The sequence below is a fragment of the Oryzias latipes genome, chromosome 14 (assembly GCF_053564925.1).
Source record: "Oryzias latipes strain Hd-rR chromosome 14, Olatipes_Hd-rR_3.1".
Taxonomy (NCBI): Eukaryota; Metazoa; Chordata; class Actinopteri; order Beloniformes; family Adrianichthyidae; genus Oryzias; species Oryzias latipes.
In genome coordinates, this window is record NC_136250.1 from 15,646,712 (window position 1) to 15,707,863 (window position 61,152).

A 61,152-nucleotide genomic window follows, 5' to 3' on the forward strand; every position below is an offset into this window, starting at 1 on the left:
CATGACAAAGAAACAAAGACTTCAGTGGAGCCAGCAAGCTGACAGGCATGTTTGACGTGTGCAGGCTCACAGACAAAACCCTCCATACACACAATCAAGTGTCTAATTTGTGCATCCAACTGCTTAGATGTTTTATTTTTAAACAGAACATGTCCGATCTGCCATCTTACCCGTGACAGGATTGAGCACAATGAAGCTTTTCGCTCCTGTTTGTAGTTCCCTTGTTGTTATCTTGTGTTGTGTTCTTTGGATGTAGACTGCAGATTCAAAACATCTTAGAGTTATGATATTAAGTTTAAAATGTGTTTTTTTTTCTTGCAGAGCTAAAATTATCAAAGGGAATCTTTTCAAATGTGTCACATGCAGTTTTATTATTAGAACAGTTTTCCAGCCCTGAGTGTCAGAAGAGAAACACTGAACTGATGGCAAGGCAACTAGTTAATAACTGGAGCTAATTTTCCAAAGTTCTGTTAGCTTTTGGTCTTTTAGCTCCTTGTGAGAAATCCTGTGTGCTTTCCTTTCCTGATGCTCAATTCTTGCAAAAGCTGCTTCTAAGATAAAGGATTTTATTCACTCTTGTTTTATTGATTCATTGTCTTGATTATGTAAATACAACCCAAACATATAAATCTGAGACGTAAATCTGGGTTGTTGTATTTTTAACAGTTTGCCCACTTAAGTTTGCCCACTTAAAAAGAAACTGACAATCCTACCTAATGGTAGGTTCATTTGAACAGTGTGAGAGAGAAAAATCAGAAAAATTTAAAGAATCTAATTAAAAAATCTATATAAAAGTATTTGCACTTCTTTGAGCGAAAGAAGTAATTTAACCCATAGTACTTTGTGGTAAATTCCTTATTAGGAAGCACAGAGATCAGACGCTTCTTGTAGTTGATGAGCCAGAACATATCAGGAGGAATTCTGGTCCTTTCTTCTTTGCAAGGACTTCTAAATCATTAAGATTTGGTGTTTGTCGCTTGTCAACTCTGAGGTTCAGCTCTCTCTATAGGTTTTCTATAGGATTGAGGTCCAGAGGCTTGTTGGGGAACTCCATGATCTTGATCTGCTTCTTCTTCCGCTGTTTCTTGGTTGCCCTGGCTGTTTGTTTTGGTCATTATCCTGTTGGAAGACCCATTCACCATCCATTGTAAGGAACACAGTGCATGGCTTCATCCGTCCTCCCATTGAAACAGTGAAATAACCCTGTGAAGGAAAAAACCTCATAGAATAATGTTTCCACCTCCATGCTTGACAGTGGGGTCATATGCAGCATATCTTTTCCTCAAAACATGACAAGTTGTTGATGCCAAAGCGCTCAATTTTGATGTCATCTGACCACAGCATCTTCTCCCAATCACTCTGTAAATCATTACTGGTCATTGGCAAACTTCAGGCTGGCCTGCACGTGTCTTCTTAAGCAGGTAGGTGTACTGCAAGATGTTAAACTTTTGCGATGTAAATCATTACCAATGGTTTTCTTGGTGGCTGTTGTCCCAGCTGCTTTGAGATCATCAACTAAATCCAGCCGTGTAGTTTTAGGTCTATTTCTGACAGTTCTCATAATCATGAACCCCCACCTGGTGAGCTCTTGTTTGGAGCCCCAGACATAAAGGTGAATTGATGCTCATGTTGTGAGTTTTGCAGTTGTCACTTTAACCTCCAGCTTCTGGCTAATGCTTTTGTAGTCTATTTTGGTCTAGTGCAGGTCTACAATCTTCTCCCGTAAATCCAATGAAAGCTCTTTAGTCTTTCTCATGTTGGAGAGTTAGGAGTCTGACTGATGGACTGATTCTGTGAACAGGTGTCTTTTCCATTGGTGATTTGTTTAAACAGGCATCTTCAATTCAGGAGGCAGGATGATTAGGAGAGTCTAACTGGTCTGTGTGAACCAGGACTCTTCATGATTACTAGTAGATCAAATACTTATTTCTCTCAAAAAATGCAAATAATTGATATAACTTCTTTCAAGTTGATTTCTTGATTTTCTTTGTAATATTTTGACTCTTACTGTTTAAATGAACCAACCATTAAGACGACAGACTGTCAATGTCTTTTAACCCCTGTGCTATCTTAGATGACCCCACCCTTACATTGACGTCTTCTCCCTACCATAACAAAGGTGGGTAAAGGTGGAAAGATTTCATGTAATCCATGGACACCAGTGAAGATCACAAATCATTGAAGAAAAAAGGTTCAGTGCACTGTCTAGTGGGTCTAGATGACCCAACTCCCTATGTTAGAATGCATAGGATAGCACAAGGGTTAAGGTGGACTGACCAACAAAATCAGCAAAGGATGAAATACGTATTTCCTCCACTGTGGATGGCAAATAAAAACAGAGAGAACGTCACAGAGGAAACATCTTCTGCACTCAGCTACAAAACTGAGAGTAAAATAAGTAAACATCATCTCAATGTTCAAAATAAAGTGATAATAACCCACCAAAGACACTGTGTTGTTCAGATTTTGTTGTTTTTAATTTGCTTTCAACTTCAATTTTTCATTTCCTTTCTTTGCTGGTTTTTCTTATTTCAACAATATTAGTTTGTTTTGCACTTAGAATGAATAAACCTCATTGAAAAATACATTTTAGGGACATAATTGTTATCTTGGTCCAAAATTGCATTAGTTAAATGAGACTTCTAAACTTTTGCTGATGCACAACCAATAAAAATCTCCTTGTCATACTTTAAATTGTGAGAGACACAGTTTATAACCTATGAACTTTATTAAATATTTTGATAGCTAGTGAACATCAACTCTTTATCTTTTAAAAGCATTCCCTTTTTTGAATTTTCTCTTTGTAAACAGACAAAAATCAGTCATTTTTGATTTTTTGCCACTTTGTTTACTATACTTGTAAGTCCTGTGACTTTTCTGTTGACATTATATGTATTTCCTCATTAGGATTCAAATAAATTACATTTATCCCTTTACAATGCATGCAACTTCCTCTGTGAGCCATTATGAGTCTAAATGTATGATCTACTTATTTATTTTACTATTACGCTCTTCTGTTTTTTCCTGCATCCTATACGCTGTAATGATGAATCAGTTGTGCCCCTTTTTTGTTATTGTTCTACTTCTTATAATGCTCAGGAATGGCAGTGAGGTCATGCTTTGGAAAAAAAGGCAATCCAGCAAAACGCTCCTGTTTGTCCCCTATTTGTTCCTGCCCTCCGCACATCTGCTGAATCACACTCAGCTCCCCAGAGAGTCATCGACATCCTTCCAGCACGCTGCAGCGCTCAGCCTCCGCGTCTGCCGAGGGAGCCAATCGCCTCCTTCAGCTGAAGCCGTCGCCTGCCGCTGCGTTCAGGCGCACATCTGCGCACATCTGCACCCAGCCTATTGTTTCACCCGTTACTCCCGCCTGACAGATGACTACTGCTGTTCTCGTTAGCTGCTCAGAGCGTTTGAAACAAATTACCATCATTACTTCCAATCATAATCAGGGGAGGAAAACACCAAGAGGAAAGATGGGCTCTGTGATCACAGGTTACATTTATTTTGTACTAAAATACATGTTTCATGCAAGGTATTTTTTCACTTTCCACAACAGTGAACAGAAACACAATTTTAGAATAAGGTTGAGGCCTTTTTTCCTACAACAGTACGTAAGTTTGGACATTAAAGTCACTTAGAAGTTGTTGTTTTTTCGTGCAAACTCTTAGTGGCTTTATGAATAGGGAGTCGTCATCTGCTGTTGCATGCTTTTTTTTTTTTTTTTTTAACACCAAAGTTTTTTTTTAACCTGATCACAGTCACACAAGAGAAACGAGGCTTGGAGGAAAGAAATCAGTGTACAAAATAATGCTAAATGTGCAAGACATATAGGCAGAAAGTAATAAAACATGGAAAACCAATAAATATTACAAATCTATATACAGACCAAACTAATTGATTCATGAGTTTGGCTCATATCAGCAGTATAACATCTGGTGAAAACAGCTAAAATACACACGTCTGTCAGATTAAAGACATACTCCTGGAAATAAGGAATTATCTATGGTTCGCACAGAACTCCTGAAAAAAATATATCACCCCATGTATCAAAAACATTTTTTTAAAATCATAAAATGATGCTCCTGGCTTGTTTGTTTTGTGTTTTGGCTCATATCAACAATATCTATATTGTTGATATTCACATCTAAATTAAATAATTTAGATTCACATCTAAATTATTTGTGGAGTTCCCACAGGGCTGTGTTCTAGGAAACCTACTTTTCCAACTAAACCTGCTTCATTTAGGCCATTTTGAGTGAAGCAACACTCCATAGAATTGTATTAGTTTCTCCTAACACCAGATCCAGGATGGTATATGATTCTAAGGCATAAACATATCAGAAACACATAGGTGGACCATCAACTTTGGCCACAGAAACATGTCACACGTCTACACATTTTGATTAAAATGTCAAAACCACATATGTCGTACTGATGCTATAAAACTAGTACAAGAATAACTTTCAAATCCTTCCATTTATTTTACCCCGGAAACATTTATAAAAGCTTTCATCTGATTGCAAAATGCTTGATTCACAGGAAAACTCCCATCCTCAATGTCTGACACTTTGAGTCTTTACTCAGCGGCTGAATCTTTCAAAACAGGGTTTTGGTTTCCTCTGTGGTCTGACGACGCCTGCTGCTGCTGCACAGCGCATAGGTACAAATGATGCAGAAGGCATAAGTGAATCAGAAAATTCTAAATGTAAAAGGAGAGACTGAGCAATGACGGGACCTCGATGCTCTACCTTATAGGCTTGCTCTGACTGCTTTATGAAAATAAAAAGAAGGTAGGCTAATGCTCCCCACTGCTCAGAAGGAAAACGGACAGCTTTGTAAGATCAGAAACAGGATGAGGTGCTTTCAAAAATAAAATCAGTCCACCACAGCATGCTTCAAATGAACAAGCTATTATTAAAATAGTTCTTTTTATAAGACAGAAACTTGCATATTAAGACTCGGGACATTTTTTTGTTGTAAATAGAGACAAGAAAACACATGACTTACATGCATCATCTCTAGTATGAAGAACAACACGGAACACAGACGAGTGGAACTGCACAGCCTTACAAAGCTGCTTATTTTGTTGTTGTTTTTTTGGCCTAAAACAGGATGGGATTCGATCTTCATTGGCACAGAAGTAGAGGAGCGATTCAGACCATTTTTTTGTCTTTCTTACTGCCCGTCTGCATCACATCGTTAAGGGAAAACGACATGAAGGCAATCTGCTCCAGTTCGCTCTCTTTGCCGCACTCTATCAGGCAGGAAAACTGATCCTTGTCTACATTGTACGCCAGGTCTGAGTAACCGCTGGGTCCGCTGTGTATGATCCGGGGCCGGTCCCACCCGGACGAGTGCAGAGGAGAGCGGTTCAGATACACGCCCATGTCCCTTCGGCTGGACTTGTTGGTTGGGTGCATGAAGAGGAGCCAGGTTTGTGTGTCTGGCGACAACAGAGACGTGCCACAGGCTTTGCTTTCAGCATCGTCATTAGGGATGAATTCTGGCGCCGGGAAGCCGATGACGCTGCCCTGGCAGCCGGAGGGCTGTTCGATGAGCTCTGGGGCCATGTGGGGCTTATCAAAACAAACGCCACTGTTTTCACTCAGGGCCTCACACCTGTGGCCCCCAGCCCGACGAGCATTGCAGTAGAGGTGACTCCTTCCCTCGTGATCTATGATCTCTGCCATTTCGCACTCACATGACTTCTTCTGAAGCATCCTACCTAAATGCCATGTCTGTCCAAAGTCCTCACTGTAAACTGAGAGTGCACGAGGGTAGACTGTGAAAGGAACTGGAAAAGAACCACACCTGTAAGGGATGTAGTACGCGTATGCAGGGATGATCAGCCTGTTATTCTCCAGCTGGATGCCGTGGCCGGGGCCCACCCCAAACGTGGCCCACCTGTGGATGGCCTCTCCGATCACGCTCTCTGTCAAATCCACAGCTTGACTCCAGGTTTGCCCGTCGTCGCGGCTGGTGACGTAGCAGAGCCGCGTCTTGTTCTTACCTGTGATGATCTGCTTCTTTTCTGTGATGTTTCCCCAGACACAGATGAAAAACAGAAACAGGATTTTGTTGTTTTTCTCGTACACAGGGCAGGGGTTCATGGTGCGATGGTTTGGCAGAGATGCACTCAAAAGCTCCTGACTGGACGACCACTGGAGAAACAGAACAAAAGATCATAGTTTGAGTTTTTTTAAAAAACGCACTGAAATTATTAAAAAACAAAAAAATATATATACGGAGCCCTGGAGATGCCATAATTACATAAATAAATAAATACTTTGTTTCCTAAAAATAATTTCTATCCACAAGTTAGTATTTTGTAGCCACAATTTAGATTTGTGGACACAAATGAGGATTTTATTAGCATTTTGTAGGAACAAATTAGCATTTTCTGCTTACAAGCTAGTATTTTGCGCACACAATTTACCCTTTTGTGGGCAAAGATTAATATTTTGTGGGCACAAATTAGCACTTTGTTCACACAAATTAGAATGTTATGGCCACTATTTAGTATTTTTTTGTCCCAAATTAGCTTTTTTATCAGCAACGTACAAAGTAGCATGTTTGTGCAGTTAGCATTTTGTTGCCACAATTTTGCAACATGTGTGCACAAATTAGCATTTTGCTGGCAGAAATTTCGTGCAGAAAAATTAGTATTTTGTCACAGAGAGCATCTGTGTGCACAAATTAATATTTGTGGGCACCAATTAGTAATCAGGGTTGATTTATACTAAAATGCTAACTGGTGGCCACAATGATTAATTTGGGGGATTTTTTATTAAAATTACTATTTTATTTTTGAATGTCATGTCCCTTGAATGTTGATTACAAACCTTAACAGAGCCATCATCATTCAGCAGTCCTTTTCTCATAACAAGAATCTTAGCCTCGTGATCACAGGGGGAAGATCGCTTCTCTGCAAAGGCTAGGAAGGTGCGACTGTGTCTCAGGTAGAGGAGGGCAGGAATCCTGTATGTTATCCCGCTGGGCTCCCTTTGAAACAAAGTTGTTTTGACTGGTTCCTCCACGTTGTCACTCTTGGATGGTCTGTTTCCCATGGTGGATGAGAAGTCCTAGCAGGAAAGAAAAAAAGAAAAAGAAAAACAAATACCCCACATATGCGTGACCGGCATTACTTTCATTTATAATCCAATAAGAACCTCTGGAGCTGACATCCAGAGGAGGCTTTTTCTCACTCCTGCATCTCCTCGCTGGCAAAAGAAGCAAAAGGGCGTCTAGCGCGTCACAGCGGCAGCAGCTCTTACCTTTACTTGTCGCGTTTCACCTGGGCTGTCTTCGACCTCGGCATTATAACATCATTTTTGGACGCGGAACCAGGACCCTCCGACGTTCACGACACTTGATACTGAAGGTTCACCGGGCACGAAGACAACAGCGAGAACAAGAGGGACGCTGTTTCCTACTTCCATGTTCGTCTGGTGGCTTCCTGATATCGCCTCTTGTTTGGTGTAAAATTACATCTGGAGCACAATTGTGTGTTAATATTTGTGAATTTATATATAAGTGATATATAAGTGATATATTTAGTGATATATTACGAGTTTAATTGTTTTGAAATATAAAAAAACAAGTCATTGGAATACATTAACTCGTGTTTTTTGTAAGAAATATGTATGTATATATTAACAAAACTATAGATGGTAAGTATAAGTTTAATCTCTATTTTTCAAAACCAATACAATTTATTTATTCATTGTCACCATTTGTGAGCAGGGTGCATACATTATCTTACTCCAATAACGACTCTTTGACAAGCTGCGCACAGCGGCGTCGCTTCTGTCCCTCTCGTGCCCCCTGCTGGACGGGAGGAATGCATCGGCCTCCTTCACGAGGTTGCCAGGATACAGAGCGCCTGTGCGTTGCTTCGGCTCACATAACAGCTCAGGCTGTGTCGCTAGAACCAAAATGAACGCAGTGGGATGTATTTTTAAGCTGAAGAAACTGTGACGAAAAGCTGTTTGTGGATCAACGACATTAATATCAGGGATGACTTCTGCACATCATAGATTAGGAGATGGACTGAGCTGTCCTGCCAAAGGTTTTCCAGCTGGGACGAGTCAAAAAAGAGAAGGTGGGTAAAACAAAGTCAAATTTAATAACCGATAGACATTTTTTAATAAAGCTAATACTGATTTTTTTATGTTTTCTGTCACGCATACATGAAATTCTTTCTAAACACTTTGTATATGTGTTACATACAAGCATGTCCGCTTAATTTTTGACATCTTTTAGATTTCATGTTTTTTATTCTATATATGTTAGTTGTCTGTAAATAAAACTCAAAGGGATCATATTTGGAGTTTTAACCTGCAGCCTGCTGGCACATACATTTTTCTTCTTTTTACAGATGCTGGTTGTTGGCTTCTGCAGGCTCACAGGAAGTCAGAGAACAGAGCAGCAAACAGAGGAAAGAAATGTAAAACCACAGAAGCAGATCAACTCACATTGGATGCGCTTTTCTTGGTAAGAGGTGGAAATCTATGCAATCAAATTAGTATACAGAGACCAAATCTGTGTAAATAATTAGCAAAACTCCTGTTTTGCAGCTTCAGCTGCACTGTGTTGATGACCCGTCTCAAATATGCTCCGTTGATATAAGTGAACAAAAGCTCAACTCAGTAAGAATGTTTGCCTCTTGCCCATTCTTTCCTGATTTTCCCTCAAGGATTATGTTTCTAAAGTTCTACTTCCTCTATGTGCAGGTTAAACCAGAGGGTTTCCAGGTGTTTGAAAACATAGCTTACATAGATGCATCCATCAACTCCCTCTCATTAGGTGTGGATTTATTATCTGTCTCATTTGTATTGCACAAAGCAGTGTTTTAGTGTTTTTGTTACCTGCAGGTTCTTTTAGCTGTTTCCCATCTTTGAGAGAACTCAATCTGTCTCTGAACAGAATTCAAAACCTGGATTTGGATTCTGCTGACTTCCATCACCTTCAGGTAATTTACATTTTGCTGCTTTCCTGGAACTAATCAAGATATAATTTCATATTATCACTTGTGGTTTGTTTTTCTGTAAAAAAATCATTTTTTGATTAACTGTTCCCTCCCTGTGACTCTTTAATTATGTTCATCCGTTTTGTTTTCATTCATACCTCTGGCAGGTATTAAACTTGTCCTATAACAGTTTATCACCTGAGAGCCTGATCTCCCTCAGCGGTCTTTCATCTCTCAAAGTCCTTCATTTAACTGGAAATGGCCTTCATCATCTTCCTCCAAATCTGTCTTCCTCAGACCAAGACCCCACTGAGATGTGAGTTTGACAAAAAAAAAACAGCTTTGTTGAAGGATACCTCACCTTTTACAGCAGAGGAGATGAAAAAAACCTTCTGTCAGTTTAGAAGTTAAAGCTAATATTATATTTTAACATTTTTTTCTTTTTATGTGTGATTTTAAAAAACTTTTAGGGTTAAAATATAAATAATAATCCACATTTTAATTTTTTTTTCTTATGACAAAAACTTTTTGAGGGCAAAATTATCTTTTTTTTCCATATTACAGAAAAATCAGAAACGTGAACCCAATAAATATGATATATTCTGCAAATATAGCATAGCAAAACTTAAACTTCTTCTTTTCAAATCAGTTTTCAAATCAACCACAAGAGGGCGCACAAATCTTACTAATGATTTTTCTGTGAAGCAAAAGTAACACAAACTCAAGGCACCTGCTGCACAGTGGAGAAAACAATGTGAGGAAAAGTATACAAATGTTATTTTGATATCAGAGGGGTTTTTTTAAGTAAAGGGAAACAAAATGAATATAAATCTTGTATATTTTTTCACAAAGGTCTTCTGAACAGGAGAGAAAACACTTTGAATCACTTGAAGTCTTGATCCTCGATGATAACAAACTGTCCTCTGTCGTCTTCTACAGTCTGGTAAACTTAAAGAGGTATTTATTTAGAAATCCACTGTATTATATTTTATGCATTCATCACAAATATTATTGTAAATATTTTTTTTAAATGTCTTTTAAAGACTGAAACATCTCAACCTTCAGAAGAACCTCATTTGTGAAATACCCTGCTTGCAAATGACAAGAGGTTTGACGCCTGAGCAGATTTCCTATGTGGAAGAAGGCAAATGTAGGCCTCACAACTAACTGTTAACATATCTAGTTTCCACAAAGGATCAACTTTGCTCTTTGTCCTTTTCTCGATACAGTCCAGTCTCTGACACTTCCTCATGTGGAAGAACATGTGAAGATCCTCAAGAACATTCAAGAAGTCTGGGAAACATCCAGTCTGCCGCTTCCAGAGCTTCAGATCCTCAATTTAGCCGACAACAAGGTCTGATTCTTAACATACAACTGTCACTCATAGTTTTTCCAGAATTGTCAACTGTTTTTTGTCCTCAGATAGTCAAAGAAGAAGCTCTGCTGGGTGCTGCTCTTTTCCCAAAGCTGCTGGAATTAGACATTCACTCCAACCCTCTAACCACAAAGAGGAAAGGTGAGCGTGAAACCAGCGCCGGTTTAAGATGAAAAAAAAATCCCCTCTCATGTCTTTGCTTGAATAGGAGACCCTCCTTTGTTGACCTTCTACCTCCAAGAGAGACGAGGAATAAGGATTAGGGGGAAGAAGCCAGAGGATGCATCAAGGCTCTCCCTGAAAGCCTCTGCAGCTCCCAGATGGAAGGTCGGAAGGCTGAAGGCATTTTTTTCAAAGGGAAAAGAGTGAATTTTAAAAGAAAACTTGCTGTATTTCAGGTTGGACAAAGCGACATGAATGTGTCAAAGAGGCCGATGATAATAAAGGAAATGACCAGGGGAGACAGGAAGAAGATCAGCTGCAGTGACCCTGAAAAAACAGAGCCCTTCTTCATCACTCAGGTTTGGACATTATGTACCCATGACTACATTTAAATTCTAAAACGTCCTTTTTATTGAGAGTATTTGTTTTTATTTTGCAGGAAGGAGACGATTCTAATTCTGAATCAAACTCTTTCTCTGTAGAGAATGAAGCTGCCAAGAACAAGCGTGCAATGAAAACAAATAACACGTCCTATGAAATGATGATGGGTCTAAAAGCAAATCCTGATGTGCTGAAATCTGTCGGTGAGGATCCCAGCAGCTGTTTTTTTTATTTTGTTTCTTCACACTAAGGCTCAGCCAAACATGCCCCGCATGGAAAACAGTCAAGCTTTTTATTTTTCCTTACAGGAATCCAAACAGCTGTTCGGATGCTGGACTACACTCTGAGGAATCTTAATGTCTACCCAGACTCCAAACCAAAACTTGATAGCATCCAGACTCTGTGCAGGGAAAGAATGAAGAAGGTTGGATGTCTTACTAAATACCACGTCCATTTTCCGAAACTGAAAACAAAGTTATCACTGCTCTTTGTTTCTGAGAACAGACCAAAGTTCTGCCACCCTTACGATCAGCGAAGCAGCCGACCGAAAGGGTTGATGCAATAAAGCAAATCAAGGACCGTTCATCAATGACAGTCGTGTCCTTCGGTAAACTCCCTTATGTTTTTGTCATTTCTGATAGCTGTCAAATGCAAATGTCTGCAATACTTTGTTTTTTTCTGTGCAGCCAGTGCGCTGAAGACCAAAGGCATGGACAGAAAGGAGCAGAAGGAAGCCCTGACCCTGCTGAGGGACATGAAATCAAAGTACAAGAGGGTCCATGAGAAAACGGTGGAACAAGTCGCCACTATGGCGTTTGGCAGAAACAAAGAGCGAGGCGGTGACGAGTCTCCACCTGTTCTTTAATTCATGCCGTAGCTGGGATTTCATTTGGGCTTCAGTTGCATCCTGCTGATAGTCGTGTGAGAGAATCCCTGGAAAGGAAAGCAGAAACCCTCAAACCCTGCAGAGCATCTTTAGCTGAAAACCAAGGTCTGACTCCCCTCAACCGGCACTGAACTCTTCAGAGGGAAGCTTGCCGGCTGCGAGGGATTATGAAACACAACCTTAAAGTGGACAGTTGTGAGAGCACTGAGGATGATGGTTTCCAACAGCTGCACAACCAATATGACAACCAAGCAGTTTGACTGCACGACGACACGTAAAACAATTGTATCCAATGCATACAAAATAAACTAAAGAAAATGCTTTTCTTACTGGTACAAATGAAACAAAGGCTTAGATTGTGAATCATAAAAGTATTGTTTTAATTTTTGTTAGAGTGGAGCTGCAGATGCCTTTGACTGAAGGCACATCTGTTTTTGCAGAACCGTTATGTCTCCAGAAGCGGAACAAGAGACACTGGAACATTATGACCAATAATTCCAGAGTCAGTCTGCACAAAGGTCCAAAAAAGTTGGAAAGCCTCTTTGCAAAAATACAGCAGCTGTGGGATGAGGTCAAATTTCTTACTTTGAAACAGGCAAAGGTGAAAACACACAAAAATGATATCTTGCATGATACATCCCCTGCAGAGAGTTGCTTTTGTCCCCAACCTTCTAGCAGGTGAGGTCCTTTTCTCCTGTTTCCTGGATGATGAAAGGCCAAATCAAACAGTTCGATCTTCTGCACATCTAAAATGGTGTGAAGTAATGTGGCAACTCTGACTTCCAGTTTGAAGCACTTTACAAAACCAAATGTAGTAGAGCCAGGTCACTGTACCATTAAATCCCTAATTGTTTGTTGTGCACACAATTCAGGGCCTATTCACTCCAATGTAAAAAGGGGTCCAACAACAGAAAAAATGTTGCAATATTCTCTGCAAACTGACAGAAGTGCAAAAAGAGACCTAAGATCCCTGTAGGACAGTCTGCTTTCTCCATGTTTGTAAAGCCTCTTTGTCCAATCTTCTGGCCTATTATGTACCTGTAGATCTCCAACTCTTTTTCATAAAATAAAGCCTAAACTTGTCTTCAGAACCAACATAATCCTCCTTTAGTTCAAAAGGAGCAGATAAACTGAGAAATCACAAAATCACTGAGAAGTCAAAAATCAAAGCGTGAGAAATAGATGCTAAAATCTATGTAAGAACAAAAGTGCGTCTTAGAGATCAACCTCTTTATCCATTTTAGTGAATATCTATTTTAACAAAGTTGTTATTTCTTTTTTACATTATCCTTCATGAAATTCTTATATATTGGGCAGAAAACAGTGTGTTCGTGAGACCATCAAATAAGCCATTTCATTTTGATTTCTGGTTCACATTAGTGAAAATCTCTACTTTGAAATGATTAACAGCTTATCAACTCAAAATGCACCATGGCACATGACTTGAGGGGTCGAGCTGCAGTTTTTCCTACATTTCTGATCCAGTTTCATTTTTCCTTGTTCCTTCTCTGTTTAATTTCATGGCCCCGCCGGTCATATGATTTCCATTATTTGTCTTTGGAGCAGCTTACAGATGTGGTATGCACATTTGGCCCCTGGGAGACGAGTCAGTGGGCATTCTGAAGAGATTTAGTACAGGAATATTAAGCGTTAAACACAGTAAATATTTTGTGTTTGAAGTAAATGCTAAAGAAATTAAGAAAGATGAAAAAGAACTGAGATGCTTTCAACAAAATTCGTCACCAGGATGCAGCAGCTTTGCATTGAAAACCTGGTCATCCATCACAAATAGATGTTTACATTTGCAACAAATGCATATGTCAGCCTCATAGATGCAGCATATACAAATACAGTTTTTTAAAATTACCACTGAAATATATCAACCCTGAGGAGTGCAGGAAGTGTCCCGATCGAGTGTCTGTTTGGCATCTTTCCATCTTTGGTGCAATATTTGACGGGTAATGAGGAGAACGTGCCAAATGGCAGAAACTGCAGCAGAAATAGTATTTTCCAGCCCACTGGAGTTCAGCTCGACTCAGCAGAGCCCGTCTGTCTGGTAACCACGTCAGACAGCACCGGACACCACAAATATCCTTGAATCCAAAACTGTTAAAGATTGATGGCATACATGTTTTATTTTCCTCAACACTTTGCCGCACTTTCCAGTCTGGAGGGCATCAAAAAGGTGTTTGGCACTCCTGGTATGAACTTGTTTTTCCCTGACCGGAATGCTGCTACAGAGTTGTATCGAGGTGCCAATTAAGAGCACTTTAAGGATCAGTGGTTGCCCAAGAATGACGTTTTTCATGTATTTCTCTGATGTTTTACAGGGTGATTGTGCAAGAAGCTGTTGTACATGTAAGTGCTCTACAGCTTTGGGAAATGATAACTCTCGCTAATGCACGTTCTTTTCCAAGCACAGCAGGAGGATTCACTGATCTCATCACAAACCTTCAGAAACAGACTTCCATTACATGTGATGATAACAAGATGTGGAAGGGTAAGATGATTACATTGAGCTCTTTCAGTGTCTGCTTATTCAGTGACATTCAACTTTCCTTCTTTGTGCTTATTTGAAGATATGATGATGCTGCTGGTTTCTGTATTTCTGGATAAATCAATTTCTTTTGGCCAAAAATACTGATGGCAAACCTTTAAAAAGTTGGGGTTTTGGTGTTTGTAACATGTTTTTGTGGCATTTTTCGGGTTTATTCCACGCCAACAGTCCCGCCCACACCTGAGAAGTGAATTTCTAACACTGATGCTCTGCAAAAAAAAGTCCTATAAAACAACAGTAAAAAAAAAAAATCGCTAAAAATGAAATAAAAGAACACTGGGAATGCTTTTACAATATATCAAAAGATGATCGGAGTGGGACTTTGATGACCAAAATTACTTCATATACACTGAATAAATGCAGTGCGTCATCTTAGGCGATCAATAAAAGCCCAAATCAAAGCACCATATCGGATTTTTGGAGCCAAATAAAGCTCAAAATATTTTGTGGGAGTGATTATTTCATGGGAACAAATTCATCATTTTTTTACCCATGTCGGCTCACGGGCTCCGTGTAGAACTGAATTCCAACACGGATAAAAATCCCCAAAAAACAGTTTATTTTAATGAGTGAACTCCATGACTAAAAGTATGTAAAAAGTTACCTTTCAAAGTGTTTAGCAGGAGAGAGTTGCCTGCAGTAACAGCTGCACACTAATGAAGTGAAAACTGATTGGCGGAATCACTTTAAGAGTGGGGATTCTGCGTCCACACATGACTGCAATTTATTTCCCTTCAAATTTGGAAAGCTATTTACCTTAATAAGCACTAAGTCTGTTTTTACTTGACTTTGAAGGGCAAATAGAACTTAATCCTTGTATTATTTTGATTGGACACTTCCTAACAGGAACACAAAGAGACTCACTTATTATTTCTTTGTTTTTGTCCGCTAACCTCCCTTACTCTCAAACGATGAGGTGACTGAAAACACATTTTTATCCAATGCTCTAGGTGATCTAACAAAATCTGGCAGGAGAGCGGAAAACTCTGTCCAAAAAGCAAAAATAACAAAGGACACGTTGAAGAAAGGCACAAGCGGTCTGTGTCTTCTGAAGACAAATATGTGTTTATGGGTGTATATTCTCTTTCCTGTGAGTCTGAGCAAGGCATGGTTTCACATCTGGAGCAGTCATCACAGCAATCAGGGCTCTGAGATGTTTGGGTAAGACCTGCTTGACTCTCAAATTAAGGGCCAACAGTTACGTTCTGCGAAGAAGCCTGTGGAGACTCGGACACCAGATTTGGCTCAGGAAGAAGAGGCCTGAATACCTCATAAACACTCCTCATTACTCAAGTGCCAAATGAGTTCACTGCAGACTGGACCTATTCATTATTTCTTTTGATGCACAATTGAACTGTAACACACTTATCATGTAATCCTGGACAGACTTCAAATGCTCCATCTGACATCTGAAAAGAGCTGGTTGTTAATTACAGATTAAAACTGTGAAGCGGCCCCCGCTCCTTTTCATCACGTGGGGGAGGGGGAAAAAAAGGAAAAGCTTTTGTTGGGATTTGTCTTAAAAACTCTTACAAAGCTTTTGTTTAAACTCTGACGTTTGCAGTTAGGACGATGTAACTAACGTGTTCATGACATGTACCCAGCCATTGTCCGAGCCGTGAGGCAAAGCGCCAAAATTCAGCTGAAATAATCAGGATCAACCTAATTAATGAGGGGGCAAGGGTGTAATAAAAACAGACCTCTTGATAGATTTCGGAAGTATTTTGATGAAGTATAAACTTGGGTCGGGGGGGTTGCTGAGGACCTTAATCAGCTATGAAAGCAAACATATCTATCAGTTTTGATTAACTTAACACACTTTGGCCCTCCTTAAATCAAAGGACTGCTTGATAGATTTGCAATGCTTGAGTTCCCCACAAACACTGCAAGGATTTTTTAGAAGAAAAAAACACAGATAATGCCTTTTTTTTTTTGAAAATGGCAAAGATTTTATCCCAGAAGATATTTTGCATCACCAATTTTATAGTCGTTTGGGGGGGACAAAACTTTTTTCTCTGATGCATGCACGTGAGATCTAAATATTCAAGTTTAAAAAAAAAAAAGTTGGGTTCAATTGAAGACGTGCATGATCTCCTATCCAGAATTTTCTCTTTCTTCTCACTGAATCTCTTGTTATTGGGCAGCAAAAACAGTGAGAGCTGACTGGCTGTTTGATTTATACCAACTGACTGCCCCCAGCTGTTACAATCGCCACAGCCAAGACAAAGCATGCATAGCTGAATTAGCCCACGGGACAAATTCAAACTCCTAAAAAGAAAAGTTGGACTGCTTTTGATCTTAAAGGAGATAAGACTTTAGAGCAGGATTTTAATTTTGAAAAACGACAGAACTTTCATGACTGCAACAAGAAATGTGTTTAAAAAAAAGAAGAAGAAAATGAAACTGCTCTTTCTCACTGTGGTGGGAGCTGACAGACAGTTGTAAACAGTCAGCTACAAAGATAAACACTAAAACATACGAAGCGTTTTGTCAAAATGGTAAAGGCGCACAGAGAAAGGGGATCATTTTTTTAAAAAATCGTTTATTGACATTGGTAAGACACAACAGAGATGCGCCCACAGTGTAAAAGCAACACAAAGGGATGAAGCACACTGGGAGTCCTCAGAGAAGAGAAGACTTCTGATTCCCCCATGCAGCCAACCAAACCTGCTGCTGTACGCTTGTCGAGTCCTGGGAGCCACAGTCATAATGGACCCCTTTTGATCAGGCAGGCAGATGAGCGGCTCACAGTGCTGCTGAGAAAACTTTGATGTTTTGACTGCTTTAGTTTTGCAGTAAGTTTCAACAAAAAGGGGCTTATAGTCTGCAGTCTCTGGAAAATGTCTTATTTCACTTGAAATGCATATGTGAGGTTGTGACACCCAAATATCACACACTCTTTGACATACCTTAAGTCTTCGATCATTTACAGGATCAACGTGAAAAGCAGCTTTTCATGTCGACTTTGCACATAACACATTCAAAACGTAAAGTGTTGCATAAAGCGCTAAGAATCAGCTGACTGATGTCCATTGTGTGAGTACTTCACACTGATTTGCCGGGTTGAATATCAGCATCTAAAGCTGCTTTTTTCTGCTTCAGACTCTGCTGGAATTACGTTAGATGTGTAAACGATTGAAGATTTACAGTTGTCAAAAAAATCTCAACACAGAAGTTAAAGGTGGGATGTTAAAGGGTTGAAGGAAACCTAACATGTTTTGGGAATTCTGACCTAATAGTGGCAGCATTACAGTATGTATTGACACAAACTTGGTCTAAAGTTTAAAATCATGGTCTCTCAGAGCATGAAGGTTTTTCCTTCCACAAAACTGAGATGACTTTCTTTAGACGTGGTACCTTTGAAAATCCCTGGCTGTGATAGCCTAAGCATCCCTGGGAGCGGTAAGGGTTGGTTACCTCAGCATTTAGTTGGTGAAGTAAAAAAATGGGTTATGTCCAAATTCCCTCAAAACTCCCTAACCCCTAAAACTATATAGTGCAGGATTATTTAGTGCTCAGAATTTTAAAAGCAATTCGGACACCATGCTCACTACTTTTTTTTAAAATGCCAAATATGATGTCACCAATTTCCTGAAGTAAAAACCGAATAAATTTGAACTTTTTACAAAGACTATTCTTTAATCCACCGTGACTTCCTGAATAAGTTATAAAAATCGTGGAGGTGGCTCCCTGAGGAGGTGTTCCACACGTGTCCGAATGAGAAGAGCCATGACACGCTGGAGAGACGACATCTCTCGGCTGGACTGGGAATGCCTTGGGATTCCCCTAGAGGAGCTGGAGGAAGTGGCCGGAGAAAAGGAAGTGTGAGCATCTTTGCTTAGACTGCTTCCCACTCAGAGGACACCTTGCCTTAACAAGGCTGTTAAAATATTACCATCATAATGACTGATACTGCTCTCATGTCCTAGTAATAGAGAGCATTATTTTACCTTCTAGCAGCTTTATCACATTACATTGGAACAGTCTGGACTTGATGGTTTTTGTAAGTTTTTCGATACAATCAGTGCTTCAAAGTTTTATTGTTTGCATAAAAACAAAATAAAGAGATGATGGGATTTTGATACCATTCCACAGACAAATATTTTGGTGGACAAGAATCAGTTGACACAAATTGAAAAGACTGTACTGAGGTAAAAAAAAATATATATACAGTTTAGGATTAGATATAACTACTTCAGTCAGTAAAACAAGCTAGACTTAACACAGGTTGCCTCAGTGGTTACTATGGTTTGAGAAAAACATCAGGATCATATTTAGACTTTTGTTTTTGTTTTTCAGAGTACAGGAATTTTTTACATAGTCTGGCTAAGAGTGCGACTTATACTCAGGTATGATTAATACCTAATTAAAAATAAATATATAAATAGCAAAAACCACTAGAGGGCACTGTCTGTGTTGGTATCAGTATTTGCTACTGACAGCAACACAGAAGAACAAGCACTGCTCAGTCTCACTCCGGGTTTGGCGGAATTGTTCTAAAGCAACACAGAGGATGAAGAATTCAATGAATTTAGTGATTTTTCCAAAGAGTTTAGTTAACTTGTTAGCATGTTCTTATTTCTAAAGCTATCTTAAAAATTGCTCATGAGTTGTCTAAATGTGCTAGATTCTTCCCACAAAGCTAAATAACATGAATGTGTTAAAGCATGCATATATTGAATTTATTGTTGATATCTATTCCACTAATTTAATTTGCATTTCAAGATGAAATGTCCGTTCTTGTTCTTGTATTTTGCTAAATAAATTTCTCCCAAAAGTGTGACTTATTTATGATTTCTTCTTCTTTATTATGCATTTTTTTGGCAGCTGTGATCTATACTTCAAAGTGACTTATAGGCCAGAAAAAAACTTTAAGTTTGATCCAAATTTGAATTCATTTTTTGGGGCTGCATGGTGGCGTGGTTGACAATCTTACATCATAGCCAAAAGGTTCTAGGCTCAAATCCCAGCTGGAGTGGAGTTTGCATGCTCTGGGTTTTGCTTGGGTTTACTCTGGGAACTCCAGATTTCTCCCACAGTCCAAAAACATGCATCTGGGGTTGATTGATGATTCCAAAAGTTCCTATCTACGAAATTTGTGGTTGTATGTCTTTGCACAGCCCTCCAATGGGCAGCCTATGGTGTACCCCACTTTCACAAAACAATAGCTGGGTGGGGTCTAACAGGTTTAAAAGGTTTAAAAAAGTTTTTAAAAAAATAGAAGGATAGACTATTCTATTAATTTTGGTGCGCGCATGAAATTTTTTTTTTCCTGATTATCTTGACTGTCATTTAAGTCTTAGTCACATGCACCCATAACCCGCACAGGTGCTGTGGGTTTTGGGGTTTTCTGGGCCAGTGGAGGTTCATTGACAGGAGCAGCTGCATCCTAAGGGGAGTGCAAGAGTCTTGTAGTTCCCCTGAGGCTTGGAAGCCCCCTCAAGTAATGTAATAAAAATTAAAAGTGCGTAAAAAAACGTGCATGAACAATTTCCTCTACAGGCTCACAGCGTGGTCAATGACTTTGATATTTCACGAGGGTCCCCTGTGTGCCTCATACAGGTTTGCCTCTTTCTCTCAGACAGCCCGTATCCACCTATTAGGACAGTCGTGACTAAGTTCTTTGAGACACTTCTATTATGGAACATGACACAAAAGCTTGATGAATCATGCTGCAATAAATTCAGATCTTTGTTGAAAGTCAAATCATTGAAGAAAAAAGGTTCAGCGCACTGTCTTGTGGGGTCTAGATGACCCAACTCCCAATGTTAAAGTGCCTAGGATAGCACAAGGGTTAATGAGAGCTGCTTCATCTGTATCTTTGCCTGTTTTTATATGAAACATAAACACAAAGAGTTAAGTTGGGCTTTAAAAGTCTTTGCATGGAAACTGAAAGGCTGTGAGTGTAGCAGAGATCATGAAAGAAGGGTAGAGGCAGTGAACTTTAACAGTGGGTCAATAAGCAAAATCAGAAGACGAATGAAAAATCATCAGCTTCCCTCTTAACATCATGTACTACATTCCATGTTCTATGCTAAGACAAAAAGTTCACAAAAGAGAGATTTAACTTTATGACACAGAGCAGGAACATGAAAGTGATCCTGGCTCCTCAGCATTCTGCAGCTTGTAAAAATAAGGGGTTCAAAATAAGCCTTTTGCACCAACATGTTCTTTGAGATTAGGCTTAAATGTGAAACAAAAAGAAGTGTGAGACAAACAAGAGCAAGTCTGTTGAGGACTGAAATGACCAATTGTGAGTGAGGGTTTCAAATGGGCTGCTCAGCTTCTGCTTTTGATTTCCATGCATTCAATAACATTTCATCTTCTATATGGGAAAACAGGTTTTCTGGGCTTCTAAAGATTTGCTTAATATAGGCCCTCAGGCTATGCCATGCAGCTCACGCTGTGTTTTCTCAAAAGACCAAAACCTCTTTGAACATCCAGACCTGTCTTAAGCAAACATAGCTGTCCTGACTGCTTCTTAAAAGGCGTACAACAGTCCAGAGATGGGGAATTTGATTCTGTCAGACAGTTTTCAAAACTTGACTTTGACTTTATGATTTGACACTTGACCTTAGCTTCAAAGGCACTGACCGTTTTAAATGAAATGTTTTTGTTCTTTTGCTTGATTATTACTTTGTTTGCAAATAAGTTAAATTAGGTTTAAAAAAAAGTTAGCTTCAGCGTGTGATTGGCTGATTTTATCGTGCTATTCACATGGCTGGAAGACCAGCAAGTATAGAGCAGCAGTTCTGCAGGCAGTTCGACCACGAATAATTCAAACAGTGATCAGCTTATGTTGACAATGACAGCATGAAAAAGAAAACTATTTTCGGTCTGATGCTCAAAAGTTACCTTTAGCTTCACTTGTTACTTTAAATGTTAAAGAAGAATCACATTATGATGAAAATGGTGCACTAGTTAGACTGCACTTGCTGTTTAGGGTTTGTTAAGATCTACAAAGTGTTGTGCAAGCCATAAACTGTAGTTTAAATGAGGATTTGGCTGTAATATGGGGCGTAGAGAAGCAGCTCCAGACTTGGGGTGCTGCTGGAACAAAGCCCTTGACAATGGTCTGAAATTACGCATGAGATGCACACTGTGTTCTCTGTGCTATACACATGAAAGTGCTGGACACTCTGGATACAGGCCTGCATCTGGAACAAGCTGGATCAAAGAAGGGGTCTATGCACGCAGGAGAAAACGGTGGCTGGGGTCTGGAGCGCGTATGAGAGATGCTCACTGGACGAAGTACAGACGGTGCGCAATGCTACTCAAAATAAACATCCATCTATTACTCAGTCCGGATTTGTTATCGGGGCACAGCCTGTGCATCCTAGCTATTGTTAGGACTCACAGGTGGAATGCTGGAGACAAGACTGATTGACTTAACTTGAAAAATGTATATACCTTTGGCAAAATGTCATGAATCCCATTAAAGATTCTAAAGCCTTCATATTTACATTTTCATAATTTGATACATGCTTCATAATACGCAAAGGGAATCAAACAGTTAACTTGAACATGGTTCCTGCAAGCACACAGCTATGGTTATTTAGGAATAGCTGGGTAGACACTGAGGTAGACATCAAAATATTTGCCCAAAACAGTAATAGTGAGAAAATTTTGTTTTTATTTTACATTTTTCATTTTTCTTTAAAGCTGTGAACGCAAACAAACTCAGCTTTGCAAAATAAAACTGCTCCTGATGTTTTGTGTTGTCAGACCATGAAAATAAAATAAAAAAATCTTTGCAACAGGATAAAACATGTTGTATTATATGTAATTCCAATACCCCTTGTGCTATCTTAGATGACCCCACCCTCACATTGACGTGTTCTCTCTACCATGACACAGGTGGACAAAGGTGAAGAGGATTTCATGTAATCCATGGACACCAGTGAAGATCACAATTCATTGAAGAAAAAAGGTTCACCGCACTGTCTAGTGGGTCTAGATGACCCAACTCCCAATGTTAAAGTGCCTAGGATAGCACAAGGGTTACAAGCTGTTGTCTAATAAAAACATGTCAATCTTTACCCTTAATCTTACAGGCGTCTTCATTAAAAATAGCTTACATTCACATAAATGAAACCAGAATGCTTTAAATAAGGTAACAAAACCTCAACATATATTTACATCACATCTGTCAAAAACATTATAGCCTGCTTTTCACATGCAGTCTTCATATAGCGACCCTTTACTCCTCAGTCTTAATTATTTGTCAGTTTCCGGGCCAATCCATCACATGAACAACTTCAACCCTTACAAGTGCAGTCAACAACCAAAAAAATGGTCACTCATTATGCTATTAATTTACAAATAAAACTCCAAATGAGAAAACACATTATAGAGATAAAAAACTCACATTTTTCCATGACTATTAAAAACCATAACCTCTCATATTTTGTTTAGTGTTATGGATTTTACCTTTGACATAAAGTGATGCAAATGAATACAACATGTTGGGAGGAAGACAGGAATACATTTACGGTTCGTTGTTTGCATGCTGAATGCAAAAAACGCCTCATGGTAAGAATGATAAAATTGCAAAATGATCAATGCTTTTATGCCTATGTTACAGGGCTGAAAGGCACAAGGATGACAGATGAGTTCCTGTTCCATATACACAGAGGAAAGCTTGAATAAGTTGATTAAGTACATTATCTTAGCGGCAAAATTTCTGAGCAGCAACTTTAAGGGGAACACAGGCCCTCAGTTTGCTTGGGATTTAGGAAAGTCAATATTTCCCGGATGCCATCTTCACAAATGGTGGTCTGCGGAGCCTTGCTCAGATTTTCCCCCACATCCTTAAACTTTTTCCACATCTCTGGAAAAAAAATCAACCAGAATGAATGCAGAGACCAAAACACAAGACACACACACTAAATCATGTAGTACCAAAAGATAAGTGATAATTATGAGGAGGAATGCTGAGGTTTCTTCTCGCTTTGGGATTTAGGAATTCTGTCCAAGCGAATGTGAATGATGAGACAGCTAAAGTTAAGACATGCCCAAAAACCAACTGGATGAAAAAGTTGGGGACCAATCCGCAAAACTGCCTGGTCCATTATCCGTCACACCATGTGCTTTAGAGGGGTAAAACAAATGCAAGGCGCTCACACTGTGGTCCTTGGTTAAACAACAGAGATGCATGGTAAATGCCACAATAGATTTTTAAAGGAGAACCACAACTTAAATAATTCTGTTTTATTATGCATATATTTTAAGGAAGACTGTCAAACATGGGTGACAGGACAGCAAGGTAGCAGGACTGTTATTGTCCACATCCACCGTGTACTCTTTTGTGAACTTTATTTTTCTTGGCATTTATTATTCTGATTTAAAAATACATCATGCAGTAACTGAAGATCAAACCATAAACAAACCTTCATCAAGCATTGTAAGCAGTGTGTAATTTTCTGGATGGTCCGTGATATCTTTACGTTGAACATCCCCAATCTCCATCATTTGCAAAATTCCTGTAAAAATGAAGAATTTTGCTGAGAACCCAGAATCTTGGAGAAGCAGGACCAACAATTTGTCTTAATTCTGTGTTTTTTTTAAGGTTGTTCTTAAATTTGAAGTCAACAAGGAAGAAAGAAGTATTGCAGTTCATTAAGTCACCACTGGAGACAGGTTTCAGAAGGGAAAGGAGTATTTTCTGTTTTTTTCCTATGTTTAAAAGTCCAGCTACTGCATTTATCTTGACTATAATGCACTCAAGACGCAGTGGCTAAAAAATATATAATAAAGAAGAAAAAATCACATATAAGTCGCACCTTTGGGAGAAATGTATTTAAGAAAATATGGAAACAAGAACGAACATTTCATTTCAAAAGGAAAATCATGGCGAAGTAGATAATAATAATAGACTAAATATATGCACGCTTCTCTATAACACATTGATGCTTATTTGGCTTTTTAGAAGTATAGTGCTACATATTATTGCAACAGTACATTAGTGCAACATATGAACAGTTATTAAGATAACCTTAGCATAAAAAAAACATGCTAACGAGCCAACTAAACTCTCGACATCACTTCAAATCACTGAATGCGTTGAATTCTTCATCCTCTGTGTCTCTTTGGAACGATACCACCTGGCCTGGCATAAGACTGAGCGGCGTTTCTTCCTCTGCGTTGCTGTCAGAACCAAATACTGATGTATACCTAAAGGGCCCTCTAGTGGTTGTTAGCACTATTTTTAATCACATATAGCAGTGGTCCCCAACCCCCGGTCCGTGGGTCATTTGGTAGCGGGCCGCAGAGAAAGAATAAATAGCTTACATTACTTCTGTTTTATTTATTTTGGAATTTGAAAGATGTTTTATTTTGAAAAATTGCCCGATTCTCTGTTACATCTGTCTATGTCAGTCTTGACGCAGGCCAAGGCGCTCTTCTCGGTCACGTGATAGGTTACCGCTAAAATAAAACCCAGAAGCTAGTAAAACGAGTAACAAACGAACGTCTTTGGAAAGTTTCTTTGCCAAGGGGAAAACGCCCAGCCTGGAGACAGAAAAGGAGCATTCGACTTCCAGAAAAAGAAAGCTGAGTTTAATAGACAGTACTCCTTTTTTGCACCATGAGTGTGAGAAGGGGAGAGGATGATGACACCTGTGCGATGTACAATGTTAAGCGAGTCAAAATAAAAGCTCAGGGTTCGTCCTGTTACGTCTCTGTTCCTATCAGCATAGTATTACTATAATCTTCATCCTACAGTTGAAAGACCGTTCTGTGGAAGTTTTTAGTGATGTCAAAAAAGAAGTTTGGGGACCACTGAACACCTGAGTACTAGTCGCACCCCCTGCCAAACTTTGAAAAAAATCACAACTTATTCTCAGAAGACTATAATATACACCCAAAATAAACATATGTACAGCATAATTTCCATTTTTCATGTGTGTTTCCTTACTCAACTGTGAGCTTGTAGGTGCCTCTAGGGCAGTGTTTCCCAACCATGATCCTCGGGGCACATTGTCCTGGATATTTTCAATCCAACCCTGCTCTAACACACCTACTTTTGATGATTGTCATTGTCAAGCTTCTGCAATGCCTGATGATGAGCTGAATCAGGTGTGCATAAGCAGGTGTGCATAAGCAGGTGTGCATAAGCAGGTGTGCATAAGCAGGTGTGCATAAGCAGGTGTGCATAAGCAGGTGTGCATAAGCAGGGCAACATGGAAAACATGCAGGACAGTGTGCTCCGAGGACCAGGTTTGGGAAACACTGCTCTAGGGGGTGTTTTTAACTGGTGGATTCAAAAGAACCTAGTGTGTGTTTATGGTCCAAAAGGCTTCAATTGCTCATTTTCAGGCAACTTTGTGACACACTTCTGACAATATGTCCCACCTAATTTCTGCTTCATTTTTACCCTAAATATTCGATGGGTGTTATTAGAAATTATCATTCTTTTTTAGTATTTGTCTATCTATTAAAGAGAAAAGCCTAACGTTATTATTAAATAACACAGTAAATGGTGCACACTTGTATACCGCTTTAATACCTTATTAGAAAGCCCAAAGCACTGTAAAATAACAATCCCATGCACCCATACACACACACATTCACACACTGATGTCAGCTCTGCTGCCTAACACTGGCGTCAACTTATAACCATCAATTATTATAGCTTGGCGCCATTGCCACAGCAATGTGGGGTTCAGTGTCTTGCCCAAGGTTACTTTGTCACATGAGTGCACAGTGTGGGAACCAAACCTGCAATCTTGTGATCAGAGGTTGACCGCTCTGACTCTGCAACAATATCTGGCTGCTTTTGACTTTATTTTTCTCTCAAACTGTGGTATGGTAACAAAGTATTACAGCCTTCTGATCTGTTAACATTTGAAAAGAGGTGTTCCAGTACCTTCTACAGTGTTCCAGACCTGCACTTCAACCTCAGCAGTGCTTTGCCTTTCCACAGCGATGATCCTAACTGTGTTATGTGAATCAGCTTTCGGAGATGATTCTACTCTATACACCAGGAGCTTGGTTTTATACCCAACGTGGCACTGCGTCTGGTTACTTTCAGTTTTACTCTCTGCAGGGAAAAAGAAAAAAAGTAGAAGCCAGTTGTTTCAGCTTTACACACTATAGGTACACGCAGCTCATCTGGTCTCTGTTTGACTACCTGGACATGTCTTGCAGCATTTTCCTGCAGATTTGATGGGATGCCGGCATGGGTACTGACTGGGACACGTGATGCGCTTACAGTCCTGGAGACCATCAATGCAAGTACACAGGATGCATTCCAGAACCTTCCCCAAAACTGGATGCCACATGTCTCCATGTGAGTACGTCTTGCCATTGTATAAACACACTAGGAGAAATGAAAAACATCTGAGCAGAATTGAAACAACAGTAAAGCTGACAATGCTCCAAACGGTCTAAACACCTATGTATTCAGGTGTAGTCTGACCTTTTTGGTGTTTCCGTTGCATCAAAATTTTCACAGTGGTCTCGGAAGCTCCTTTCAGGTTAAGTTTACTGAGGCTCAGGCCCCTGGGAGGGGTCTTGACCCTGGGTGCCGGGGCTCGATCGAGACGCAGTCGGCTTTGCTCTCCAGGACACTGGTCGACCGAATGCCTCTGTTGAAAAGAGAGGTAATGAAAAGCAGTTAGCTTCCTTTTATTGGCTGTTTTCACTTTTCTGTGTTCTAGCTTGGGGAGCTTTCTTCATGCACTAAATCAGAAATACTCATAGTCTGGCTGCAGATTTCTGAAACACAACAGTTTTTTTTCCAGCATTTGACAACAGAACTACACAGAAACCAATGGTTGTTGTGGTTAGTCCAAAAGGTCTGTGGATCTCCAGAAACATTTTGAAGCTGCTATTGTTGATATCTATTACAATGATCACTGCAAAAATAGGGTTTCACAAATCATTTTTGATGAGCAAAGCTTAGTGTGCCATAGGATAATATATTTGAAAGTAAGCAAGAACATACAACGCCTCTGTTCAGCTGTAGGCTTCCATCCTCTGTTGATGATGAGCCGCCAGCGCCATGATCTATGCGAAAAACAAGAATAAAGATGGCTTACGTGTAACTTGCAACCCAACACTCTTAGATATTGCAAAACTCTCAAGCTTAAGTGGTGTAGAGACCAAGACTTGTTAATTTGTCAAATGCATCTCAAAGAATACAGCCTGATGAAAAATCTGTCATTTTCCACATCCAAAGCGTTCCCAGTGGTCTTTTAATTATGATCATGCTGATTTTAGCAAAAATTTAAACAAAAAAAAAACTGTGTTGTTTTCTTGGACAGAGCAGCAGTAGTCTACCAAAAATTTACCTCTGAGTTTCGGACCGGACAGTTGGCAAGAAATAAGCATTCCCATCATCCCTTTGTTTATACTCTCTCTTGCTAACAGCCCCTCACACCGCCCAACCTAACATTATCGGTGCAAAAAAAAGGCGAGTAATATCTAGACGTCTACAATTGGATCCATCAGAATGGAGCAGAGCAGGGAGCTTGTGCCCCGCCGATTGTAGCACCTAAGTCACATCTAAAAGCTTTTTCAAACGTCTTTTTTTTCATCTGCTCTTGATTCACGTTTCAAATAAAGAAAAACTCTCAAATGCAATTTAAGCGTCATTTTCTTTATACATGTCCTTCATGGTGAGAGAAATGCTATAAGAACATGCTAAAAACACCAAAAACACTGTTTTCAGCAGAGTGGCTCTTTAATATGTGTCCTAAATTATCTCAAAAGAAGAGCACTGCAGGTCTGAAACAGAATATTGGCTGTTTTTTTGTGACTTGAGGAATCTGATTACCTTTGCATACCAAGCAGCAGGTGTCTGTCAATGAAACAGGGGAGGAACAGGTGACAGGTTGGCAAGTTTTCAAAGCACAGAAGATATTTCCGTTCTGTGAAATTAAAGAAAAAAAAGGCACCGGGTTCACATGCTGCAGAAAATTCTTTTTTAAATACTGTTGCAGGGTTACACCAAGATCTTGACTTGACTCTTCCTTTAGATGATAAAAATACAAACTGCATTCTGCTCCAACTTCCAACTAATAACAGAGTTCCCAAAAAAAGTGAAAAAATATTTTTTGTCATCTGCTGCAGTGCACATTATTTGTCACATTTACTGCAAAGCAACGATGGCTTGAAGATTTATGGTCTTTCTCATCAGGCAGTCTATTAAAGAACAAGTATTTGAGTTTAGTTTTGGCTTCGCGCCTGCTTTTCTCTGCTGATTATACCTAAATGAGCCAGGGCACAAAGCAAAAACAAGAGTTTTCGCCGGCTTCGCTCTGTAAAAGAAGGAATGTAACAATGCACATCTCTTTTTACAGCATTGCTACACAGCAGATGTTCTTCATATGCATGTGCCGCACTAACCTTCAAAAACACACCTTCATGAGCACGTTGAAAGACATGCTGACACTGTTAAACCTCACAGTTCCCCTGAGCTGCAGCTTGTGGGAATGTCAGTCTTTATGTGTTTATTAAGTTTATGTGGTAAAACCTTGTAGAGAGAATCAAAACACATTTCCTAAACATGTAACAGACCTCATGCTGCTTATTTATTTTCTTGGAAAGCAGGCTCGGTCTCATACTTTCAGTGACTCTCTTTGCCCAGTTTTATATTTTCTTTCTAAAATATTCATATTTTCATGACAAGGATTGTAAACTTGACTTTTCTTTATAGTTTTACTTCTCATAAGTAATGTCAATTTTGTGTTATATTTGATGAAAATCTGTATAAACCTGGGGTCTGCAACCTGCAGCTCCACAACTGGTTATTTTATCGCTCCAACATAGCTCTCTGGTTGAAAGATAATAAAATGTTCTTAATTTGAAAAAGTGACATATCTTTCAGACCACTGCACATCAAGCAAAACAAGTGGTCAGATAGTCAAACTGTATTTGACTCATTTACAAGCAGAGTATGCATCAATCCACCAGGCTCCTGAGTACAGTATGCTTCAACAATCCATCAATTTTTAATAACCGTGTACCACAGAAAATCAATTTAAGATCAGTAAGTCCAATGCACTGGCATTTGAAGGGGATTTTCTATTTTTGAAGAAGAAAAAGACATTTCAAAACATTTAAGTCCTTATGATCCTAAAAACTGTAAAGGTCACTTAATTAGTTCTGATTTAATTTTTGTTAGTGCAGTTTACAAATTAATTGTGTATTTTTATTTAATTACTGCTGACATCATACTACCTGCCACTACATTTGCTGCGAAATGATCCTACATGTGGCACTGGGTGAATTTTACTTTGAAAGGAAGTCATGTCAAAAGTTAATTTTCTCTTTATGTTTAAGTTTTATTTATTAAAAACTATGGTTAATTTACATGTCTCATAACAGTAACGTGAATACAAATCAGTGTGTTATTTTTCTAAAGGGTGAAGTAAGACTTTGGAGCTCCTTGTCCTTCTGCGTTTTGTCAGTGAGAAATCAACCCTAATGGTCTTTAAGTGTTGAAGGAGACACTCGCAGACCCCTGGTCTAAACAATTACTTCATATATTTAAATACAAACAAAGCAAAAAATAAAAATAAAAAATAGATTCAATCCCTCGCTCTACTATTTTTCCAGCAGTTGTTCAAAATTAAAGTAAAGGTGAGAAATTCATAAGTTTGCTTTGTAAAAGATTTTTTTTAACCTTATCATATTTTACCAGACTCCGTTAAAAACACAACAACACAAAAGAAGAGCGTGGTCAGACAACCAATAGAAAAGGGGATGTAACTCACAGAGCATGTGCACATTACGCACTGATTGCTTTGCCTGGATGGGAAGAGATCATGTTTGGAGAAAGTCTCTCCTGATTGGTAAATGCTCCCGTTGTACCTGCAGGATTTCACCGATGCCCTCAGGCCTGCGGGGACTCGCGGCTCGTCTAAAGGAAAGACGCATCACTCACAGCGGATCCACGGGTCATTCTGTGCGTAAAGCTCCCGAGGCGCGTACCTGTGCATCTGGGACAGCAGCGCTGAGGCTCAGTCACCGGGTGTTCACACGACAGGGCTGGACACTTGAGCGTGCTGCACTTCACATGACCTGTCTAAGAGAGAAGCCGCATCAATCAAGTCCAATTTCTTCACAGTCAGTGAGAATCAAGTCTAACGAAAAGGCCCTTTAGCGTGTTTACGTGGAGATACCTCTGCGCAGACGCAGCGCACGCAGAACATGAAACCAAAAGGCTCCAGGTTGGGATGCCAGCTGTCTCCATAGCTGTACGTCTTGTCTTTGAAAGTACAAACAACTCCAGAACCTGCTTTAAAAAAAACACATGCTTTTAAGAAAATGCAATAAAAAAGTGACTTCAAGATTCAAAAAAAGTCGTCTAAATGTGGAGCAAACTTTAAAAAAATAAAGCAAGACGCATGGAGAGCATCCCATGACTGAGTTTGCGCCTTCAACTCTTTATTCTCAAATTTAGATGAGGGCTGAAAACGGGTGATCGTTCTGCTCTCTTACCTTTTCGCGGTCTTAGCTCTCCAGCTGCGGACCAGATGATGAAAAGGACCAAAAACGTGGACTTCATGTTGTTACGTGCGAGTGAGGAAGTCCGCCGCGCGCGATAAATATGAGCTTCTGCTGCACAGAAACTACAGGAGGGTGAAAAGTAAGAGCAAACAGAAAAAAAAGAAGAAAAAAAAAACACAAATATTTAGTGTTATGGTAAAGCTATGGCGCCCTCTTCAGGGCAAAGGTTAAGGAGGTCTTCTAACATCCTACACGGGTAAAATTCTAAAAACTTCTATTTATTATTATGGCCAAAAACGAATCAACTTTAATTTTATATCTGTTCATAAGTTTATTTAGGAAAATGAGTCAAAACTACAATTTTAGATCGGTTTGCCCAGTGAAAATCCGGAAGATTTTATTTTACAAATACAATTAAATAAATTAAAAGGAAAATAAAAAGAAACAAAAATTTTCTTTTATAATGTTATTTTGGTTTCCAAACCACATTTAACATCGAATTATAGATCAAATTGTTTAAACCCAAATAAAAATAAAAACAAAAAGAAAGAAAGTTAGTTTAGTATTTAAAAAAATGACAATTTTTGTGTGGAGTTTTCATCTTTTCCCCCATGCAGGCATGCTTTTCCCAAGGCACTCCAGCTTCTTCCCACTCTACCCTGCCTCTGCCCAACAGTAGCTGGGTTGGCTCCAGCAACTCCATGACCCCAAAGGGATTCAGCAGGATCTGACGATGGATGGATGGAATTAAAATTCCCAAAAGCATGTCAGTAGTTCAGGGAAAAATAAGTTTGATTATGCTTTTCACACTACAATGAAGGTCAGAAGGTGTACTTCCAGAAGTGGGTGTTTTACAAAGTGCAATGATGTTTGAAAAAATTCTATAAAGAAAACATATCTGTTTTTAGTGCTTTACCTTCTTTTAATGCAAGTCTGGCTTTTAAACCGTTGTCATCTGTAACTCTACAAAATAATTATCAAATGTAACACTATAAAGCATTGTTCATGCAAAGATAATACAACATATTACAGAAAAAATACACTTGATGCCCTCAACCCCCACATAATGAAACGTATGTTACTAAGAAGAGGAATGTAAATCTGGCATATAGGTGGTTGTTCATTAACTTGGGTTGTGCATCTTTCCATACATGCTTCTCTATACATGGTTTACAAATCTTTATGATTCAACTAATTGTGTGACAAAACAATCCAATTCTTTTACCTAAATTTATACAATCTAGATATAAATTATTCATTTGGCTTTTAAAACTATAAATGGAAAAAAATGTAGAAACTGTTTTCCTTTTCTTTTTTCCTGTTTAAAGCACATAGCAGCGTCAAACGTTAAAATCTGGCATTTTGAGTCTTTTAGACTATTTTCTCTGATAAAAACTGTAATCGACTCAACTTAAGGAGCAAGCCTGTGGTTGGACGTCTTTTTGCTGACATCACATATACATGAAAAGACAGTAGAGACAACAGGAAGAGATACTGAAACTATACTTCTAGATTTTCATTACGTTTGTATTGTCTGTTTTAATTTAAAGTAGTCTAGATCAAAGTGTCCTGTGAGTGTAAAGAAGACCATGACATGAAACCATGAAAAAAGCGTCTTAGGCCAGTAAACAAAACAAAAAGGACCAAAAGATGGTTCAACACTCATTTCCATTTATTACCACATTTGGGGGATAAAACAGTGCAATCTTTTTTAAAATACACCTCTTGGGAAGCAGGTTTCTGCCCATCAGCTTGATGTTTCAGGTAAGCTCTGGTTTCATTATTGTTACAGCTGATACAAATCAGTGCAAATGTAAAGAAACGGTAAATGAAAAAATATACATATATCAGACTATTTGACATTTCTGGGAGTTTAATACATTTTTGAAGATATTCTTTTGACACATGACTGGATCAAACTTCTAAAATTCTAAAATTGGCTGTAAATAAAAACATTGCCAAAAAAAACAAAAAAATAAAAACCCACATCTAAGCAGTTTGAAGGAAGGCGACCACATTTCTTGTTAAAAAAGTTTTTCAGCAACATCTTAAAACAAAAACTGAAAAAACCCACCATCCTTTGCACCCAAGGATGTGACTTTTTTTAGTTATACATCTACATACATCAGTAATTTTATTTGGGGTCTTAAAATAGTAAAGATAGCCAAAGTCAGCTTTAAAAAATTATCTTTTTTTCAGATTCTGCACATGAAAAATAAATACATTGCAACCTGTTTGTTATACTGACATTGTCCATTTCTGCATGAGACTGTGTATAATTTGCAGAATGAAAAACATGAATAACACCCTCCTCCTCAAGGATGCCTCACCTGAGCATCCTCATCTGAAGAACATGATAGATGATGTGCACACAGACACACAACTGCACTCTCACACTGCAACAACACGCAAGCAGAGAAGGTTCAAGAAGAGCTGCTCTGGGCTGCTGTGTCGCCCTCTCTCCTCTGCCGCTTCTTCGCTCTAATTTCGTTCATGGCTTCCTCTATGGAGCGAGTGTCCCTTTTGTTGGCCACAGGCACTGAGGACAGAGGATTACCCATGAAGAGCTGAACCGAGGTGCATTCGTGCTGCCTTTCAGAGCATCTACTCACCACAGCCGTAAGACCTGTTGGCCTCCAGCGTGTGCGCTGCGTCTTTTGCAGCCGACGTGCCAATCAGATGACTGTACTTGTCTCTGTAGTTGGAGTTGGGGCATATCTGTGACTTCTCTGCCTGAGCGGAGGATGCTTCCTCCAGTGCAGCTTTTTCCTGAAAGGAAAAGCAAAACTTATCAGAGAAAATGAAACAATACATTAAAACTGTATAAAATTGTATTTTGACCAAAAAAAATACTTTTAATCATTTTTCCTTTGTCAACAATACAACTGTGTCTTGTTCACTATAGCTGAATTCCTGGATCCAGTAATAATACTGCATTCAGGCCACAGTAGGTAATGTTTTTACACTAATGGGAGAAACGGTAAGAACCTTAATCATTCATGAGGTAAATTAGAAAGTGTTTCCTCACAAATGCAACATCCATTTACAGCCAGATTTACAGTGACCTTAAGTCAAATGAAGTCAACTCAAGGTTTTTTTTAAAAAGATAATTTAAACCTTAGGGTTAAAATTAACCCTTAACCCTTTTAGGGTTTAAAATCTTAGCAGAGCTGAGACTTGTGTATTATTAATGAAGCTAAAGCAAGAAAATCCATAGCTTTTCTTGCTTGGGGCGGTCATGGTGCAGCGATAGGGCGGTCGACCCATGATTGTAATATTGCAGGTTCGATTCCCGCCTTGCACGCCCATAAGTCGAAGTGTCCTTGGGCAAGACACTGAATCCCACCTTACCTCTGGTGGGAGGTTGGCGCCAGCGTTCTTCAGTGGACACGCCACCAGTGTGTGAATGTGTAGGTAGAAAAGCGCTATATAAGTATATGCCTTTTTTTTCTTTCCTTAATGCATATGGATTCATCTCAAAACAGAGATTTCATTGAAAGTTAGATTTGTTTCCTCGTGTGGATGTAAACATAGGGCAAATTAAGGCTGTAAGTATTCATCTACTTCAACTTGAACATACGTTGCTGAAAAAAGGTTAAGTAAAACATTTGTTAAACTTTCAATAAATAACGATCTTTCATAAAACATCTCATTCATGAATTAATAATCCATTAACTATAACCCTAAACAAAGACATAGATTAAGTCGTACCTTGAGTTTGCGCCTTTGCTCGGCCAACAGAGGATCCCACTCCTCGCCTTTACGATAAGCTTCCAGCTCGTCATCTGATGGAGCAAACTCCTGCCATGACACCAGAGGTTAGCAGCAACCAAATTACAAAATCAACAAGACAGACACACATTCTTTCTAATTTAGTTTCTGTACATTACCACAGTGAGTTTTAAATAAAACCACTCAGATGCCATTGAAGTGCAGACTTTCAGCTTTTATTCCATGGGTTGAACAAAAAGATTGCATAAAAACATGAAAAACTAAAACATTTTTTAAACACAATCCCTTCATTTCATGGGCTGGTAAGTAATTGGACAAATGAAATAACTGAAAACAAAATGGTCATTACTGATATTTGGTTGAAAAGCCTTTGTTGGCAATGACAGCCTGAAGTCTTGAATTCATGGACATCACCAGATGCTGGGTTTTCTCCTTCTGAATGCTCTGCCAGGCCTTTACTGCAGCGGCTTTCAGTTGCTGTTTGTTTGTGGGCCTTTCCGTCTGAAGTTTAGTCTTCAACAAGTGAAATGCATGCTCAATTGGGTTAAGATCAGGTGACTGACTTGGCCATTCAAGAATATTCCACTTCTTTGCTTGAATAAACTCCTGAGTTGCTTTGGCTGTATGTTTTGGGTCGTTGTCCATCTGTATTATGAAACGCTGCCCAATCAGTCTGGCTGGATTCACCTGGATCTGCGCAGACAGTATGTCTCTGAACACCTCAGAATTCATTGGGCTGCATCTGTCCTGTGTCACGTCATCAATAAACACTAGTGTCCCAGTGCCACTAGCAGCCATGCACGCCCAGATCATCACACTGCCTCCACAGGGTTTTACTGATGATGTAGTGTGCTTTGGATAATGAGCTTCTCCACGCCTTCTCCATACTTTTCTCTTGCCATCATTCTGGTAGAGGTTGATTTTGGTTTCATCTGTCCAAAGAATGTTTTTCCAGAACTGGGCTGCCTTTTTTAGATGCTTTTTAGCAAAGTCCAATCTAGCCTTCCTATTCTTGAGGCTTATGAGTGACTTGCATCTTGCAGTGTACACTCTGTATCTACTTACATGCAGTCTTCTTTTGATGGTAGACTTGAATATTGATACGCCTACCTCCTGGAGAGTGTTATTCACTTGGTTGGCTGTTGTGAACGGGTTCCTCTTCACCATGGAAATGATTCTGCCATCATCCGACACTGTTGTCTTCCGTGGACGTCCAGGTCTTTTTGCGTTGCTGAGTTCACCATTGCTTTCTTTCTTTCTCAGGATGTACCACACTGTTGATATAGCCACTCCTAATACTGTAGCAATTTCTGGCATGTTTTTTTCTGTTTTCTCAGCGTAATGATGGCTCCTTTCACCTGGATGGAGAGCTCCTTTGACCACATGTTGTCTGTTCACAGCAAAATCTTCAAAATACAAGCACGAGTCCTCTAATCAACTCCAGGCCTTTTATCTGCTTCATTCATAATGACATAACAAGGGAATAACCCACACCTGCCCATGAAATAGCATGGAAGTCAATTGTCCAATTACTTACGAGCCCATGAAATGAAGGGATTGGGTTTAAAAAATACTTTAGTTTTTCACATTTTTATGCAATCTTTTTGTTCAACCCATGGAATAAAAGCTGAAAGTCTGCACTTCAATGGCATCTGAGTTGTTTTATTTCAAATTCACTGTGGTAATGTACAGAAACTAAATTAGAAAGAATGTGTGTCTGTCCAAATATTTATGGTCCTGACTGTAAAACCTATAATGACACCTGTTTTGTTTTGACAACCAAAAATGAATACCTTTTTGAAGAGCATGACATAGCGGCTCTCGTCATCCTCACCAAAAGAAAAGGAAGTCAGACCAGCCACTTCTGCAACGTCGTGCCTTTAGGGAAGCCAAACTTGATTTAGTCTTTACCAAAATAAAACCCTGTTTTATAAATAATAACTTACAATATACTTCTTTCAATCTTCCCCATGGGTTTGTATTTTCTTTTTTGTTGTGAACTGTCCTGGATAAAATCTGACACCTCCTTTTCCATCTGAATGTAGAGTTAAACAGAGGGGAAGGAGGTGTAAATCCCAAAAACAAATACAATTTGAACCACAAAAACAGACTAACCTTTTTCCTGAACTCTGCTTTCTTCCGTTTCTCCTCTTCCTCCATCTTCTTAAGTCTCGCAGCTTGCTCTTTAGAAAACAGTTTGTTTCACTAGGATCTTTTTAGATAAATTCCAAATTTCCACAAGAAAATTCACGACTGCGCAGAATTATTGCTAATGAGAACAAGATAAAGCTACTCAAACTTCAGATTTCCTTATCAGTGTTTAATTGTTGAATTACACACTTTAATAATGCCACAATTGTCATTTATGACGCTCTGAATTATTATTCTATAAAAACTACAGCAATAGTTTTAGTGTATGTAGGTCTTAAACCTTGGACTTGTCCACTTTGTTATAATTCTTATGCTGTGGACAGCAAAATACAAAAAAAAAAACAATCCTTTTATTTATAATTAGTTTGTCCTTCTTTTGTGGCAATACAAATTACTTGGAGAAACAAAAAGTATTCTTAGTTTTTGTTTCGTATTCGCTCACTGATATTTTAACCGAATTTTGTGTTGTTCTACCGACGGTCGCCTCAAGTGGTCAGGGACAGACTATCCGGGTCAATATGCATAAAAACAAATATCTGCAACTCCAATAAACATTTCTGGCAAACCTAAACCTACGCCAGGGTCAGGTCTGTGTAAAGTACCTCGGGCCTTCCGCCGGCTTTCTTGGTCTCCGACAGTTGGAGGTTTTTCCATCGAGCTTAAGATTGAACCGAGTAGATCCGCCATGATGGACTAATTACCGGAGGACAGTGGTGCGCATGCGTCGATGAGCCCTGTTTTCTTTGCTGACCAAAAACGTCGCACTTGTGAAGTATTGCGCCACAGCGCCAGAAAGCGGTACTGCAACAACAGGATAGATCTACCATCCATTGTCTTTGTCGATTTAAGTTCTTTTTAAAATCACGAAGTGGGATCTGCAGAGATACACGTGAAAGTGAACTCCCAAACAACTAAATACAACACCGTTAATGTCAGGTTAGGGCTGTGAGGGGGTGTAAGCTAGCAAGAGAGATGGATGATGGGAAGTTGAGGCCGGGGCTTACTTCGCATCAGTCACGTTAGTCAAGTCCACCGATAGGTCAGAGGCAAATTTCTGAAGAACTCCTGCTGCTCCGCAACAAGTAAACGAAACATATTTTTGATTTTGCCTAAAAACAACAGGATGATATTTAAAAGACCACTAGGAACACTTTGTAAATAGATCAAAAGATGATAGGAGTGGGTCTTTAAAATATGACACCAAACGAACACTTTTATGTGAACACTAGGGGGGTATGCTGTACCTGTTCATACCTAGAGGATTGTTTTCTAACAATCCTTCCCTGCATCACCAGGCAGAGGGTTTTGTGTGTTGGGATTGTTGTTTCACAGGATCAGCAATAACATGGGAACTACTGCCGTGATCAGATGTGGGGACTGGATGGTGAGCGGACTGCACTGAAAAACATACTTCAGGATCACTTTCTGTGTCCAAACAAACAGCACTTCAACTGTAATTTCAACAAGACTTAATTTGAGGGATCCTGGCTGTCCATCCACAGCAGCGTATGTAGGTACGATACTTTTCAAAACTACACTAATATTTGCATGAGGCTTTTACTCATGGAAATGTCCACATATATAAAATGTTCATAAGCCATCTCAAAACCTTAAGAAAAAGTCAGTCAAGCAAGGTACAATCCTGATCTCCAGTCTGCCTCTCCTCATTCAGCAATCTTCTGTCACTGTCATTTGAACAGAGGGAGTTGGACTCCTCCCCCATGCTTGAAATGCTTTATAAATGAAGCATCAGCCTGTGAGCAACAGTGTGAGAGCTTATTGGCACCCCAACATGAAGGGACTGGGCTTGGTTCTCCTTGTGCTTCTTCTGATGTTCGCAGATGGGGAGGGTAAGCATCAGACAGCATCTAGTTTTAGAGAATAACATCAAAATCACAGCAGATAGGTATAATTGCTCACATTACACTGAACCTGCTTGAATGACTGGAGAGTGATCATCACTAGCTGAGCTGCTTTTGATCTTAAAAATGTGGTATGTTCTTTAACAGAAAAAGACCCGGTGATGCAGTATTGGACATGTGGGTATAGAGGACTCTGCAGGCGGTTCTGTTATGCCCAGGAGTACATTATTGGGCATCATGGTTGCCCTCGAAGATACAGGTACAACTGCAAAGACTAGTTCCCAAAATTCATACACTTAAACAAAACAAATGTCTTTGTTCTACAGCGGATGTAAGATTTTTAGTGCTTAAGAAATAAACGTGTGTCACACTTTGTTGTTTTCAGGTGCTGTGCCATGCGGTTCTAACACCGGACCTGCAAGAAGCTGAACCTTGAGGTCCGACAGGCTCGATGCAGAGGGTCTTCTGGATGAATCTTTTTACAGTTTGACTTTAGCGCTCCTACAATTATGGGATTGACCATGAGTGATTTGAAGTGAACTTTAGCACGTTAGATAACCATAAAGTGGATACGTTGTAGTGAGAGTGGAACTTTTGTTAACTCTCTGAAATGCAGTGCTGCTATTAAACACATGAAAATGACTTACCTGATGTTTCATTGGTTGCGCTTTTTATTCAAAAGGTGTCCCTCCCAAAGATGGCTCTTAATAATGGTTTACCCTCTAAAAAGATTCAAAACATAGTGCTGACACATCCGTGCAACAGAAGTGAGTTCTGAAATGCTTTTTCTCTGCACTATACTGACACAATGATGGTCAAGTGACCCAGATAGCTGTTACAGAGCTGGGCTTTTGTGAATGAAATGTCATCGGTCTCTTGTCTGTTTATGTCATCACACCATTCAGTCTGTCTGAACAACACTGTCTGGAACCAACGGACGACGTCACAATACACCACTGAACTGAAAAGATAATTCATTGCTGCTTTGTTTGCAGGAATCACATTATAAAACCAAATGTTTGGCTTTGTCTCTCATTTACTGATCTAATTTGCTATTAGATTGATGTGCTTTCAGATCTAGGAGCAAAAAGTGTCAATTTGAAAACTTCCTACTACGCTAGCATCTTGTATTAATTGAGTCGGCGGAAGATGTCTGATCCCCTCGTCCAGCAGGCATCACATGTCTGCACTCTGTTTGTCAACAAGCGCTGCTGCTGTGCGGCCTGCATTATTGTCTGGGTTTAACCTTTGTACTCGTCAGACAGAACAGTCAGTGACTAAAGTATAAAGAGGTACACCCACAATGGTGCTGTTTACCCATCTGTCTTTACAAAACTGACAGCATTCAATTACGGTACTGCCCTTCGCTATTACTTTAAAAGCTGGGAAATAGAACTGCAGGGAAGTAATAAAACCAATGTTTCCTGGTAAATATCAATATTTGTAATGTTTAGATTGTGACAAAAGTGTCTTTGCTTGAAGAGTCCAGGCTACATTTTCTAGTTTTGGAGCTAGATATTTTTTCTAGAAATGTATAACATAATATTGGTGGTTTAAAATAAAATCAGATTTCTATGTGTTTCTAAGTTTGACTTTCCAAAAGTTGCAACCCACTCAGGATGTTAGGAAAACCTTCACTGTGATGAGCCAATCCGGCCATAGTATGAGTCATTTTAACTTTTATCCTGGTTTCTGTTAAAATACATGAAGTGGTGAGCTTTTTTATGAAGAATGTTTTTGGTAGCAGTGGATGCAGTTTGTTTTTTTCTTTTGGTAAACAAAGAAAAGCATAAAAAAATTTAAAAAAGAAATTAAAATACATCTGGACCTTCCTGCATGCAAGAAGATCAAACTTTACTATGGTCCCCATTAGGTTGTAGACAAACAACCAGTGATGTGTAGCAAGAGTCTAAGTTATTTGGCGTTTACATTTGTATTTATTTATTTATTAATTTTCAATGTATTTCACATATCCATCATGCCGATCATAGCTATTCAATGGTTTCACTTCAAAATAATTTAACAGCTTCACAGAAAACTGCTTTCAGGGTTTTTTATGCTAAATTATGTTTTTTATCAAACACTGTGTGTTTGTCAATGAGTATTTAGACATTTATTCAATTTCTATTTTTGCATACACTTTAAGATAATTCAGATAAACTCTCTGTATTACCACGACAGGAAGCCAATTCAAGGAACTGCTCAAGCAAGGCTGGAATTTGCCAAAAACAGTTTCAAAAAGACAGGGAGGAGAGAAGTTAAAGAAAAAATATTGTTAGTATAAAGGATTAGAAGATTAGAGATATAAGCTGACACAGCCTTCTCATGTTTCACCATATCAACAAATGACACCATGAAAATGTTCTTCTAACCGAAGACATGAAGCCCCTGAGCCCCTAGCCAAACTTTCTTGAGAAGCCTCAAAGCACAAGGAGGTTAAAGCGTGGAGTCCTCTGACGGTAACCAATGTGCTCACCAAACCTTATAGATCTAAAATCCTCTTGAGTCTTGGCATAATCTGGAAACACTTCTGAAAATAATGTACTAAAAACCATCCTTTTACTGCTTTATTTCTTCTTTCTAAGTATTCAGGTACTCAGTTGACATTTGTTGTAACATGGAGTTACTAAATTGTCTCTACAATGTGTGTAGAAAAGTGCAGTTATAAAAGCACAACTTCAGCTTGTTTGGTCATAGGGTTATTCAAGATATAAAGGTTCTGTCAGAACAAAAACTAAAGTGACCAAATCACCAAATTGAAACAATTTAAAAGTTAAACGCAGAAAAACATATAGATGTCAATTGGGAGGGGGGCAAGGAATGGTGATATTAGAATGTTTTCCCAAAAGAATCAAAGAAAAAGATGACACACAAAAAACAAAATAAATCAATAGAATTATGTATACTGCTCCCATAACATGAGTGTAACGTTTCTGCGCCTCAAGACAAACTAAACGCTTCATTTTTGTTAACGTTAAAACTTCCACTGCACCAAGTGGTTTGTCAAAATGTCTTTATTCTTGACATTATTTTTTGTCTCATACAAAATCTACTCAGATTGAAAGCTTATCTGTGTTGAACTAAAGTATTTAGCAAAAAAAAACAACATTCCTACATTATCTACGCTTCAAGACACGTTTATTTCATGAACAAGTCAGAAATGAATGGATAGGAAATACTTATCAGTACTTGGAACAGGTTTATAGAAAATAACAAAAAATGTGCATGCCGCCTCACTACAACTTATCCTCTTTAATATTTTCAATTCTTAATTTTTCTAACAAGTAGACACAACACACAAATTATCTGTGCAAAGGTGCAATATAATTGTGTAATTTCTTTGGGTACTGATCTTTTAAAGACATTTTTAGCTAGCATTAACATCCGCCTATTGAAAAAGTAGAAATTTTTAAACATATTTGATCATCTTGTTCTTAAAATATGCAAAGATCCTCAAGAGGAGTTAAAAACTATGATTTAAAAAGCTTTGTTTTTATGAGTGTGAGCTAACATTTAGTCACTGCTAATATGCCAATATATTTTACAGCTTTTTGGGGAAGCATAAAGGAGATTTGTCTCTTGCAGATGACATGAAAGATGTTCAGTAATATTGCAACTACAAAGGCTGTGATTGAATGTCTTAGCTTTGCACAAACTCTAATCTGGAGCTTTGTCAATCAAACAAAAGCTTCATTTTAGCACTTTGTTATAGAGTGAGATACAAAAGTTCAAGAATCTCAAAATGATTAAAGGGAAATGAGAGTGCACTGACAACAATTCTCCTTTCAATCTATTTATAAAAAAGGGGGAAAAAACAAGGAAAAAACAAAATAAAGCACTAATCTTACAATGTGCCAGGCAAGACAGAACAAAGCAAAAACAGGAGAAAGTCCACATTCATTTGTTGTTACAGAGCAGAACAGCAGTCTGTTAAAGAACAAGAACAGTGAGGGTCTTACTAATCAACATAAAAAAAGCATTAAAAAGTAAAAAATAGCAGTTATTAACAGGAAAAAAAAAATTGGTAACTTATTTACAAATTAATCTTTACAGAAAAACAGTTAATCTACTTTTTCCACCTTATTCTTGCTCAGGTGAGATATTCTGAATGAACCAGCCCCACAAACAAACAAACAAAAACAGAAATTCTCTGTCCTGACTACTAATGAAAAATGCAGATATTACAAAGACAGACAGATCGTACCTCCACAGACCTCACAGAGAGGATTCAGACATACTGTTGGCAAAATCTTGTAAGAAAGCAAAACATCTGTAGAATACCTCAATACAAACATGTTCATGTTCAAGTCTTAAAAAAAACATTCGGATTTGAGAGTAATTTCAGCACATTGCTCAATTTAGCGCAATTAAAGATAGAAAATCCATCCAAAGTCTTTGATGGAGTCTAAATTTCTCTTTCAGTGATAAAAAGTTTAGAACACGGATGTTTTACAGCCCTGACGATGCTCTTACATCTGAGGATACCTTTAAAATGGTTATTTTTGAGCCAAACCACCACAAATCAAATGTGATTTGAGGAAAATTAAAAAAATGTATTTTATAAACTAAAGAACTTCGTGAAGAAACTGCTTGTTTTTTGATAATCTGGGAGTATGATGAATGGAAAAAATTGCAGATTTCAGGAAAACTACTCTGTTCTCAACATTTTTCTCCATCTGTCATTGAATTTGAGTTAATGACTCAAAAAAAAAAAATCTTGCTCAGGACTAAGCTGATATTCAACATGAACTCCTTCCAAACCGAATGTGAACACACTGGCTTACTTTTGATAAGCAACTAAATTCTTAAGATCTTTGTGCAACTTCGGAACTTTTCATTGATCTTATTTTTAATGCCAATGTATGTGTTGACAGCTCTAAAACGTACAAAACTTCAACTTCTGATCGCTTTTTCAGTGATAACGAAAGAATTGGAAACAAACAAGACACTGGGAACAATTGGAAAAAGACGGATGAATTACAGATGTTAAGGCTGATGATGGATGGTTTTAAAAATAAGAAGAAAGTTGAACGAATGTGCTCTATGCCACAGGGTTCAAAGCCTAAATCGGGATGTAAATAAAAAAAACGAACTGTGACTATGAATTCTGCTCCATCCGTGGTCACTGATAGGCCTCACACTTGTGTACTCAGAATAAAGCACATTATTTGCACTTGGGTTCTTAAAACCTTTTTTTTAAGGAAGTTTGTTGTGAAATGCAGAGAGCACAGGTCTATTCTGGAAAACAGACTTGACGAATAGACCATTTTGGGAGTCGAAGAATATTGTAACCTGTTGGGGCTCACAACAGTGGGATGGATGAGATGAGAAACAACCAAAGACAGTCAAACTCTGCTAACAATTATGAATCGGTCTTGTGCATCGTTACCATGGGGACAGTTAAAAGAAATGAACCAGTCAGCACAATCTTTTTTGTTTTGTTTTGTTTGTGTCATATTAGTTTGCAGAGTCTTAACTTGGGTGCCCTTGACATTTCTTTTGTGTTTAGTCCCAAATAATTCCAATGGATGCCATTTTTAAACTTTTGGTCCAGGCTTCTTTTCCTGTTTGACTTTCAGAGTCAACTGTTCCGGAGGATTCCTTTGTAGTCCAGTCCTGCTAGCTGACATGAGTAGACGGTGGCGACTTCTGCTACTCAGTCAATGGTGTTTGATTGGGAAAGTCACTTTTGAAAAACATAGATTGGCCTCTGGAAACCTGTGATTAAAAAAGAAAGAAAGGAGTTTTTAAGAAAGAACTGTGCAGAAGACCTGTAGAGGAGCTCGGTGTAGACTGTTACCTCTTGCTGAGCACTTGGGAGCTTTAAGGGACTCAAAGCTTGTGAATCCCACCTCACTTGTTAGATATGATGCAAACTGATCAGGTTTGAGCCGAATGCTGTGAAAATTCCTGTTGATGTTGTCCTGTCAAGAGAATAAGAAAATAACAGTTTAAAATCTAGATACTTCTTATTCAGCTACAAAAGGTTTTGCATGGCGTGTATCATGGCTCAGCTTCTTACAGTCAGCTTCTTCCTCCTCACGTAGGACTCCCAGGGTTGCGGCTCCAGGATGAAGAGGCCTCCAGGACGGAGATGTTTATAAACCCTCTTGAAGAGCTGTTTGAGGCCACTGTCTCCCCAGTTTAGGTGAACCCATTTGGTGACGCTGAGACACAGGATCACGTCGTACTCTGGCCGTTGGGTTAACAGCAGATTTTCATTCTCCAAAACATAATTGGCCTAAAAGAGAGAAGAGGGGGATTCAAAGAAAAGACAGTTCAGACGAGGGCTGTAGTTGTGGCATAGTAAAGACTTTATCATGTTTTAATTGAGTTTTAATTGATCGTTCATTTCAGGAATACAAGTAACTTGACTTCAATTATAGACGGGTTAGTGTCAGCTTTTTGCTTTGTAAAATGAGTTTGCAGAATCAGGAGATATTGTGCCTGAATTTACAGTTCTGGAACATTCACATCACTTTTCTTTTTAGTTCACTATTAGCTGACCTTTAAACAATAACAGTGAAATAAAACATTAAAGGCCTTGCAAGTGCAATACATAATGTTTCTGGGACAAAACCAGATAATGACCCCTGTGGCATCTCCCTTGATGTGTTTGCATAAATACAATCCACATTTTACAGCTCAAATTAAGGGGACAATTCAGTCCAAGCAGCTGCAGATCAGTTTGTTTTCACTTTACTTGCTGAGAAATGGTTTGCTTTTATTTTTGGTCAGCTGGCAAATAGTTGAAAACTGTATGTGCTTCTTTGATCAGGGTCAGCAGATTCAATCAATCAACAGCAACATCAGTTTTTCAGCATTGAAATATATTTTTGGAAATATAACTAATTCTATATCAGGCATTTTGGTTGGCTTTTTTTTTTTGCACTCAATGGACTCTTTTGTCGCACAAACAATGATCATCCTGCTTTTTCAACCCTTGAACTGAGTTCTTTTGTGTACACTAAATGGTGGCAGGCATTTTAGTGATTTACAGGAGGAGCTTTTTGCTGTGCTCCCATTATCTCTTCCATAAAAGCTGAGGAGGAAATGATTGATTTCATTCACAAACACGCAGCTGTCTTCAACCAGCCAATTCCATTAGTTGCTCCACAAAACTGATGCAGCTCCAGATCAACATACTGATGAAACGATAAAAACACTTTAGAAAAACTACAATACATCTCCAAGCTAGTGGGCTGAGAAAGGTTCAAATCCACACAACTTGAAGAAAATGAGCGCCTGTTTTCAGATTATCACCATGATAATGACAATAACACCAGTGTCATTGACACCTGTAACCCACACGTGTGAGAACTCACATTTGGTACAGTGAAGATCCTTGATGCACATTAATACACATTAGGATACGATTTCACGTTCATGAATAACGAATAATATTAAAGCCTCATGTAGAATGTTTTATGCTAAGAGGATGTGTTAAATTGACAGGAAAAAATAAAAAGTAGTCTGGCCGTGCAAAGAATGAGGACATAGTCTGACTAAATGAGAAATTAGACTAGCACAACTTGCATTAAAAGTGTTCTGCAGGGCTCTGTATTGGGGTCGGACTATTTTCATGCAACGCATACTTTACATAAGTAACCTTATTTGAAGCACTACATCTAATCCCATTCCTGGCTTTTTAATTCTTCCAAAATCAGACAAAAATGGAGCTTACTTTTCAGCCCTCTGTGTTTAAGGAATTTTACTTTAAACTTCAATTGATGACACAAATTTAGTGTCCCAAGAATATTGTTAGAAACCTCTGTTAACACACAACTCTTCTTTTAAATACATAATATCAAAACTTGAGGAAACCCCATTCTGATCAATGACGACAAATTAGTTGCATTTGGTACCTCAGAGAGAACAATTGTGTTTGATTAGCATCAACGCTGTCCCAAAATGTTTCCAAAATCCTGTACCAAAATAGTCATTAGAATTTAATGGACACCACATTCCAGGCATGACGCACATTCTTGAACACACGTTTACCCTATGGTCTTCACGCTGGACAAACATGGAAGAGCATCTTCTTGTTCTTTTGCTACTTTTTACAAGCACATTTCTGCCACCACCTACAGATGGACGAGGCTTGGTGTCAGATTTTAAAGAGGTGCAAATCTCACGAATATTGCTCCAGGCGTTTTTTTTCCACAGCTCTATTCCAATATATGAAAAACATGCTGTCATAAAATTCTGGTGGGGCACAAACCGAATTTCTCCACCATGATCATTTTTAAACGGTTGGCACTTCCGTGAATGAAAAGGGACACCATCCACTTTGATTGGTCAAAGTTAAACGTGGTTTAACCTTCAACTCGTGTTTAATGGCCACACTATGGAGAGAAATTAGACTCAGTCGGATTTGTGCGTGCGTAATTCTTGATTTGTGCGTAAATTAGGATTTGTGCATAAATTTGGATTTGTGCGTGATTTGTTACTCACATAATACGTTTTGTGTATAAGTTAAAAAAATGTAAAATGAAAAAAATACAAAATGCAATTTACGTATGCACAAATTAAGATTACAACAGCTCGGAACTACTTACACACAAACACATCTTTAAAAAACACGCACGAATCCCTTGTTACGCACACACAAAGCCAAAGTTACGCACGGATCTACCGTGAGACTGTTTTGACGTCTCACAAATTCGTCCGTAAGTGCTGCGTTTAAATACCAGTGGAATGCTCGGTCATTAGAATTTTCCTATCAGCCTTCCCTTCTTCACGTATTTCCTTCAGTGGGTGTAGCAGGGCTTAAAAAAACTTTAAAGGAAAATAAAAATTATTACCTGAGAATATGACGTTCACTTTTAAAGGCTAATATATATATTAAAAGTATATTATTCTCCGAGACTCCGAATTGATACAAAATGCGTAACAGGAACGACCAGTAGGGGGCACTGTTTATTTTCTTCCGGAAAAATCAAAGGCAGTCAAACTGAGAGAGTCACGGGAAGAACGGCGGCCCATCTCGGTGGTCAGCGCCCCGAAGTAAGTAGCCTCTATGTTCAACACTAACATCTACTGTCTTCATGTATTGATCGAGTCATTGTCTGGATACGTTTAGAAGGGAAGGCTGATAGGAAAATTCTAATGACCGAGCATTCCACTGGTATTTAAACGCAGCACTTACGGACGGATTTGTGAGACGTCAAAACAGTCTCACGGTAGATCCGTGCGTAACTTTGGCTTCGTGTGTGCGTAACAAGGGATTCGTGCGTGTTTTTTAAAGATGTGTGTGTGTAAGTAGTTTCAAGCTGTTGTAATCTTAATTTGTGCATACGTAAATTGCATTTTGTATTTTTTTCATTTTATATTTTTTTAACTTATACACAAAACGTATTATGTGAGTAACAAATCACGCACAAATCCAAATTTGTGCACAAATCCTAATTTACGCACGCACAAAGCAAGAATATGCATACACAAATCCTAATTTATGCACAAATCAAGAATTACGCACGCAAAAATCCGACTGAGTCTAATTTCTCTCCATACCACACCTTATGTACATGAAGCCTTAAAGTGGTTGTAGAAACTTGTGCAGTTATGTGAGACTGCAAGAGTTTTGAACCCGGAAGCCTGAAACAAGCGTTTACGCGTGTTTACAAAGACCACATGTGTCAAACTCAAGGTCCGGGGGCCAAATGTGGCCCGCCATATCATTTTATGTGGCCCGCGAGAGCATAAAAGTTTTTAATTTCTTAGAATAAAAAATACAAATTGGTGTGTATTTATTCATATCTAGGGGGAATTGGACTTAAAATATCTGATTGACCAACTATACATTAGGACTTAAACACTGTTCATATAACCTAACCTGTCAGAATCAAATTTAAAAGGATTTATGCCAGAATAACAAACAAACATATGTTTTCTATGAAACTGTTATTGTCAATTTAAAAAGTTTAAATAAATAAATAAATAATGAGTTATTTAACATTAAGGAGTAGTTACATTTATTTTTCATTACATTTAGTTACATGTATAAGTTATATCTGGTGCTTTGAGGACAGCCGCCATGCTGATGTGGCCCTCAGTGAAAATGAGTTTGACACCCCTGACATAGACTCTTCATTGGAAGCTTGAACGCGCCTCGGCGAGGGTGGTGTGAACGTAACTTCAGACTGACTGCAGGAGGGACTGAGTTGTCTAGTTATAATGGTGCATGCCTTTACTGCAGTGTCTGTGTTATTTCTGCATGCTCTTTTTCTTTAAACGGTGGAGCAAAATGCTCTCTCGGATTACCACAAAACAGCAGTTCAAGTACTTGCATGAGCATCTGACTTGTAGTAAAAGGAGTTAAAAGACTGATGTGAGCAGCAGCTTAAACACTGCATCCAAGATGGCAGAGACTGTGGCACTCTGCAGCCTCACAATGATCTCAGGTGAGAACAAGAAGGCCCGACTCTCCAGTCTCTGGTCTCAGCACTTTGGTGGAAGCAGCATTTTATGCTGTTAAATATTCATTAAGTATTGACTTCTGCTGTCTTCTAAGGAAACTAAAATACTGTCCGTACAAATAGATGAGTCGTTATTTTTTACTACTAATGTTTCCATAACAACTAGATTAGATTAGCCACATATGTGCTGACTTGCTAATTGACTTAGCATGCTCCTGTTAGTTGATTAACACGAACAAAAAAAAAAAAAGCCAAGATTCCAACAGCTATGAAGACAATGGAGGACATTCATACAAACAAAGATCCTCATTATATACACTGACATGTAGACAAGAAGAATGTGCAAATTCTCTTTTGAAGTCTGGAAGCAGAATAATACATTTCTGTGATTTTTTGACATAGCTAAGACATTAGAAACACGTGAAAACTACGAAGATTAAAATGGAATTGCCCAACATCAACGTACCTTGATAAAGGAGACATTGGCAGGAAATTGCCCGGGCTGAGGGGTGGGTGTTTCGGTCAAAGGAGGTGCAGCGATGGGTCCTCTGGAGATCCGTAGAGACACGGGAAAGGAGCAGCTCACTGACTGATCAGCGCTTTGCTTTTCACAGTCTCCTTGTCCTGTCTCTCCTGTTTTGTCATCTTGCCTTGGAGTCCCTACATCATCTGTGTGACAGAAGCCATTGTCACTCTCAGCCTCCGCAGTGCCTCTTTGTCCTCTCTCTGCTTTGCAGTGCTCCTCTCTGCGCTCGGTGTCCCTGTGCTTCTCGTCTGTCCCCGTGCTGACATCCTTGTCATTTCTTTCTTCCTGTTTAGCAGCTTGTCTGGCCTCCTGGGTTTGCAGCTCAGACAGATAATGCCTAATGTTTTTACGAGCTGCATGGATCAACCCACCATCTATATCGAGCCCCAATATGCGTGCAGGCCGCAGCATTTTGGCAATGTAGAGTGTTAAGTGACCTGAATTGCACCCCAAGTCCAGCACATCTTTACCTTCAAACCACTCCGGACGCAATACACGAACACGCGGGTCTTCACTGTTGCCCGGGTTGCGATAACCATAATATTTATTGTAGTTTCCATACTGGAACTTCTTTTGGTGTCCTTTTGCCTGACTGTGAGGTTGCTGGTACGAACGTGACCCCCCTCCAGTTTTGGGACCAATTTTTGGTGTGTGAAAATAATTTTGTGCTCCGCCTGTACCACAACTTTTGTCATTTGGTGCTAATTTACCGCTGGGAGTAGAATGGGTGACAGGAGGATCAATTTTGCCTGAGTTGCGCCTTCGTCTGCGTCTTCCGGCGTGGTGGCTTGGCCCCCCCGACAGGGGGCAGGTATATTCTTCGACAGGTACAAACAGCGTCTCATCTTTGCCGCTTGCTGCGTTCTCAGCTGTGCTCTCGTGGGAATCTGCCGTGACACTAGAGAAACTCATGGACTCTTTAGAAGAATCGAGAACCGAACAAGAGCCTTGCGTACCTAAAAGTTGTGTGGAGGAGCTCATTTTGACCTCACTTTTTGTCGATTCGGAGTGGTTCGCCTGCGTTATTGGAATCCCACTACCAACTCCGCCTCCTCCACCACCCCCACCATGATGTCTGTTGCGATGCCTTCTTCTTCCTCCGCTCTTGTAGGGGGACACCAAAAAGCAGTTGTCTGCTATCCCGCTGTTCAGGTTCAGAGGATCAGTTATATCTCTCGGAATGAGGATCTCCACTGGATCTCGACTCTTTGCAGGAAGTGGAGAGGATTTTGGTGTCTCTGCGTTAAGTGCCCTGTTGACCTCCTCATCCAGGAGGCTGTTCAGATTAAGCGGGTCAAAAATGTTGCCACCCAAGAGAAAGTTGGTGGGCAGGACAGAGTCACTCTCGGAGATGGCTCTTCGTCTCCTCTTGCTCGATGTGGGATGTTTGAAGTTAGAACTGGCTGTGTAGCGCCGCTTGGTTAATTTCGTTTGCTGTTGCTGTTGTTTGGAGTGAGGGAAGCTGTTCCTGCGATTGATGCTGTTCTCGCTCCCTCTGGCTTTTTGTCCCGCGCTGTCTGTGCTCGTGTGCTTTGGTGAGGCTGCAGTGCCCGGGACAGGACAGGCAGCTGCAAAGTCATGCGTGGCTGCATTTTCCTCCATCATCACGGACACACTGCTGTAACCTCCAGTACAGTCTGAGAGCTGCAGAGATGGCGTTGACCTGGCCTCTAAACTGCCAGTTTTTATGGCGTCCTCCTCGACAGACATCTCTGTTAGTTTCCAGAACTGTTCATTGAAACTTGTTTGTCCTTTGTCTGAAAACAAGGAAGAATACAGCTGTTAAAGGACCATCTGATCTCTTATAATCCCTTGAATAAAACACCGTAAACATTAAATTAAGTTCCAAAAAAGTGCCAAAACAACCGATAGGTAGATTTTTGTTTAATTGCATTACAAAGAATGCAAAAAAAAAAGACAATGATAATTGATGTTTTTGCCAACAAAAACTTTAAATACCTAATCTGATGAAAGTTTTTGTGGCGTTTTTCTAACAATGGAGGACAAGTATAAAGACAATATAGCTAAAAATTTTGTTTCTGAGTGTTCCTTTATTCCAGTTGTTCCAAATCAGGGGCAGATGAAAAATGCCATTGGAAAAAGCTTGAAGCTGTGATGTGAAACCTACAACGACAAGCAACAAATTTATTCATCCTAGATAATGATATAGGTTGTTTTTTTTTGGACTAAAAACGACAAAATTTTAATTAAAAGACCACTGAGAACACTTTTTAAAATAGACTTTAAATAAGTAAAATCATAATTTGGGATGTCATCTGCAACATGCTTTGGTCAAAAATGCTAGTACAGACAAAACATCTTTCTTTTTTAACCACACTGTTCCTGCTTGGTTCATGGTAGCATATAGAGGGAGGTTCCACCCGTCTCTGCTGCTCTACCTTATCAGAGATACATAAGGTTTATAGCATTTGTGCCACCTGATTAGAAGGCACAAATATTCCTCATGCACTTCCTAACAAAACTACATTCAAACTTAAACTAACAGAGAAGGGACAGAAGGTCATCATATTCTCCAAAACCAAAAATACACCTTTAAGATGTGACGTTGCTATTGTTGTTGCTATTGTTTTTGTGCCTGTGTAGAAGAAACATGTTTGTTCTTCCACTATTCCTACTGTTTAGAGCCTAAAAGAAAGGTTAATGCTTTTGTTGTTGTTTTCAATTGAAGAGTTAACTTTTAAAAAAAAAAAAAAAAAAGATGACAATCCTATATTTGTATATCTACAACTTCCTGGATAAACATTTCTGCAACTTCATAATTCATTATCAGCTTTACATTAAAAAAATAGATTTGGATGTTACCAAAACTAAAGTTTGAAGTTCTCAGAAAGTGGTTTTATAAAACTGTAGGATATTGTCATGATGATGTCATTTGCAAAAAAATCCAAACAAAATATTTGGATTTTCAGTGTTTTCGGTTTTAGCCTTATTTTAAAATCATGCAAACTGCATTATCTATGATTGATAAAAAAAAAAAGAATTGATTTGAGATTCATCGACATTGTTTTAAGGAAACTTCAATCTGTTCTTTATGGTTGCATGCATTAAAAGTCATCTGGGGAGTCAGTGTGCAGATTCTGGCCTCCATAATTAAGTCAGGAAAGTAATAAGATGGACAAAACGAACAGCAAATAAAATCATAAAGGAGAATCCGGGCATATTGAATATATAAAACATATAATTTTCTTAATAGTAAATAAATTACTTTGTTTTTAGCTGAGTGTTGCATTTTATTATATTAATTTTAAAGGTCCTACGGTCCGCGGCAGATTTTTCGTTAGCATTGCCCTCCTGACAGGCTGACATCTGAAGCGTGTCCACTCGGAGGTTGCTGACCTGAGAAGTTTCTGAGTCAGAGTCTGGAACAGTAGTTTGGGTTAGCATGCTAGCCCTTAGCTCCTCCATCGTGGGCCAGAGCTCTGAAAACGTCGCCTAAACGTTTAGCTCTGGAGCAACAGTGGTGATAAATAAACGACCAAGTACCCACCTTCATGCGCTGACGGGTGAATCCAGAACAAAAATAAACAAACAAATCCCAAGTCCGGTACGGGAAAGTGATACTATGTCCCAGATGGCCGCCGAACAGTGTGGTCACCGTCAGGATCCCAGTGTCACCCCGCGGTGGTGCTCTCCCCGCCTCCGGCCGGGCCGTCTCCACCCCGCTCTGCTTCCACTCAAGCTAACGTTAGCCTAGCTAGCACCCCAGTGTCTCCGAGCCCAACGGCGCTCACGGTTTACACGCAAAGCACGGCCTGTACCCCACTAGGTCTCTCTTGTTTCCCCCACTGCCTTGTCGACTTGTTCGGTCAACTCCAGGCGGACAGTTTGGTGAATAAATGACAGCATTCGCTGACGAGAGTCGGCATGGCGGCGCATCCGGGCTTCGAGTTGTAAGCTTAACGTGACCGGGGCGGAGATCTGTGAGCTCGCGCAAGGTAGTGGGAACTCTTTGCCATTAGATTCAGACCCCTAATCCCAGAAGAGGCCGCGAGCGAGTGGAACTTTTAATGACAGTCAGCAAACACATTTTAATGAACAAACTTGGCCATTGTTTTGGTCTAAAAACGGGACTATAAAGGCACAGATGCCCAACAACACAAAGTAGGTCCACATTGAGCAATTCTGCGGCCCTGACCACCCTCCCACCACCTCATCCTTCATCCATCATTTTAACAGTAATCTCTCATCTTCAGTATATTAGTAGCACTTTTTAAAGCATAAAATAAATCTTATTGTCAAGAGAAAAAAATTATAGCAATACCATTAATTATCTTCTGTCTGTCTGTCTGTCCGTCCTTTAAGTGAAATAATGTGATAAAGTGCTTAAAAGTTTGGAAAAAGCAAAATTTCTAATAGTAATAGATTTAATTTCAGATCTGTAATTGAACGAGAGTATAAAATAATACTGACTGTCAAACACCTCAACAGTGTGTGTTTAGATTTGTTTAATCTTTTGCAGCAGCAGTCAAATGAATAACCTTTGCTTAATTCTAAGTCATGGAACAGATCCACAAGTGGCCTCCTCAGTAACCTGCTCACAACTTTACTTTGGATTTTCTTGAAAGGAAGATTCTTAGCAGAATTTCAGATTGATGTAACCTTTTACATTAATGCATGATCGCTGCTTATAAGAAATTGGCCAAACAGTTGTGAGATGCTGTCTGATACAAAGCTGTGAAAGTACAATAGTTTCCTGTAATATTTGTAACTATCTAACTTGGGAAAATAAAGTGAATTTAGGAGTTATGAACTTTCTCATCATTTTATATTACATTTGTTTTCTTTTTGTAAAGGGCTATTTCTTGATTTATAACAGCTTTCTTTTACGGCAGCAAATTTCAACACTTTCAAGCAAATTCATTACAGTTAGCAGCCTGAAATGCTTAGTTTGAAGCCAAAAGACATTTTAACACATTTTTAAAAAGTGTCTCAAATTTGACATTTAGCTGATGTAACAGCTATTTCTAAATTAAATGACCACAATTAATTTTTCATTTTACCACGCATGAAGTGATATTCATGCTAACACAAGCACAACTTTCTAAGTAGCAAATGAAAACATTAAATATTTGCTTTGAATAACTTGTTTTTTTTTCTTCCAAACCCTTTTTTTTGCATTTGCTACACAAAGCTCTCCCTGTATTTTGATTGAAAATCATCACTCTCAACTGTTTATAGATCAAGCCATGTGATTTTCTGTCTTACAGCCTTTATTACGTTGAGGGTAAAATCAAAATAGTTATTTTTTTAAAAACAAATTGGCAAAATATATGGAAGGTACAGTAACAGGTAAATGAAAGAAAAAAAATCAATGACTACAATAAACTATTCTTTCTTGCAGTAGCATGTTTTTTTGTACTCTACATGTTATGTATTTTTATTGTTGTAGGTCAAATGAAAGTGTACAACTACAGTTGTACACATAAGCTTTAGGGTTGTTTTCTTCTACATACTTCATATTTCCAACACAATTATGAAGTATTTCTGGTATTTAAGTCTATTTGGGTGTTAGTGTGAGATATGACTGCCATCATGGACACCTTGATGTTGCTTCAGTGACCTTTTACATCTGTTTTCTGAATGGCCACAAGGGGGCGATCAAATCTTTTTTTTTTACCATTTTTCTAAACAGTTTTATCCTGCGTTTAACACTGGATGTTCTTTCAGAATTTAATTTTTACGCGTTTTTTAAGGCTATATTAGTTTTCCCTTTCATCGTTGTAAGTAAACAGACTCGATTTTGATTTGTAAAATAAAATATCACTTAACTTTGGATGTATATGTTGAGTTACTGTAATTGTGACAGGCACCAGCACAATGTTTGCATGCCCTCCAGAGGGAAAACTGCTTATGTGCATGTGGTCAATCGAACATTTCAAGTTCATAAGTAAATTCTTATCCAGAGTAAAATCCTCCAGTAATATTCAATAAATGCTTGAATGCAGCTGTAACATCAGTGTTATCTCTCTGTACTGTAGGCCTGGTTCTGATGGCTATCACAAAACCCCACAAAACTCCACAAAAACAGAAATTCAAATCATTGCATCAATTCTTAAAACAATAATACAATAATAACGACTATCAGTGACTTATACATGTAATATTAATAATGCAGAAAGTTTGATATATTTTTCCCCTAACCCTTAACATTATGCTAATATAAAACTTTTTGGAAGACAATATAATAAAAATAAATAACAAAGTAACATTTGGAAAAAGGGAAAAAAATGTTTCAACGGGTGTTTTATTATCTCTGGTAGTCTGAGTGTGGAGCATGCTCCTAATTGCTTTTCAAATCAGTGCAACAGACTCTCCGGTTTAATGAGTCACCCCTCCTTTGTAGTCTCTATGGAAGAAAACTAAAACGAGAGGGTACCTGTCCCCCTCCTTTTCTGTCACCCTCTTTTCTCATGGTAATGTGGGTGCGGTCTTCAATCCCGGACACCATCTGCCCTTCCTCAGGGTCTGCGCCTCAAGCGCTCTGGACATATTCAATTGTTTGTGTGTGTCCAAGCAGAAAGTGGTGAACACATATGGTTCTTGAGGCCCTCTGTGAAGAGCACGAGCCGGCTGGTCATTATCCTGCGTGTGACAGAGGGAGGGGCCGGCTCGCGTGTCCCGTGTGCGGTCACATCAGAACAACCCCCATGTCTACTCTGTGAGTTCACACTCTGTGCCACTGTGAGTGACCGTTGGCTGCTGGTCAGCAAAGTGGTGATTGTGTCATCTTTCACGTGGGATCAAAAGCGGGAGTGATTGCCTTTTAAATGACCTGCCTGATTTGAACTTACGAATGATTCCTATGAGTTTAGGTAGACAAATGTGAACAGTGTGGGATGCTTTTCTAATATTGATATTATAAACATACATTTGAATAAACACCTAAAAAAATGCTGCAAAGGAGAATGAAGGCGACAAAAACATTGAAACTGTCAAACTAAGTATTCTGCAAGTGCAGTTAGATATTAAAGTAACTACTTCATTCCTAACAAAGAAAACACATTTAGTAATCTTCTTGAAGTCTTTAGCTGTTAAAATAGGAGTAAACTGTTAATGGTAACACAATTGTGGAAAAAAAATGAAAGGAAGTATGTCAGATTTGTGATATCACCCCTGCAACCACTGCAAAACTAGTTTTCTACCTCATTTGAACTGACGAGGTGGTCCACCAGTTAACGTGCACCACACTGACACACAGATTATGACTTTCCATCAGAGCTGCCCCCCTCGTTTAAAAAGCTGCATTCTCTTGGCTGCACCGAGATTAGTTATTGAACTGTCCAAGCAAAGGGGGAACAAGGCCGCTTCAGAGCCACGCCACACAATGAGCCAGCTGTCAGGGGGAGGGGCTCGATCAGGCCTGTGTTGTCATGGACAGCATTTTGCGTTGCCCTTTGGGAGCTGATCGGTGCCCCCACGCCCAGGTCTGGTTAATTGTTAGATGGATCGGACGCGAAGAGTGCGTGACGGCTTATACACTAGAGGTAGCCCAAAAAATAGGAAAAGAACACCAATCTTAAGAGAAAAACATCTCCAAAAGGTAGCAAATCTAGCAATTTATACTTAAGAAGAAATCTGATAAGATATCAAAATCTAAAAGCAAGATGTTTTACACAAGCTTTCAAAAGAGGAAAATCCTGTCCGATAGAATTACTTAAAACTGAATGTTATACAGCCCAATAATACGTTTTTTTAACCAGTTTTAAGAAAATGATTTGTATTATTTTGCGTTTTATGCACCTAAATGTAGTTCATTCTGATTATAGTGATAGTATTATAGTGCAATGAGTAGAAACTAGTCATTTTAGAAGAAAATGTGAAAAAACTGGTACAAGTTGGCCTAAATTAATAAAACCTCATAAAACATTATAAAATTTAAAACATTCTCAAAACAGTACCAAAAATGACAGTGCAATTATTTTCAAGTCTTAAATCAAGTTTTTCTATTGTCAAGAGTAAGGAGCAAAAGGATTTGGACCCATATAAAAGTGTTGTAACAATAATGCTCAAAGTTATACATTAACTTGCTTCTTTTTTTTCAGGAATAACAAATAACTTTCTTGGAATTTCATTTTCACAAAAATGTATGAATCCCTTTTAGATTTTTGTCTACCTTCTGGTAACCAGTGTTTTTAGTTTACACTTTTCCAAAACTCCATAGCACTAATATGGTTTATCTTATAAGATCAAGGAGCCACACAAAACAGCTCTGTATATCCGAGGTCACTGATTCTCCCCTTTGCACATATCTTACAGAGGTGTGTTTCTGTGTCTTCCTGCCAGTGTGTGATCCCGTGTCCTTGCTGAGGGTCATGAATTACTTATGTGTCAAATCAGGCTGCTATGCTCATGAGAGAGCTGTCCTTTCAAACATTACTCTTGAGCCTGGGCTGTTCCTCTCTGACAAAACTGTAAAGCAGCGAGCTCCTCCTTATTTGAGATCACAAAAATCTTTCAAGTGTTCTGTTTTTTGTGAGGAAATAGTGTTGACATAATGCAATGCAGTTAGAAATAAAACTTCCAAATCAAATGAATGAAAATACAACAATAAATAGATTTGAATTTGATAGTTTTTCCTGATTCTTTTAGTTCTTGTTGTGTATTTTGTAAATTCTAAGTGCAGCTTTGCTTCAGATTTTGGACTCATGCTGACCAGGAACAATTGACATCCATTTTGCTGCACTCAGTTGTCTCTTGGGAGAGTTTTATAATTGTGTTAGGTCATTCAGATGACAGCTCTCTTGTTAAGGTGATGGTATATGTTGACCAACCAGCTGTAAGCAGTCATTCAAGTCTTCAATATCTCTTCTTCAAAGGGCTCTTCTTTGCATATTTAGACTTCTGAAGGTGGTCAACAAATAGCTTATTTGTTGTGGGCTTCATAAATTCTTGCTTTACTAATTACAGATTTATAGCAATTTTCTATATGAGTGGTGATTCCATCATTTTCTTCAGGATTTATAAACTCCATTAGAACAGAAGCTGGAAATTGATTTAGATTGTACAGGCTATATAATAAAGAATCCCAAAATATACTCAAACAGCTCAGGGCAGGATAATGCGGCAGTAAATTAAAAAATAAATAAAGCCATTAGGTAAACATCTCTGTTTTATTGACTAATTCTCATTTAAACAGAAAACTGGATTGCAAAAGTTTAAAATAGTTTTTAGATTAAATTTAAATCCATCTTTGTATCAATCTGGTAAACAGGATTTTTACTGATCAACATCATTAAGATTAAAACAAATAATGTCATACATTTAGAAAAAAATTTCTACTAGTAGTAAATAATCAAAATACATAATAAGCAAAAAACAGGGGTTCTTTGTTTTTGTGTATTCTCCCCTATGCCAGAATAAAACTTCTAAATAAGTAACACTTTATCTGTCCATTTAGCTCTGAACAATATCTACTCAGTGGAAGACAGTAACATTTTTAGTGTTTTCCTTATTTTTTCTATTTTTAGATCATCATATATGTCATTTTACTAATTTATTAGATCGCAACATTTAATGAATTGACTTTAACACAATATTTCTGCTCATTTTAAAAGCTGCAGTGCAAAAAAGTTCTCTGTTAAACACTTTTTGATTTTGTTTGTTTTCCAGTTTCCTTTTCCCTTTTGGGAGGAGCTCTCCTTTAGTCTGCAATAATGAAAATTCAACTCAATTTTTCATTTGCGGTCCAATAATCTTTGCCTTCAAAACCCTCAAAATGTAATATAGTTTTAAAGCCAAGCTTTCTCTTAGCAACACTTCATATTGTCAGCATTAGAAGATAGAATACTATTATTTAAATACCTGAAGAAATATTTAATAGATATCCTGAGTTTTTTTTCAGTTGAATGTAACTAACTTCTATTTTCCCCTCATATAACAGGATTTCATGTGATGCTTTACATTTCCTCTACCTGAACTCCCAAAGCACTGTGAGTTCTGCCATAATGTGATCATCTAAACCATAATTTGATATGTTTTATACACTGTAATTGGCCAGTGCTGTTATTATTTGATAACAAGCCATAGAACCCATCATCTCCAATTTCCCACCCTTCATTTTGTGGGGCTGCACATCCTTCTTGGATTGACGAAGGAGCAGCAGAGGAGTGATGCTCGTATAAACACAGAGGAAGTTTCTAGTTTAGATGTTCTCCTAGTGCGTGTTTAGATGGAAGCACTCCGGCTTCCATCCACAGTCCAAAAACGTGCTTAGTAGGTTGATTGATTTTTCCAAATTTTCCCTTAGGAGTATGGGAGTGTGTTTGCCTGTGTGTGGCCCAGCAATGGACTGGGAAACTATCCAGGGGAGAGGTGGGCACTGAGGGCCACATTCCTTCATATTTTCCAACATACCCTGGTCTGGCATGTTCTGATTTGCTGGACAAACCTGAACCAGGTAATTAGCCATGAGTAGGGCAAGAATATCTGGAAATCATGGAGACACACCGGCCCTCGAGGCCTGGAAGTGCCCACCTATGATCCAGGGTGTACCCCATAGTTTACTGAGCAAATTACTAAAATGCTTTGCTGACCAACTGTCAGGGGTCCTGCAAGGATATTTAACACCTCCTTGAGATAGACCAAGGAATCCTTCACCAGCAGTCTGAATGACAACACACCAGTTGCATGCGTTGACGTCTGCAGCTATGAATTGCTTGGGGAGGCTTGGCCAATTCCAGTGACAGCTGGGATGTACACCAGTTTACTCTCTGACCAAAAACAGATTTAGCAATTTTGAGAGCAACAGTAAATCACACACAAATGATTTATATTTGGGCTAATTTGCTAAAGGGTTATTTCTAATGCTGAGACATTTTACATTATTATTTCTTTCTGACTTTCCAGATTTGGACCAGTTTTGAAACACACTGTCCCTAAAAGTTTGGGTTCATAGATGCTGTATTGACTGGTGTTTTTCTTGAGCCATTCTATAATTTAGAAAACATTTCCCTCATTAGAAAACATTTGGGCAAAAAAACAAAGGGTCGGCGGTCATTGTGTCCTTGGGCAAGACACTTCACCCTCCCTGCCTTCAGAATTGCTCCACTGGTGTGAGTGAATGCCTATGAATGTCCCGGTGATGGTCAGAGGGGCAGCCACGCCTCTGTCAGTCTGCCCCAGGGCAGCTGTGGCTACCACAGTAGTTTACCATCACCAGGTATGAATGAGGAGTGAATGAATAATGGATATACATTGTAAGCGCTTTGAATGTCTGGAAAAGCGCAGATGAATCCAATCCATTATTATTTCATTATTTCAGAACAATCAAACTATAGGGAAACTACCAATTGCAATTAATTAATACAACTTATATTATTACATTTTCACTATAAACATATTGCATAGTTTTTAAGCTTCAGCTTCATAACATTTTACACTGTTTAGGAAAATAAACTTTAAAACATAATTTTGTAAACCACAGTTTGTATGAAATAAAATCCATGTAATAAGAACTTCTTGCTTAAGTACATGTTTATAAGATAAGCTATTTTGAAACTGTTTAAAATTTTTCCTTTCCAACATTTTAATTTTGAAAGACAATTTACAATTTTTGTGTTATTATCAATAAGAAAGTTAACAAAAATGTTGTAGCTAATGGAACATAAATGAAAAAAGTAACACAACTTCATGGATTTGCACACAGTTGTAAGT

General features: G+C 38.8%; 6 protein-coding genes across 11 annotated transcripts; 2 read left to right on the plus strand and 4 right to left on the minus strand.

Annotated features, from left to right (window-relative positions):
* Positions 1 to 3,485: 3,485 nt before the first annotated feature.
* Positions 3,486 to 7,073, minus strand: neu3.1 (sialidase 3 (membrane sialidase), tandem duplicate 1). 2 transcript variants are annotated; one of them, XM_011483400.4, is made up of 3 exons: positions 6,849 to 7,073; positions 6,017 to 6,167; positions 3,486 to 5,938 (listed from the first exon to the last, which is right to left on the minus strand). In XM_011483400.4, exons 1-3 carry the CDS (start codon positions 7,071 to 7,073, stop codon positions 5,160 to 5,162), a joined length of 1,155 nt encoding a protein of 384 aa, XP_011481702.1. In that variant the 3' UTR covers positions 3,486 to 5,159. The 2 variants fall into 2 exon arrangements, with proteins under 2 accessions (XP_011481702.1, NP_001274475.1); NM_001287546.1 differs by having other exon boundaries at positions 5,160 to 6,167.
* Positions 7,074 to 7,433: 360 nt separating this feature from the next.
* On the plus strand, positions 7,434 to 12,126 carry xrra1 (X-ray radiation resistance associated 1). Of its 2 annotated transcripts, none has more exons than XM_011483453.4 (16): positions 7,434 to 8,107; positions 8,384 to 8,499; positions 8,583 to 8,654; positions 8,739 to 8,811; positions 8,880 to 8,977; positions 9,142 to 9,290; positions 9,827 to 9,931; positions 10,018 to 10,124; positions 10,204 to 10,328; positions 10,397 to 10,490; positions 10,558 to 10,676; positions 10,748 to 10,870; positions 10,951 to 11,095; positions 11,201 to 11,316; positions 11,397 to 11,499; positions 11,579 to 12,126. In XM_011483453.4, exons 1-16 carry the CDS (start codon positions 8,023 to 8,025, stop codon positions 11,755 to 11,757), a joined length of 1,809 nt encoding a protein of 602 aa, XP_011481755.1. In that variant the 5' UTR covers positions 7,434 to 8,022; the 3' UTR covers positions 11,758 to 12,126. The 2 variants fall into 2 exon arrangements, with proteins under 2 accessions (XP_011481755.1, XP_011481756.1); XM_011483454.4 differs by having other exon boundaries at positions 11,201 to 11,311; positions 11,395 to 11,499.
* A 9,822-nt stretch (positions 12,127 to 21,948) lies between these two features.
* chrdl2 (chordin-like 2) lies at positions 21,949 to 30,984 on the minus strand. Of its 2 annotated transcripts, none has more exons than XM_011483452.4 (11): positions 30,782 to 30,984; positions 30,463 to 30,575; positions 30,272 to 30,365; positions 30,055 to 30,200; positions 28,113 to 28,206; positions 27,282 to 27,343; positions 26,754 to 26,922; positions 26,466 to 26,654; positions 26,202 to 26,375; positions 23,725 to 23,817; positions 21,949 to 23,165 (listed from the first exon to the last, which is right to left on the minus strand). In XM_011483452.4, the coding sequence occupies exons 1-11, from the start codon at positions 30,846 to 30,848 to the stop codon at positions 23,032 to 23,034; spliced, it is 1,335 nt and encodes a 444-aa protein (XP_011481754.1). In that variant the 5' UTR covers positions 30,849 to 30,984; the 3' UTR covers positions 21,949 to 23,031. The 2 variants fall into 2 exon arrangements, with proteins under 2 accessions (XP_011481754.1, XP_011481753.1); XM_011483451.4 differs by having other exon boundaries at positions 30,463 to 30,578.
* A 1,460-nt stretch (positions 30,985 to 32,444) lies between these two features.
* On the minus strand, positions 32,445 to 37,503 carry spag7 (sperm associated antigen 7). The gene is made up of 7 exons (XM_023962524.2): positions 37,276 to 37,503; positions 36,638 to 36,705; positions 36,469 to 36,557; positions 36,316 to 36,400; positions 34,502 to 34,591; positions 33,403 to 33,559; positions 32,445 to 33,329 (listed from the first exon to the last, which is right to left on the minus strand). Exons 1-7 carry the CDS (start codon positions 37,358 to 37,360, stop codon positions 33,214 to 33,216), a joined length of 690 nt encoding a protein of 229 aa, XP_023818292.1. The 5' UTR covers positions 37,361 to 37,503; the 3' UTR covers positions 32,445 to 33,213.
* Positions 37,504 to 37,854: 351 nt separating this feature from the next.
* defbl2 (defensin, beta-like 2) lies at positions 37,855 to 39,177 on the plus strand. 3 transcript variants are annotated; one of them, XM_023962098.2, is made up of 4 exons: positions 37,855 to 38,187; positions 38,374 to 38,523; positions 38,683 to 38,794; positions 38,921 to 39,177. In XM_023962098.2, the coding sequence occupies exons 2-4, from the start codon at positions 38,415 to 38,417 to the stop codon at positions 38,940 to 38,942; spliced, it is 243 nt and encodes an 80-aa protein (XP_023817866.1). In that variant the 5' UTR covers positions 37,855 to 38,187; positions 38,374 to 38,414; the 3' UTR covers positions 38,943 to 39,177.
* Positions 39,178 to 42,312: 3,135 nt separating this feature from the next.
* On the minus strand, positions 42,313 to 53,547 carry mepcea (methylphosphate capping enzyme a). Its single transcript, XM_023962449.2, has 5 exons — positions 52,988 to 53,547; positions 49,420 to 51,236; positions 44,558 to 44,776; positions 44,336 to 44,459; positions 42,313 to 44,253 (listed from the first exon to the last, which is right to left on the minus strand). The coding sequence occupies exons 2-5, from the start codon at positions 51,187 to 51,189 to the stop codon at positions 44,219 to 44,221; spliced, it is 2,148 nt and encodes a 715-aa protein (XP_023818217.1). The 5' UTR covers positions 51,190 to 51,236; positions 52,988 to 53,547; the 3' UTR covers positions 42,313 to 44,218.
* Positions 53,548 to 61,152: the final 7,605 nt, after the last annotated feature.

Coding starts and splice junctions, on each gene's coding strand:
- neu3.1 (NM_001287546.1), bottom strand. CDS start 7,073: ATGGGAAACAGACCATCCAAGAGTGACAACGTGGAGGAACCAGTCAAA. Junction 6,168..6,848: donor ATGATGATGGCTCTGTTAAG/GTTTGTAATCAA, acceptor CTGTTTCTCCAG/TGGTCGTCCAGTCAGGAGCT.
- xrra1 (XM_011483453.4), top strand. CDS start 8,023: ATGACTTCTGCACATCATAGATTAGGAGATGGACTGAGCTGTCCTGCC. Junction 8,978..9,141: donor CTGACTTCCATCACCTTCAG/GTAATTTACATT, acceptor TACCTCTGGCAG/GTATTAAACTTGTCCTATAA. Junction 9,932..10,017: donor AGTCTGGTAAACTTAAAGAG/GTATTTATTTAG, acceptor TGTCTTTTAAAG/ACTGAAACATCTCAACCTTC.
- chrdl2 (XM_011483451.4), bottom strand. CDS start 30,848: ATGAAGTCCACGTTTTTGGTCCTTTTCATCATCTGGTCCGCAGCTGGA. Junction 30,579..30,781: donor AGAGCTAAGACCGCGAAAAG/GTAAGAGAGCAG, acceptor TTTTTTTTAAAG/CAGGTTCTGGAGTTGTTTGT. Junction 23,166..23,724: donor GCTTACAATGCTTGATGAAG/GTTTGTTTATGG, acceptor TTTTTTTTCCAG/AGATGTGGAAAAAGTTTAAG.
- spag7 (XM_023962524.2), bottom strand. CDS start 37,360: ATGGCGGATCTACTCGGTTCAATCTTAAGCTCGATGGAAAAACCTCCA. Junction 36,558..36,637: donor AAGCAGAGTTCAGGAAAAAG/GTTAGTCTGTTT, acceptor CTCTACATTCAG/ATGGAAAAGGAGGTGTCAGA. Junction 36,401..36,468: donor AAGATTGAAAGAAGTATATT/GTAAGTTATTAT, acceptor GCTTCCCTAAAG/GCACGACGTTGCAGAAGTGG.
- defbl2 (XM_023962098.2), top strand. CDS start 38,415: ATGAAGCATCAGCCTGTGAGCAACAGTGTGAGAGCTTATTGGCACCCC. Junction 38,524..38,682: donor GATGTTCGCAGATGGGGAGG/GTAAGCATCAGA, acceptor GTTCTTTAACAG/AAAAAGACCCGGTGATGCAG. Junction 38,795..38,920: donor GGTTGCCCTCGAAGATACAG/GTACAACTGCAA, acceptor TGTTGTTTTCAG/GTGCTGTGCCATGCGGTTCT.
- mepcea (XM_023962449.2), bottom strand. CDS start 51,189: ATGTCTGTCGAGGAGGACGCCATAAAAACTGGCAGTTTAGAGGCCAGG. Junction 44,777..49,419: donor CCAATGTCTCCTTTATCAAG/GTACGTTGATGT, acceptor TCTCTCTTTTAG/GCCAATTATGTTTTGGAGAA. Junction 44,254..44,335: donor TCCCAAGTGCTCAGCAAGAG/GTAACAGTCTAC, acceptor TTTTAATCACAG/GTTTCCAGAGGCCAATCTAT.